The following is a 60,948-nucleotide window of genomic DNA, read 5'->3' on the forward strand; positions in this document are numbered from 1 at the left end:
CAGATAATGTGATCTGAATGTTTGTGTTGCTCCAAAATTAGTATATTGAAATCCTAACCCCTAAGGGGATGGTATCAGAAGATGAGAGCTTGGGGAGATGATCAGATTGTGAGGGAGAAGCTCCCATGAATGACATTAGTGCCCTTATAAAAGAGGCCCAAGGGAGCTTCTCACCCCTTCCACCATGGGAGGACACAGCAAAAAGGCGCCATCTGTGAACCAAGAGATAGGTCTTATCATAGGCCAAATCCACCAGAACTTTGATCTTGGGCTTTCCATCTTCCAGAATGGTGACAAATTTCCTCAAATACCCTCACAGATCTGGGGTCCATGTAGAAGTGGAAAAGTGATTGTCCTCTGTGACTCACCTCCTCATCCAGGTATGCAGAGTCTCATCGAGCATCTCCATCAACTCCTGGACCACTCCACCCTCAGCCCTGGGCCTAGCATCCTAGAGAGACCCAGGCTTCAGCAGGGATCCTTAAGTCTGGCAGAACCCTAAGTTCAGCCACGAGGCCTCACTCCCAGTCCCCTGAGCTAACTGGACAATGACCTGAGCAGACACTACTGTACCCACCTGTTCTCCACCTTTTCATCTTTACCTCCTCCTATCACAAATAATAATAATAATAATAATTCTATGCTCTTCCAATGGCAAAGCAAACACTCCCAGATGCTGGTATGTCTGAATGAGAGAAACAGAGAGAACTCAGTATCCGACGATGCACTGTCTGGTGTACTTGGCAGAAGAGAAGGTGGCTCTCCTCAGCAGGCAAAGGCAAAGCAGGTGGCTGGAAGAGTGAAAAGAAATCATGGCAGAGACAACTATTTCCTTCTGATGGATCTCCAGACCCCCAAAGGTGGCTCGGCAGCAACATCCTAGGACAGTAGGGACTCCCCAGAGGGTCTGGAGAGGGGCCAGCTCTCTCTGGAGCAGGTGGCTGTGCAGCTCCCTTCTCTTTCTGCTCCCCTCTTCCTCCCCATGTCCTATCTCCATCCCTTTCTCTTCATTTCACCTCCTCTCCTTCCCATTCCTAAGCCTCCAATTCCTTGCTCTTCTCCACCTCCCTCTTACTTCCTTGCTCTCCAGAACCACTGTGGGCAGTATCTCTCCTACATGCTGTTGGAGGTGAAAAAAGAAATAGCAGACTCTGGCCACACCTCAGAGAGTGAGCGATACAAGAAGTAATGGCAGAGCCAGGCAATGCAGTAGGACTGAGCCAAAGATGACTTTGACCCCTCTGTATCCACCTATTACCACCTACGGCATCCTTAGGGGAAGATTGCCTGAAGAGAGAACTCCTTCCAGATCAAAAGACAAAAGGATGGTTTTAGAACCTCAATGACACATTGAATTATCTAATGGAATATAAGAAAGCAAAGAATTTCTATGAGAGACTCATCTATTTTCTTTTAAAATTTTTAACCTGATCTAAACATTATGCAATGAATCCATGTGTCAAAATGGTATATGGTATCCCATTAATATGAACAATTCTTATGTTTTATGCATCAGTTACCATAATTTTTTAAAAATATTATAATATTCTGTTCAAATGTTTTTAAAGAAAGGTCCTTGTAAAAGCTTCCCACACCTTATTGTCAAAAGTCCTATCATACACAAGGTCATAAAGCTTTGGGAGGGCCACAAATACTGTAAATAAAAGTTCAAAACTTCATCTTAATAAGCAATGTAAACTCAATTTTTGTATTCAGAGAGAAAAGAACCAGGCAGGAAAAGATTACTCCTTTCTAACTTGAAACGGTACAATCCTAAAGATTTCTGGGGTCAGACATGCAAGAATGCTTAAGAAAGACAGAGTCAGATCTACTGAATACAAACACATCTTCTCCTTTGTACAAAGAGGCAGGGGTCTGGGCTCTTGGGGGAAGCTAAGTGTGGGCTGACAGTAAGAAACTCCCCAAACTGTCTAAATGTCATTGAGACCAAGGTTCTGGCACATCCCAGACAAGCAAGAAAGTGCCAACATCATCTACTATCATCTGGGAGTAGGAACCATGCATGGACAGGCAAGCTGGATGGTTCTCCCATTTTCTTCTTTATATTTCTTTAAATCTCATCCTAGAGATAATAGTCTAACACACATAAGTTGTATTGATAAGAGTTGACTCTGGGGGGCTGGGGTTGTGGCTCAGTGGTGGAGCGCTCACCTAGCACGTGCGAGGAGCTGGGTTCGATCCTCAGCACCACATAAAAATTAATTAATTAATTAATTAATTAAAGGTATTGTGTCCAACTACAACTAAAAAAAATATTTAAAAAAAAGTTAACTCTGTATTGGTTTCAATTTCAACATAGCTATGAAAAAGGGAAGCTAAATTCTCTTGCAGCTTCCCATAGGTATAGGAAGCCTTCTTTAAAAAATATGTATATAAATAAAATATATATAATAAATATATATATATATATATATATATATATATATATTAGTTGTAGTAGTTGGACACAAAACCTTTATTTTACTTATTTATTTTTCTGTGGTGCTGAGGATGGTACCCAGGGCCTCGTATGTGCTCGGCAAGCGCTCTACCACTGAGCCACAACCCCAGCCCCTGGGAAGCCTTCTTGTTGACCCCTGTCTCCCAAGGTGGGCAGCTGAACTGGGAGTACCCTCCCTTAAGAGGATGCCTAGCACTAAGAGGTAATAGCAGATAGCACAACGCCTGCCTAATGGATGGGTGAGGTGGGGACCAAGGAAACAACCAGCTAATCAGACCAATGACTTAGACAAAGCAAAAAAAAAGAGATGGATAACAGCCACATTTTCCTGTTGCTGTCCCATAGCTGCTGGATTAAGGATGATGGACAGGAGAGCTACCTTCTGCCAATTAATTCCAGAGTATAATTTGTAGCCTGGGCCCATCCTGGACGATCCTGGGCTGCTAACAAACCATGACACTGCTTTAATTTCTCCTTTGCCCCCATACTTTATTAAAACCTAGAGTGGGTTCCATCAAATATCCCTTCAAGGAAAAAAACAGAGAGAGGGAGAGAAACGGAGCAACATTTGTCTCAATGCAATTTGAAAGATTAGAGTTTGCTGGATAAAGAGGGAGAGGGGAGGGGGTAGGAATTCTTGTGAAACACACACACGCACAGGGACACACACACACAATTTCTCTTTCGCAATGACCTCCTTATGCCCCATCCATCAGCCTGGGGTTGGCTTATTCTAACTAGCAGATTCCTTTATTCTGTATAACAGGCCCATCAGACACAATCTGCATGCCAATTACTGGCACAGACCCCTTGATACCAAAAAATGGAAATTAGCTGTCAAGAAAAGGCTTCAGCCAGCCAGGTCTCTTTCTCGCTCTCTATTTCCAGCTCATATACACCCTCACTCTGCTCAGCGCCTGGCTCTCACCAGGGAGTCCCCAGTGGAAAAAGTCATCTAAAAATACAAACATATTTTATTGTTATTAGTATTAGTTGCTGACTTTCTCAGTACAATGTGAAATTCACCAGTGGGCAAAAGCTGCTTAGGGCAGAAATGGGTGAGAGAGGTTGATTTCTGATAATTGCATTTCTTTGGGAGCAGATCAAGACGTCCCATGAAAGGACATTCAAAGAAATGTGAGGATAAGGGCAAAAGAAAACAGACAAGGAATGGGATTCTGTAACCGAGATAACAATCGGAACTTCCACACTTAGGAATGGGCCTAGGCAGAGTTGAGGGGCAGAGGTGAGACAAGCTCTATGAACAAGCCTGCATTTCCGCTCCGCATCCTAATCAGCTCTCACAGAGCCAGGCTGTGGCCAACCTGAGGGCTTCCCATGGACAGCATGCTCCACTATGTGCCAACCCAAACAGGCTACCTGCAAGATTTCTACCCCGCTGCTCCCAGAATCTCCAGAAGGAGCAATTTTACCATAGATTTCCTCTTCTCTTTTTTTGCAAAATGAGCCAAAAAGAGGAGAGAGTTTATTTTCCATTGTCAAAGATCCAGGACCCCACTGAGTCTCATCTGGTAGGACAAAGGAATCCATAGGGAAGATTCAGGGTAGCACCTTCACTAAGGAACACATACAACCCAACACTAAAATGGCACTTATCCTTAAAATTTTGATTAAGGAGGGCTGAGGATTTAGCTCAGTGGTAGAGTATTTGCCTAGCATATACAATTAAAATTTAAAAAGTGGGGGCTGGTACTGGGGATGTAGCTCAGTGGCAGAACACTTACCTAGCATGTGCAAGGCCCTGGGTTCAATCCACAGCAGTACCACCCCTAAAAAAAATGGATTAAGGGACATCCCTATATTTTCTTTTTTAATTGCTCAAGGATGACAATTTTAGTTGTATGAATCCATCCAATAACAACAATTTTTATTAAGTATTTTTATGAGTTTTTATTAAGATTAATAATTTTATTAAGTATTATCACTATCGTAATTCAAGACTTGCTCAAAATCTGAATTCCTTCATGGGCAAATAGAAAATGGTTGTACTTCTAAATAAACTGTCTCTTCTTCCCAAGCTAAAATTGTCAGGCAAGCGAATCTGAAGCTTTTTAGATGAAGACAGCTTAAATTATCCAATATGTATACATTGAATGCCTACAATGAATTATGTGCTTAGTGCCTCAGCATGCAACAAAGATTATAGAAGGAATGAATAGAGGCAGGTGCCATAGTACACACCTATAATCCCAGCAGCTCAGGAGGCTGAGGCAGGAGGATCACAAGTTCAAAGCCAGCCCCAGCAACAGCAAGGTGCTAAGCAACTCACTGACACCCTGTCTCTAAATAAAATAGAAAATAGGGCTGAGGATGTGGCTCAGTGATTGAGTGCCCTTGAATTCAATCTCTGGTACCTTCCCCCACCCCCACAAAAAAAGAATGAATAGATGCCAGGTGCTGAGCTAAGTACCACAAGTAGGTCGTGGATAAGACGCATGATCTGCCCTGAGGAGCTCTATCTAGGCCAGACCTAGTTTAAATCCCACATCATCTTTAAAAAAAAAAAAAAAAAAAATCATGGTTAAGAATGTATTTTGCAGTGGATGTTAATAAAGAATCTCCATGCCTTCCACTGGAGGGTGACTTATGTGTCCTTTATCCAAATGCTCATTCGGTTCCCTGTTTTGAGTTACCAACTTAAAAAAAAAAAAAAAAGTTATTGTCTCGAATCACTCCAAACTATTATTAACATAGAAACGAAAGCCACTTGGCCTAGGACCTCCTAGGGTTCTCCTCCTTCTCCTGTATTCAGCCTCCAGAACAAAAGAGAAGGGAAGGAGAGTCGAAGCCAACTCTCCCTCCCCACCCCCAGGTTTCTGGCTTCATCAATGGACAAACAAAGATTCTAGTCAGGAATTTTGGATTGCAAGCAACAGAAATGCATGCAAACTAGACAGAGTTTTATGAAGTAATAAACCATCTCAGCCACTTACAGAAAACTCTGGGCCCAGGAGAAGACAAAACCCACACTACAAAAGTACAGACTGTCACCTCCTCACCCTTGAGTGGCTCGTCTGCTTCTCCAGTTCCCTCTGTTCCTGTCCATCCTCCCCGTCAGCCAGCTCGGAGTGTCCCCTTCTCTCTAACTTCAGTGAGCCTCAATTGCCACTCCAGACATGACTCTACCACAGCCTTCCTGTCCCAGTGCCAACCATGAACGGGAAATCTTGATCACTTAGAATAGAATCCTCAGAGCGGGGATCTGATCAGCCCAACGCATCTCATCTGAGCCAGCCCAGCTTCTCAGTGAGCTCCCTTAGGGATGGAGCAGACCCTGACACCTGCCAGATGTGACTGATGTGGGGTCAGGTGGCCGGCGGTTTACTCCTCTGGGACTGTGAACAGAGAAAGAATCTCTAAAGGAGGGGTTTAGGTGATGTGGGTGTCCCCAAAGGTCCAAAATTCAGTGATATTCTTAAACATCTAGATTTATTCTGTCAATATTCATTGTGAAAGTGCTAAACGCAAGACAAGAGAAGAGGGTTGAGATTTAAAATTCTCCCGTTTAAGAGGACAAAATGAAAAGGACAGCAGAAAAAGCAGAAATTTTTTATTGTTTGGCTATGACCATCTTGGGAGAAGTTTGAACACTCTGTTGTTTTCTCCTATTGCTGCTTTAACAGATTACCTTATACTTAGTGGCTTAAAGCAAAGCAAATGTGTTCTTTATAGTTCTAAAGGTCTGAAGTCTGTGTGGGCCTTATGGGGCTAAAATCAAGATGTCAACAGAGGCAGGCAGAGTGGCACACACCTGTAATCCCAGCAACTCAGGAGGCTGAGGCAGGAGGATCACAAGTTTGAAGCCAGCCTGGGCAACTTAGTAAGACCCTGGACTAAAGATGTAGTAGTAAGGTGTCCCTGGGTTCATTCTCTAGTACCCAAAAAAGACACAAAGCTATCATCAGGGCTGTGTTCCTCTTGGAGGTCCAGTGGAAAATCCATTCCTTACCTTCCTCAGCTTCTAGAGGCCACCAGCATTTCCTGGCACATAGCCCCACACTTACTATTCCACAATGAATATTCATAAACTAGGTCTAAATATCCAAGAGTACCACTGTCTTTGGCACTTTTGGGGATGCCTGCCTCACCCACACCGGCTTCAAGACCCTCACTCCTACCTCTTCTTCTATCATCTCATCTCTGATGTGACACTCTACTGTCTCCCTTTCTCTCACAAGGAGCTTCGTGGTTACCTTAGGTCCCCTCAGATAATCCAGGATAATCTCCCCATCTCAAGATTCTTAACTCAATCACACCTGCCAAGTCCCTGCCATGTAAGGCAACACATTCACAGGTTCCAAGGTTAGGACGTGGACATCTTTGGAGGGCCCAACACAAATACGATGATCACATGGGTTAAATCTTACCACTAGGCTGTGGAAAAACCACCAGGTCTAGACTCTACCATCTGATCTGTTTTCTTTAAAAGCATCACTTGAATAAAGTAGGAGTTAAAATTAAATCCAAGAGATTAGGAATATGCGGGATGGTACAGAAAAGGAGGCCGAAATTCTGACCTCTCCTTGGAGAAGTCTAGCGATGGAAGAAGAGGAGAGCACTGTAATCTGAGGAGTCATTAGGCCAGAGGAAGAAGTTGTGATTTGCTTGCCACAGCTTGGTGAGCCCCTGGCCACCAGGAAGGAAAGGACTTAAGGTCATCCCATCAGTTTCTTCCGAGTTTTCCATCATTATTTTGATCTATGTTTTTCAGGAGGAGCGAAGGGGACAATTTTATAAGACATCTTGAATGGCTAAAATTCAAGCAAAACCTAAAAACATGTCTCCACTTGCCATGCAAATATTTACCCAAGCTTGTCAGATGGACCCCAACAGAAAGCACATTTCGCCACCAGAGTAAAGAAAGATGTCACTGAAATTAACTTGGGTTCCAAAGGTGACATTAATACAACTAGACTGTGGAGCATCGGGTCCCAATTTACATGTTAGCTTCTGTGGTGCTAAATGGAAATCTTCCCCTTGTTGTGCCAATTATGTAGGTGAGAAGCTCCCCTGCTTCAGGGCCCAGTACTGGACTGTCTGTGAGCCCAAGGGCCACTTATCAACTCATGTAGGTGAATTTTTTGATGCTTGGCTCTAGAGGAAAATGCATCTTACATAAGGTGCTGCTCCATAGATAAGTCTGTTGTTAATATGCCTAGACTGCCTTTGCCACGGCTATTATCACAGATACATGCGATGTACATCTTTTTTATCGGTGTACATTGTACTCGTGGTTAAATAAATAAATAAATAAAGCAAAAGAGACCACGGGATGTCATTTTTTTAAAAAGAAGAAGTTTTGCTACAGATTCAACCCAGACCACATATTATTCCTGATACATAAAACTGGAACATCAAACAGGCATTAGTCAAATTTGTGAGATTTTCAGAATGGAGTTCTCCACAGTTGGTGTGCTTCAGCAGCATTTCCAGGATGCGTGACTAGCTGAATGAATTGCTCAGTACTTCACGTTATGATTCTGACTGTCATTACTGTTTTAAAATGTGTGGAGGTGTTTCCTGCCCCCCCACAGCGCCCCCCTCCAAAAAAAAAAAGAAGAGGAGGATTTGGTTATGAGCTCTTTTAACTCAGGGAATAGCTCAAGGAATAGAAAAGTCGGGGCAGATATTCCTATTTTCTCTGGGCTATTTATTCTTTAACATCCAGGAACTTCTCACCCGGGAAACTGAGGCAGTTCCACCTCATGGCTGTTCCAATGAAAACCTTCAGCAGTGTGAACCCCAATGACATTATGTTGGGGGAACTGTCATGTCCCTCTGGTGAAGACCTCCATCTGCCTGGGGGGTTCAGAGCCACAGTGGGTAACCCACAATCCAGCACCAGTTTTAAAGGTGTTCAGGCAGTGGTGGGACTAATAATTTGCTTCCCATTTTACTGGACCCAGGAAGGCAGAAACTTGAACGATGAACAATATTGAAATCAACCAAAGCAGCCAGAGCCAGGCCCAGAGGCTCACGGAGGCTAAAGAGGCAGGTTGAGAATATCATCTCTCTGTGTCCTCACCTGCGAGAGTCCTGGAGTGGAGTAGCTGACCAGTGACAACTTCCACATTCCGACTACATGCACGCAATCCTCCTGGACAGGCTTCATGGCCACTCTCCACACATTTCAAAGCAGCTGAAATGTTGGCCAGGGACCGCACTCAAGCCCTGGCTGACCCTTCTGGCCTGAGAAAAGCTCAAATGCCTGATGAGCACTGATACTGAGAAGAAAGAGCACAAGGTACATGTTAGGAAACCGGGACGGGTGGGTAAGGACACAGGGGTGGAGACTGGCAGGGCCGGCCTCCAAAGCAACAGGAAGCCTCAGTAGAGGCTGGGGGTGTTCTGGCTCATCACTTGCCCCAAGAGGGTGCAGCTGACAACTTAAATTTCAAACAACGTGCAGAAACCCAAGGGAGGAGACTCGGCACCCCACTCCCATCCCCTGGGCACTCTCTCTGTGGGTCCTTCTCCTGGCTGCACTAGGCTTTCCCTCTAATGGCCTCCTATGATCCACCTCCAGACTTTACACCCTATAAACAGAGATCGGTTTGTAGAGTCCTAGACAGGAGTGGACACTAGGAGAGAGTCTTAGTCACTTCCCAGAGCCCAATCCAGACCACCAGAATTCTTCTCAGCCCAGAACTCTTGTGTTCCCAGCTCCCCTAACCCCCGCCCTCTGCTTCTCCCATCCGCAGCTGACTCTCCACCCACTGGTGAACCCATGATTATGTTGCTATGTTGCCTTCTCCAGAACACGGAGCATAAAATGATTCAGTCAAAAACTCCTGCATCCCCCTGCACACACACACCCACAAATCCCCTTCCTAGCCCTCTGCTGTTGGCAGCATAGTAAATGGTATTACGCAGACTGTGCCAGGGTGCCCATGTTTTGCTCTGGACCCAAATGACAATTCTTCTTCTCAACAAAAGTTTAAAGACCTCTTCATTGTTGATTGTAGCAGCAAATAACACTAAGAAATAAGGACAAGGAACCCAACAAAAAGACCCCCCAAACAGACTGAATGCTCAGGTTTAGAGAGGGCAAAGGATGAAAGGGAGATCCGCCCACCTAGCCTGTCAAGCTGCCAGCCAGTTCTTTTACAGAGCACAGACAAAACATCCTGCATTTGTGAATTTAAAAACAGACATCAATTGCCTACTATGTGCCTTTCCATAAAAATCAACAAATAAAGAACCAATGTTTAGTGATTTTTCTTTGAGCATCTGCAAATACAAAGATAAACAGCTTACTGTAAGTAGGTCCAAAAGTGATTCCAATATCTAGTAAATTGTATTGGCTGACTATCAATGTGGTAAGGATAGCATGTCATCTTGGGACCCTTGGAGATCCTTATTAGTTATGCCAGTTAAGGCTACATATTTTATGTAAATATGTATATTTATATGTTTCAGTAGATGATGCAGAGGTCCTCGGGGACATAAGGTGAACAATCCCTTATCATTGATGCCCTGGAGACTTGTCACATGATTTTGTGGTGCTGTGAAGGTATGTTCCTGCCCGAGACCCCTAGAACTGCTGAGCTCAGAAAAGAGGTAGACAGTTTGCAGGGGCAGCTCAAGCCTTGCAGGAGTAACAAGTTTATTAAGATCCAGACTTGAGGGCTGGGGATATGGCTCAAGCGGTAGCGCGCTCACCTGGCATGCGTGTGGCCCGGGGTTCGATCCTCAGCACCACATACAAACAAAGATGTTGTGTCCGCCAAAAACTGAAAAATAAATATTGAAATTTAAAAAAATAAATAAATAAAAATTAAAAAAAAAATAAAAAGGGTTCATTTTAAAAAAAAAAAAAAAAAAAAGAAAAAAAAAAAAAAAAGATCCAGACTTGAGGCTAGGAAAGCTGTCAGGATAGACAGGCCTGGAGGCAGGGAAGCCTAAGGTGGGGTGGGGACTCAGAGTATCTGGGGTCTGAGGATTTGGGTGCTTGGCTGGGGCCTGTGCTGGGCTCTGAGAGTAACAGCTGCTTACATAACTTTGATACTAGCTGACAATTCACTCTGCAGAGTACAAGCATTTACCCATCCAGGACCAGACTTTGGCAGGGATCAGGATCAGCCCTTGTGGCAGTGACCACATTGGTGCTCAGGGGTGACCATCTGTGGTTTAAGAAGAGCACAGGCAGGGTATGAAGGCCTTAAGAGGCGATTCTCCTGACCCAGTATTAAAAACCCATGGGTACTTGCGCAGGTAAGGTAAACATTAAAGCAAAAGTTTGGAATTTTTATTCCAAACTTGTGATGCGATTCAAACGTTAGAATCCCGATTCTTAAAAATAAACCAAAAAAAAAAAAACATGGTTTTTTGTTTGTTTGTTTTTGTTTTGTTTTTGTTTTTGTTTTTCCAGTCTAAACAGAGTGGACAGTTGGAGGAGGTTTGGCAAAACTTGGGGGGGAAAGTGGAAAGGCTCCTTAGGAGCCTCCTTCCAGCCTGCACCTGGTCCCTGGAGGCCCCCACATCTCACTCCTCTCTCCGACCCCGCATCCGCGCCGTGCAGCGACTTCTCTGTTGTGCCAGGCGTCGCAACCCACACAGGACTCCATACCCTCAGCGTGCCCAGCGAGCGTCACCTGGCCCGCATTGCCTCTCCATAATAATCTCATACATCAAAGCTGGGAGAGACCCGGCTCCGCTCCACGCTGAATATCATTATCAGAAGTCCCCCGCTCCCTCGGCTTCGTATGCAAACTCCTGAGCTCCCTGGAGAACTTCCAGAAGAAAGTGCCCTGCACCACGGACATTTGTTATTTTGCGCGAGAGGACGCCGAGGCTCCGCGGGGACCGAGCCAAGTCAACCATAGCCCGGAGCCGGCACCAACCCAGACTTCCACTGACACCTAGTGGACGCGCCGAGAACGACATCTGATTTCTGAGCGCTCCCGGGGGATGCCGCTGGGAAGAGTCAAACCCCCACTGTTCCAGATGTTGACAAATATTCCAAAAGAGGAGAGAAGGGAAATAAATGTTGGGATTCACCAGCTCTTTAGGGCTAGACGAACCAACATTTCATGTTTAAGTATATGAACTTGGCAAGGGGAGAGAGAAATGAAGTCATAACTCTTCAATCCATCTCAGGATAAAGCCAGGGCATGAAGAAGAGGTAAGGAAGGAATAGAATCAAAAGCATAAACTGGATTCAGCTTCACAGCATGCATGCCCCTGACCCAGGATTGAGTCCTACACATACTCACAAAGCCTGTGAGAGAGTCAGTACAGCAGTATTTGAAATAGCAAGAAAATAAAAAAGCACTATATATTAATCTAGACAAAACACAGTTTTGTCAGGTGTGGTGGTGCTCACCTGTAATCCCAAAGACTCTGAAGGCTGAGGCAGGAGATCACAAGTTCAAGGCCAGCCTGTACACCTTAGGGAAACCCTGTCTCAATGTAAAAATAAAAAGAGCTGGGGTGCAGCTCAGTGGTAGCATGCCCCTGGATTCAATCCCTAGTACTGACCACCCCCCCAAAAAAAAAGAAAGAAATCCACGCTTTTCAAGAAATGTAACTCAGTTGTAAATAATATAACTTTTTAAAAAATATTATTTAGTTGTAGTTGGACACAATACCTTTATTTATTTATATGTGGTGCTGAGGACTGAACCCAGGGTCTCCCACATGCTAGGCGAGTGCTCTACCACTGAGCCACAACCCCAGCCCCCATAATAAAAAAATTTTATTGTTCCATAATTCAATTATTCATCAGCTTACCCCATAGGTTCACTTTTAAGTCTTAATACAAAGAGTATGGGGTGGGTGGAGGGGGAGAGAGACCTGTCATTCCTCAGGGTTTGGAGGATATTACAGAGAGGGCTGGGTGCATGCCCATTCCCCAAGTCCTGATCAGATGTCTTGCATCCATGTCTGAGACATTGCTGCGCGAGACAAGCAAGATGTGTGGCCTGGGCCCAGGTCTTCACAGTCTTCCCACAGAGTGGACAAGCCCATTTCCAAAGCACCAGCATTTCCCCTCCATCAAATGGCTCTGGGAGGAATTTGTCAAGAGTGGTTTGGGCAGAAAGGCTCCCCCCCCTGGCCTGACCTCCCTCCCCAGGAAAGCTGATACAGGACAAATTGGCTCAGTATCCTGAAAAGCCCCAGTGCCAGGGCCCTCTTCAGACCCTCGCTCTCACAGCAAGAAACCTGAGCCGGGACTTTCAGATAAAAACATCAGGTGCAAACGCTGATGTCCCCCAGGCCAAACCCTCCTTCAACAGGCTCAGAAGGCCCTGGGCCTCAAAGGTGCTGCTCACCAGCTCTTGTTCCCTCCTTTGGTTGCACCATCAGCCCAGGCCCTGAAGCCCCAACAACCAATCAGGGGAGCAGGGGGGCAGGAAGAGGAATCTGGATACTACCCACCAGGGCCATGGGGCACCTAGACCCAGAGAGGCAACATGGATGCCTCGAGAACTGTAGTGCTTGACACAGGAGCAGCCCATGTAGCCACACCCCACAGGCCTCAGCACCCATGGGTCACCCCATGTGAAAGCAGAGCAGCTAACCAATCAGAAGAAAGTTCCATCCACTGGAATCATCGAGTACAGACCATACACCAACCACTGCACTAAGCACTTTACATGTATTATCTCATTTAACCTCTAGCCATTCTGATGTGGGAGGTATTATTATTAGTCCTAAGGAATTAAAGCTCAGAGAGAGGTTAAATAACTTGCTGAAGATCACACAGCTTTTAATGGTAGAGTCAGAACTCAAAACACAGGAGTCTGAGCCCATAAGCAGCACTCTTGGTCCCTCTGCTCTGCTGCCTCTGGCTCTGTGACTCTCCAGGATCTTGAACTGGTCCACCCTGTATGGGCTCCCATGAGAGGTGTCTGCTGTTCTGGGTAGAAAAGAGTCTGAGCATCCCTGGGCCACACCTCCCAGGCAGTGAGGAGTGGAGGAGGACCTGCAGCACAGGAGAAAGAGACCCCCAACCCCAGAGTCCAAGCAGGAGGACTCTCCCATTCACCTGGCCCAAGCTCCTCTGTTCCCTGGGGCAAGAACCCAGCATAAGACAAGGGACATTGAGGTGCCCACGTTCACACTGCAAAAATCCAGCTGCACCAGAGGCATCTCTACACAGGAGCAGCCCTTTAGTTTCTCCATACCCAGACAACACCTACTGTGAAGCTCAGAGCTGCTTCTTATTCCCTTTTTTCTAACTTCAGACTACCACACTTCCCAGGAGAGCCTTCCCCAAGCACTTGAAGTGATTTTGGAGTGAAGTGTGGGCACCTGTCCTTCTTAACACTCCCAGGTGACTCTACCATGCCACCTCATCTGCCCTTGACTTTCTCTTTGGTTCTTTCCTCCTGTACATGTTTTGGAAGGAGTAGACTGTTACCCCCACACATACCCCACTCCTCACCACCCCACCCTTCAGAGCTTCTTGCAGTGGATGCTCAGCTGCCCTCCATTGGTACAACTCTCCTGGCAAACCCAGCACCCTGACAACCCCCAGTGTCCTGAGACCCCTACTGCTATCGCCTCTGGACACCCAGTACTGCAAACCCATCGCATCCCAAAACGAACTCATCATCTCTGTCCCCACAACCCTGGGCTGCTCCAGCTCCTTCCCTAGCATGTCAACCAAAAGCAGGACCAACTATATAATTTGTGGGCCCCTTTGTGCATGAGGTGGAAAAAGTGTCACCACAGGTATGGAGAATGTTTTTCCCTTCCTTTTGTGATCTCTTTCTAAGCTAGTCACCATGATTTTTATTTTATATTTAATAGTGTTCTAAGTGAAAAAGAGAAACTTTTTTAGTTACTAGTAACAATTTTACTGCTCATCTTTATATTGTGCAGTTTCAATTTTAAATGCAAACATCAGAGCATTTAGCAGGTGTGCAGAACCATGGGAATCACACAATTCTTATTTCATGGCTTGTCCCTGTGGGGTGCCAGGAGCTGGCCAGAGGCAAAAACAAGGCAGATTCAGGAAGTATGGAAGGAGGAAGGGAGGATTCCCCCAAGCATGACTAGCAAGGGAGAATTCCCAGCCACAGATGCCTGAGGGCTCTGTCCTATGACAGTCCAACCTGCCAGCCAGATAGCCAACCAATGCACCTCAACTCATCTGGGGGTGGGGTTAAAGAAAGTCAAGCTAGGCATTTCTCCTTCTGGTGGACCAGGCCCCAACCCATAGCAGATGGATAATCTGACCTCTAAACCTCCATGTGGGAGGCCCTTGGTACCTGGATTATGGGTAGTGGGAGGTTCAGACACTTTATGGTAATGCCATCCTGGAGTGGGGCCAGCTACCACCTCGCCATGCCCCAAGACAAAATGTGTGATCAACAAATCCTCCCTAAACCCGTGCCCAGGGGTCCCTGTGGAGATAACCATGGTGGTTCTGGGGTGAAGGAGGGAAGGGGAGGCCAGTTGGAAGAGGACAAGAGACAGGTTTGGGTGGAGCTGAGAACCTGTGCCAAGGAGGCAGCGCAGGGGGGACCCCACATGAGCTGAAGCTGCAGGCCCAGGCATGAGTATGAGGGACTTCTCTTAGAAAATACAATAAAAAGATAAAAGTGTTAAGAGTATCAAAACAGCAACCAAAAGAGCATTGAACTGCAGAGGGAAGGAGGCCTCCTGACTCAGGTCCACGCTGGCACAAACCTGTGAAGGTGGCCCTGACGTCACTCCTCCGGGACACCTCGCCTGGATGGTGGCAGCCACAGGACTCCTCTCCCTTCCTTGGGTCACCCCTCCAGTCCATGGCTCTGCTGCCAGCTGCATCCAGGGTAATCCTTCTCCTGGAATCCAAGGCCCTGCCTTATTGGGGCCACCCTGGGCTGCTGCTCAGCCTCCTGTCTGCTCCAGGGGACCAAGAGAGGACCTGCACAGCTGAGAAGGGTCAGGACAAGTGGCTGCATCCTGCCCACACTTCATACTGCCTCCACTAGACCACGGGCTTGGGACTCCCTGGGAGAGATACTTCCAGATTCCTCACCCCTCTCTCATGGTGGAGCTGGCCCTCATGCCTTGGTTGCACCCCATGGTCCTGCCTGAGCCAAATCCCCTTGACCCAGGATGGACACCCAACCCATGCACTGGCTCAGGCAGATTCTCTTTCAAAAGAATTTGAACCAAAGGACCCAGATCTGGAATTTGGTCATGGATGGTCCCTGGAACTGAGAAAGTCAGGAGCTAGGCTGGGAGGGGTCTGTAAAGGCCTTGGGAGATGCTGAGAAAGAACAAAGAATCAGTCCCATAGAGGGAAGAAGCAACAGAGAGGACAGGCCACAAGGTCAGAGAGAGAGGACAGAGCTGCTCTGGCTATCCAAGGCAGCGGGCAAGGCTGTCCCATGTCTGGTAAGAAGGGAAGTTGAAATGACTCAGCACCAGTTTTAAGAAAAAGAATGCAGCAGGGTGTGGTGGCACATGTCTATAATCCCTGGAACTTGGGAGGCCAAGGTAGGAGGATAGAAAGTTCAAGGCCAGCCTCAGCAATTTAGCAAGACCTGTCTCAAAATAAAAAATAAAAAAGGGGGCTGAGGATGTGGCTCAAGTGGTAGTGCGCTCACCTGGCATGCGCGGGGCACTGGGTTCGATCCTCAGCATCACATAAAAATAAAATAAAGATGTTGTGTCCACCGAAAACTAAAAAATAAATATTAAAAAACTCTCTCTCTCTCTCTCTCTCTCTCTCTCTCTCTCTCTCTTTAAAAAAAAATAAAATAAAAAAGGCTGGGGATGTAGCTCAGTGGTAGGGCACCCCTGCAGGGGGAGTAGAATCCAAATTTAGTTTCAAAAGTGAATATTTAGTTAGAAATACAAAAGTAAATCATAATGGTACAGATACACTATTTGACACACCTCTGTAGTATCAGTTTTCTGATACTAGACAGCGCTTTCTGATCTCCTCTTCATATATGGACTCTGTAGTCACTGTTTTTAGATGAAAAGGTAATTTAATCTTCCCTCTAAACCTAGTTGATGAAAATCTGCCATTTGTTACTGATAGCTTAGACAAGTTCCTCTTATTTCCACAGTAGACATTGGTAATATCATGTGCACTTTTAGAATTGTTATCAAATTTGGAGGGAAAAAAAAAACTTTAAAAAATTTCCTTTACAAGTCAACTGCAAGTATTCGAGGCACTTCCCATTCTGAGCATGCATGTGTGCTCTGACTGAAGCTAAAGTTTTAAACATTCTTTGAACTAATGACATTCATTACCCAGTTTGTCATTTTGTGGGACTTATTATGAGGTTTGTATTCACTTGTTTCTTGGGAGAAAACTTCTGTTTTGATCCATGGTGTGGATATGAGACAGACAAAAAATTGTTTTCAACAGAACTTTTGCTGATACTCATTGTCCTCCATATACAGAAAGAAGGACGGGGACTGACCTCCAGTCAGAAGCCAGGATCCATTGAACCTCAACTCCTAAGCATTAGTTTTATTTTTTTAATATTTATTTTTTAGTTATAGGTGGACACATGTCTTTATTTTTATGTGGTGCTGAGGTTCGAACCCAGTGCCTCACGCATGCTAGGCAAGTGCTCTACCTCTGAGCCACAATCCCAGCCCCTAAGCATAATTTTATTGGTTCTCTTAATGCATGAGTCTGATCAAATATATCCCAATTGAATTTGAATATTTTATGAGGCATTGCTCTATCTTTCCCCGACTCCATCCTCACTGCTGGGGATGGAACCCAGGGCCTCACACATGAATGGCAAGTGTGAGCTCTACCACGGATCTCTATCCCCAATCCCACTGTCTGTCTCCAAGTCACAGCTTACAAAGTCGGTCCACTTATATTCCCCTTGTATTTGTTTCCAGTTTCTGTTTTCTTCATTTATACAGTGGTTGGGTTTGTAATCCTGATATTGATAAGAGACTCACCAAATACACCCCCACCTTCTCTTAGAGTACTTGATGTCAACTTGCTCTCTTTCCATGCACCATTTTGGACTCATGACTGTTCACATTACCGTACGCTAGTTGACTTGTCGGTGCTTGATTTCTGACACTCAAGTTATCTCGACTCTGGCCAGCAGGACCCCCTTTTAGATTGGCTCCTGTGCCCTGTGCATTTCACTAATTTATTGATTTCTAGCCTTGTTGTTCACTGTTCACCTTGCACTTCCAGCTCATTATGTGGAGACTTCCATTTCTCCCAAGGTTCTTCCAGTGGGAAAGAATGTGAAAGAAAAGAATATGGGAGCCACATAGATTGTGAGTGACACAGCTCCCTGGTCATTTCAATAGACAAAGAGGAAAAAAAAAACAACAATGTGCTTTTAATGTACTATTTTTGTTCTCTTAAAAGCATGAGTTCATATTGATTTTTCCAGTCCAGTTCTAAAAAAAAAAAAAAAAAAACTCAAACTCTTCATTCTACAATTGTAGTTTCTTTTCTCTTATGCTAAAAAAAATCTAGATTTCTAACCAAGTAAACATAATTATTTATTTATCTTTATCATCTGAAAAGAAAATAGTTCTAAGATAGCATGACAACATCACCCAACAATCCAATAAATGTTCCAGTTATCAAATAAAGTTCAACTCTTCTAATTCTTATTTTTGTTGGTTTTCAGACTGCACTCCACTAAAGATTTGGAAAAACTCTCTTTGCCCTAGAGTCACTCGTCATCTCTCATTCTCTGGCTCTCTGAGTCTTTGTTACCGAGATTTGGTTCAACTGTTTTCTGGTGATTTAAGTTTGAGGGCCCTGGCATCAGAATGGTTAGCCAACCAACCAAAGCTCTTAGAAGGTGGGCACTCTACCTACTGCAAGATGGTGGAGAAATCTCCGACAGTACAGTGGCCAAAATTCTGCCATGGTGATCGCACTTCATTTGTCCATCATCAGGGGCTAATACACAGGGATAAGATCAGGATTGGCTCACACAATATCTAGCTGAATGGACAATTCTGCCCACCTCCCAATCTAATCTATCTTTTCCTTTGTTACTTTCACAGGTTGAGAGGGATGTCTTTTTTTTTTTTTTTTTTTTAAGGACTGTTCTTATTTGCCAATTTTTTAAATTTATCTTGCTTCTTTTGTGAGCTATAAACTCTCCCACCGGTTGTAATATTCAACTTAATAAACCAGTGCATTGTATTGTGCATGGTTACATCAAGGTCCAGAGCGAAAAATTGAAAGGTTCTCCCAATTAGTAGTTTTTGGGGGGAGGGGGATTGCCAAGAATTAAACCCAGGGGCACTCAACTACTGAGCCACATCCCCAGCCCTATTTTGTATTTTATTTGAAGACAGGGTCTCACTGAGTTGCTTAGTGCCTGGCTTTTGCTGAGGCTGGCTTGGAACTCGTGATCCTCCCGTTTAGGCTTCCAAGCCACTGGGATTACAGGCATGCACCACTGCACCCAGCAGTAGTATCTTGAACCCAAAACTAGTCGGAGTTTTTAATTTTCTCACAGGGAGATCATAGTCTTTATAATTAGCCCAAAAATGTACTTTAAGTGCAGTATACTAAGATGTTTTTGTGTACTCTCTTTTGATTTATAAATCAAAATTCAGACTTAGCTTTATATATGTTTCATTTTGTCCTTATTTTGATCATAGAGATCAACAGTGTACAGAATGTATATTCTCAGAAGTCTTTGGAAAGCACAATTACCAATCACCTTAATTTTATAGAAAATTCAAAGTTTCCAAAGCCAAATGTCATAAAATATAACCAGTTACATTTAAAGTTTAAATGAAAAAATATATAACCAGATATATCAAATTATATCATGATGAATTTTTTCATCGACTGAAAAATGTATCAGATTATTTCACCTTTACATCATTTCAGAAAGTTAAAATGGAAGCTTTTCTATAGAATCCAACACATCCAGATTATGTGAGTTCTAACAGAACAAGCTCATAAGAGACCCCAGTGTTTAAAATCATAGCACACACCATCAGACCACAGCTGTAGCTATTTAGTATTAGTGGAAAAATCCAAATACTTCCCTGGAATAAATTATGGCAGACCCCAAATTCCTGACTTAGCATTCTGTAGGAGCTGCATCTGTGACTTTAGTGAAAAACCATAAAATCATCTTCTTTGAACTAGAAGCAAATTAATGTCATCTGGTTTTAATTATTCAACTATCATGCCTTTTTAAAGTTTAAATTAGCATTTAGTTCCAAAAAAATCCCAATTTTGCAATAAATTCTTTAGGTGGGAAATGACTATTTAAATGAGTCATTAGCCAAGAAAAGAGTGGGCCCCTCTTCCTCATGTCCCATACCACCGCCCCCCCCCCCCCGCAAAATTCAGCTTTTGATTTTCAGCAACATGTTTAGAACCACACCTCAGGCCATCAATTCTTCATTGTGAGGCTTCTTGTCAACTCAAAGTCAAACTCCTTCAGACTTTAAAACTCTTAGAAAAGGAAAAAAAATGAGAGTAAAAGAAGAGAGGGATGGAGGGAGGTAGACAGGCAGGAGAGGAGGAGAGAAAAAAGAAAAGGCAGAGAATTACTTGTTTCAAAACAGTGCAATTTGTAGCCAGGAGTGGTGGTGCTCACCTGTAATCCCAACAGCTGGGGAGGCTGAAGCAGGAGGATCACAAGTTCAAAGCCAGCCTCAGCTATTTAGTGAGGTCCTAAACAACTTAGTGAGACTTGACTCAAAATAAAAAACTAAAAAATGTGGCTCAGTGGTTAAGCAACTCTGGACAATCCCAGGTGCAGTTTGTATATGCTGTTAAATCCCACACAGACATGCAGAATCAGTCAGTCTATAGGGCTAAAGAGCAATAAACCATAATCAATAAGGTAAACAAAAGCAAATTCAACACATTTCAGACTTTTTACACTTACAGCCTCACTGTTTGCTGGGAGAGCATATTTTCAAGCAGATGATTCCCTGATGTCTCTTAATATTACTTTTAATTTAGTAAATTTCAAGTGCTAAGAACCTGCCAATTTTTTGTAAGTAGAAAAATCCTTTTATCTGAAAAAGAGATTACCTCGTAAACTAAAGCTGAACTTGAAGTTATATTTATATTTAAATTTCAGCATTACTTGCTACCATATGCTAAATTAAAACTCTTCACTCATTAAAATACCGTAATTGCACCAGGCTCAGTGGCCCAAACCTATAATCCTAGTGATCTGGGAGACTGAAGCAGGAAGGTGGCAAATTTGAGACCAGTCTCAGCAATTTAGTGTTGACCCTATCTCAAAATAAAAAATATAAAAGACGGGGGATGTAGCTGGGTGGTAGAGCATCCCTGAGTTCATTCTCTAGTACAGCAAAATCTATTTATTTATTTATTTATTTATTTATTTATTTATTTAATACCTTCATTATCCCCCCATAATCCAAAAGCCCTCAGGATGATGTAGTTGGTAGGTTGGAAGTAGATGTCACCCCACCAGGGACCCCTTTCCGGGATGTGATCTCCTAAGGCTGGAGAGCATGCTTCCTAGGCTTAATCTTTTTTATTGTTGTTTTGGGTTGTTGTTGATGGTGGTTTGGTTTGGTTTGGTTTTGAGGTGCCAGGCATCTAACCAAGGCCTGCACATTGTTTGTGGGCGTCATCTTACACTGAGGCGTTTTGATGAAAGACTCAGCGGGTGTCTCCAGTGGTATTTGGAGGCGCGTGGCCTCTTGGTAGATGAGCAGTTTTCAGTACAAGAGCAAAATGCAGTACCTATTGAGGTTTGCTGGGGCACTCGTTTTTCCAAGGTTCCAGGTTTTCTAAAAGTCGTTTTAAAATTGTCCTCAAAGGGGTGCAATGGAGGGACCAGGAACCTCCTCCACAGCCTGGGGGCCTGGACTTTGCTCCTAGGTGCAGGAGAAGGCAGCCTCCTCAGTTTTTCCAGCCTCTCACTGAAGGAGGCAAAGAGGAAGCGCTGTCCTCCGGTTGCGAGCCTCATTCTCCACCTCAGGCAGGCGTGGGTTTTCCAGGCTCACTTGGTTTGTCCCGAACTTGAGGACCTGAGGGTCCCAGGAGCCAGAAAAAGAAGGCCATAGTTTGGGATCAGCTCTGATGTTTCTGGTCCCAATTTCACAGACTAGGTGTCACAGTGGCGCCCCCTAGTGATCCGTAGCCAGAGGAACACCCCCCAGAAAGTCAGTCTAGCCCAGGATGGTTGGAAATGGGACACACAGCAAGAAAGACATCAAAAGAAGTCTTTTTTTTCCTTCTTCTTCTTTTTTTAAGAAGTTGGGAATGGCATCACAGTACAGAGGGCGAGCCAGGCACTCTGTGAAGCCCCCCAATGTGCCAGGGACAGATAGAACACAGACACAGAGCGAAGAGACAGGCCACTAAGGTCTCAATTCACTACTGACAATGGAAGTTTGTTAGAGGCAAAGCCCGTGGGAATTTTCCAACTGAATCCTCATTCTGGAAAAATGGTCAGAGTCTTCCTTTATCCTGGAGGCCCAGGGAGTTTCATTGCGCTTGGGAACAGCAGAGGGAATTTTCCAGGACTTACCACAAGGTGGCGCCAGACACCCATGGACGTCATGAGGTCCTCCCGTCCAGGTGGCCCCAGAAGCTGGCGCTGGAAACTCAAAGAGATCAGCACTTACATAGTCAAAGGCCAAAGGATGAAATAAGGCGGGGAAGAAATAAGAAAAGACACCCTTTTTAAACAGATGGAGTGGCAGAGAGTGTCTACAAAAGGAACTCAAAAGAACTATGCCATAGAACCTCTTGGCAGGACACGATGTAGGCGTGGGCAGACTGGAGATGGCCTCTGGAGAGGCTGTACAGACCTTCAGGTGGAAGAGGCCAGTGACTGGGGCCAGAGATTGGTGGTGAAGGAGAAAACACGTTCTGAATTGTGCATTTACATGTACTAGTAGTTTTTACTGACACAATAAATGAGTTAATAAGCCCAACCCAACTGAAATACATTCTATTCAATTATTCTTTGAAAATTCATCTTGTCACCTCTTGTTGGATATCATTAGGGACTGATGAATTCAAATGTATTGTACCCATCGATGCCAGCCAACCCTCTCCTGATGTTCCCACTGCCAAACGTTTAGCCAGTAGGAGCATTTTGTATAGATGGGTTGTGGATAAGTTTGAATGACTCAATTATTTAAAGCTTGATCCAACAAAGTATAGGTGTTCTAGAATTACCTTGTACCTTTCAGCCCCCAGACTGGTAGAAAAATAGCATCGGAAACCAAAATCTGGGAACCGGGGTGCATTTTGGCAGTGACATTTCTAACGGGCTGTTTCAGTGGGGAATAGAGAGCCAAAATACGTTTGATTTACTGTTTTTTGCAAGCATGACTACATATTAACTTGTTTGATTCAGTCATTAACCACATACAGTTCTTATTCAAACTGTGAGATCAACAACTGGCCCTCCTTTCCACTAATCCTGAAAGCTAGGTTCCCAACAAAATAAACAATTATTTCTTGCTCTAACTGATAATTTAGGAGAATAACATTTTTAAATGAGCTATCAATAATATTAACAGTGCAAATACTGAACAACATTTTTGCATTAGTCTACATACCTCCAAACATTGGTTGCCAAATTGCTTTGTTATTGAATCACTGGTAATTTGTCACACTGTATGGCTATGAAAAAAAACTTACCCAACAGATATCTTAGGTTCCATTGTTTGAGTTCGCTTTCATTTTGAGAAAGCTTCAACCGGCCACCAGGCCCTATTCTCTACTCTACCTTTCATTTTTCCATAAGCCTCATAAACTCCCAATATACTAATTCACTAAATAATATACTTCTTTATTATCGCATTATTAGTATTTTTCCCTTGTCCAGTTGGAACATAAGCCTCGTGGAACAGGGTTTCTTCATTAGACACTGGGAAATGTTCCCTGAAGGCAAAATCAGGACAGCTGGGCTTGACTCCTGGGTGGGCAGCAGCAAAAGCTGCAGGAGACATCACTGAAACCAAGGAAGCCACCCTGGGCTGCTCACAGACACCCAGTGCCCTCCAGCTCTTCCCCAGAAGCCTGTAGGTCTCAATGACGGCTGTGAGAGGAAAGCCAAGGATGACCAGCTCCTGGGCCTGGTAACTGAGCATCTGGAAGGCTAAAGCTTCCAGAAGAAGCATGAAGTCAGAGCTATGCCTTATAACTAGGGTGACCTCACTCCTGGCTCACCAGAGTAATCCCAGTTGATAGCTCTTGTACTGTTATCATCAAATGCACCCCACGTCCACTTGTTAGAGCGTTCCAACTTAAAGGACCAAGTGACAGGGATAAATTAGTTGGAAGGGAAGGCTCCAGGAGGGAGGAAATCATCAGCTACAGAGGAGGCAGCCCCTCTATGATCAAGAACTAGTTCAGTGCCTGGTGCGTGGTTGGGGCTCAATAAACACATGTGTTGGGGACATGGGGAGACAACAAAGAATTGAGAGAAATTTTCCATGTACCTATACAGGCTAGCAAAAATGGATGGAATCCTGTGAGAGAGTCAAGCAGAGGAGGTCAGGGGTCATTTCTTGGTTCTGGGCTTGGTCAGGTGACAGAGGGACAATACAGATTAAAGAGGCAGGGAAGAGGAAGAATCAAGTATGACCCATGTAGTCGTGTGGTCTTTATTTTTTATAAAATGAACATGTTTCCAGTTCAGGCACAATATAAAATTCACACATACTCTCCAAAAAGGAGTCAAACCAACAAGAAGAACATTAAAGGCAAAGCGCTTAGGATATCTCACCCCTGGACACAGCCCAATCTACTTGAGACCCTGCCAGGTGGAGAGAGGATGCTGGGGTGGTGGTGTTACAAAGGGGAAAACATCTGGTTGAGGCAGTTAGACTGTCCCCACCACAGGCTGGCTGGAAGGGCCAGGAAGTGGGGGTAGAGAGGAACCCACTCAGAGGCTCCAGACCTGGGAGGGAGTGGGGAATAAAAAGGTACAGGTCTTGCTCAACAATCAATCCTTCACTCCTCAAGAAACTTCCTCCCTTCACTCCTTCTCTAGCCTTAGGCTTTCTTCTTCACCTGGTTGGGGAGAGGAGTGAATAGGGGCTTCCAGAGTTGAAAACAGGAAAAGCAGAGTAGAAGAGGCAGAGTCTGATCTCTGAGTGGAATGCCTAAAGGAAAAGGAAGTACCCACAGAAATCCTATGGAAAGGGGCCTCTGGGAAAAACCAAGAGCACCCTGGTCAGGTGATCTTGTTGCCACCTGACTCAACTGGAGCTCTTGTACAATAGAAGCTGTCCCAGAAGCAGGCAGCCTGTGGCTAGGGGCTGAAGCATGAAGCCAGAGCTGTGTGTATTTTATGTTTCTCTGGACCTAAGGCTGGTGATGTAACTAAAACCCCGAAACCCACTTTTTTTGCAGGAACCAAAAAGACTACCCCTTTTGATTTTTACTTCTGCACTTTGACAACTCCACAGGAAAAACAGACTCTACAAACATTACACTTGGAACCGACCACCTCCTGCTCTCTCATCACACCACACACACATTTTACCTGCCGTCCTCAGGATGTGCACACAGTCCACACTTGATGGTGTTTTGTGGATCTCCAGCACTGGTGCACTTCCTACGTTGGGGGGCTGTGGCCTTCCAGGTCACCCACCATGACTTGCTGAGCCCTCCACCTCTGCATAGGCATTTGGCTTGAAGTGAGATCAACACTTGCTCCCATCCTTCCTTTCCTCTTCCATTTCCTCTGGGAAAGCAGGGAGCCCAAGCCAACTCATGTGTGGCCTTTGGTCCTTCTTACTACACATTTATATCCTGCTCTCCAGGAGCACTGGCCTTTCCCAGCATGAATGCCACCCGTAGTCCTGCAAGTGTTGAATGTATTTACATACATAGAAAGAGAGACAGAGAGCAGAGACAGGTGTGGAGTTAATCCCCATTGCAGATGAGAAACCTGAGAACCAGAGGGATGAAGTCACTTTCCCGGGGTCACTCAGCTAGCAAATGTCAGCTCCGGGTCTGGAAGTCACATCTCCTGAACTCTCACCAGTGCCATGGGCACGACACTCAGCCTCTGACAGTTGCTTCCGCACATGGACGTGGCAGCTCTTCATACTTCTCTTGTCCTTCATCCATGGAGGAAAACAGGAACACAGCCTCACCCCTCACGAGTCCTGTGTCCTGCAGGCCAGTCTGTGGGAACTTCCTCAGGTCTAGATCCAGGCCTTGAAGAGTTCCTCAGAAGACAGCACAGCGGTGGCACAGACATCCACCTCTTCCCTTCTGCAGCTGATTAACTTCTGGGGTGAATTGGTTATTTTCTGAAAATTAATTTTCATCGATAATTATTAGATGTCACTAGCAGAAAGCAGTGAGAGTAAAAAGAGTGTCACAAAAATCCCAGTTATTTGATGAAATTTCAAGCTGTTAAAAAATCCCAAAGACAATTCCAACCCCTAGATCAGTGACTTCCAGCATTTGCTGAGGTCATCTCCCAGTTCACTGCCAAGCTATTCCCTTCAGGCCCTGATGGATCAGTGCTCCAAAATTCCAGAATTCTGGGGGGGGGGGGGGGGGGGGGCGGGGAACCTAACCATTTTCCACCAGAGAGCTTAAGAACAATGAACTAGTCTAAGATGCTTCATGAACAGCACCTGTCACAGTGCCAAGTCCAGAGAAGGTGCTCATAAATGCAGTCTCTTTCTTACTCATATTTTTTCCTGAGACCCTGGTAATCATTGCTAGTTGCAAACATGCAGATACCCATTTTTTCAAAGGGACTCCATTGCTAGTCTGCTCACCTCCACAAATTCTCTGTGTTCTTCTATAGTTACCTCCCACTGACCTCCTGGTCATCACTCCTAAAGTACATGCACACAAATGAACAGGCATGATATGGTCCTTGGTTCCCTAGACATCAGCATCATCCAGCCAATCACCCTTGATCCTGTTTCTAAAGAGGCAGCTTCAGGGGTTTATTCTTGTTGTCCACAGGCCAATAAGAAAAAGATATCACACAAGAAGGGCTCTCTGAGTAGGAGTGTTAGCCTGGAGCAGCCATCAATTCACTGCTACTGGTCCTAGTCAGATTCTCAGGACACTGACTGCCAAACCTGTAGTGGTTTGCTTGATTATTTTTAAATCCTACAGCAGTGCTGTCCAATAAAAGCAATGAGAGCCGCATATGCAGTTTTTAAAATCTAGCAGCACATTTTAAAAAGTAAAAAGAAATAGGTGGAGTTATTGTTAGTGATATACTTTATTTAACAGATACACCAAAATATTGTCATTTAACATGCAGTAAAAAATTACTGATAATTTTCAAATCTTTTGTACTGTCCTCCAAATCTATCACATATGTCTATAATGGACAGCACAATTCTAAAACATTTAAATTAAATAATCCCAGCAGCTCAGGAGGCTGAAGCAGGAGGATTGCAAGTTCAAAGCTAGGCTCAGCAAAAGCAGTGTGCTACGCAACTCAGTGAGAACCTGTCTTTAAATAAAATACAAAATAGGGCTGGGGATATGGCTTGATGGTCAAGTGCCCCTAAGTTCATTCTCTGGTACCCCACACACACAAAAAAAATTAAACATTGTTGCACAATTAGACCTAACTTTCAAGCAAGGTTCCAATGATATTTTTAAAATATGTGTTATCTGTTTTTTAATTTTTAGTTGTAGTTTATTTATTTTATTTGTTTTTATTTTTATGTGGTGCCGGATCAAACCCAGTGCCTCATGCATGCTAGGCAAGTGCTCTACCACTGAGCCACAACCCAGGCCCCCCCAAAATATGTTTTCAATATTTAAAAATCATGAGATTTCTCATAATGATCTGGACTTCTAGGTTTCCTATTTACAACTTGGAGATCTCAGGCTGGGGTATAGCTCGGTGGGAAAGTGCATGTCTAGTTGGTTTTGATCCCCAGCACTGCAAAAAATAAATAAATGAATCTTGGAGGTCTGGCAGCACTGGCTCAGACCTTGGTGGCAACCTTCTGGAGCTAAAAAGCAGCTGCTTTCTTTAGATGGAATGATTTTCCCTGGGTCCATCACCTCTCCTTATTGAGTGATGGTCATTGTACTGCATAGAAATTTTTTTTTCCAGTACCTATTTGACCCCCAAAGGCATCTGAACTCACAAATGCCACTTTCTGTGAAGCACACAGGCCACATTTGGGTGGTCCATTGTTACTAACTTGGGGCCATCTCTATGCTTGCCACCCACCTTATAGTAGAATATGACAGCAAGAAAAGAAAGAATGAAGTCAGTCACAGAAAGGAAAGGAAGACCCTTTAGCACCAAAGCCCCATCCCTGTGAAGCAACTATGGATGAAAGACATGGGGAAAAATTATATTTTTAAATAGAGAATATACACTGGACCGAATTAACATGATTTTCCTTGCATGGGTACTTTTGCTTTGACTGTTACATGGTGATATAAACTTTAATGGAAAGGAATTCTTCATGGCACATTTCAGAGTGCAGCCATCCCAATTGTAAAATTGTAGATATAGACATGTAACGTTTCACCCACACAGATAAATTAAGCACAAACCTGGAAGGACATTTTGGAGAATTGCCAAGGATTTCCGATTGGTAATTTTCTACGGTTTAATTGGCAAGATGAGTGGATTTTGCAAGGCTGGCTGGAAATCGCTTTTTTTTTTTTTTTTAACAGTTTGGAGGATTATGTATAAATAATGCAAATGTCGGAGAGAAGCTAGGCTCTGCTGAGAGAAGGGGGATGGTGGTAGTGATGCCCGGCTCCAGAATGTGTTTGGGATTTAATAGACACTAATGATCTATCTCTCACACAGCACTGTGGGGAAATGCATTGACTCAGAGAATTTGTCCACTTTAGAAATCCAGGGGAGAAAACAGAATAGAAGTTGGAATATCCAGGGAGGCATCTGGAGAGGTGGCCAGATGCACTGTGTGGGAACTGCTGGCTTCTGCTTCTCCCCACCATGGCACGGGCACATCCCCACCATGGCCCCGGGCACACTCACTCCTGTGCTCTGTGTTCCCTGGAGTAGAATAAGAATCCTAGGCTAGTGCAGAGCTAGGAACACCGGCAGGGACCCCTCATCTTTGGGAGTCACTATGAAGTCCGAATTGCCCCCCATGTCCCCATGCCATCCCCACCAAAGACAAAGCATAGTCCAGACTTCCCATATTCCCACACATGCTCTTTACCCTGATGCCCTTGGCAGATAAATTGAATATGTTGTGTTGGAGTATGTTATTGGATGTAGCCGCTGTTGGAACTGTAGAAAGGGACCAAGAAGGTTCAGCAGGACAGTTCAGAAGAGAAAAACTGTGTATGACTCCTGAAATGGCAAGCATCCTGGGCTGGGCAAACACCAGCTGTTGTGTTCATGCCAGGTCCTGGGAGAAAGCAGAGGTGGCCTCAGGGAGGTGCCTATACCCTGGAGAAGGGAGATCTCTCCTAGACCCTGTGATTAGAAATTGCTGTGGTTTGAATATGTTCTCCCAAAAGCATGTATTGGAAACTGAATTCCCAAGGCAACAGCCTTAAGGTGGGACCTTTGAGAGATGATTAGCTGAGGGCTATGCTTTCACCAATGGATTGATGCAGATCGTAAAAGGACTTGAGAATTGGAAGAGAGAACCTACAGAATAGGAGAAAATCTGTGCTGCTTCTTCTGACAGAGGATTAATAGCCAGAATATATAAAGAACTCAAAAAATTCAGCATCGAAAAAACTCAGCCAGGCTCTGTGGAGCACGCCTGTAATCCCAGCAGCTGGGAAGGCTGAGGCAGGAGGATCCCAAGTTTAAAGCCAGCTCAGCAAAAGCGTGGTGCTAAGGAACTCAGTAAGACCCTGTCTCTAAATAAAATGCAAAATAGGGCTGGGGATGTGGCTCAGTGGTTGAGTGTCCCTGTATTCAATCCCTGGTATTCCCCTGGCTAAAAAAAACCCTCAATTTATAAATGGGCAAATGAATTAAACAGATGTCTCAAAAGAAGAAATGCAAATATCCAACAAATACATTAAAAAAATGTTCAACATAATTAGCAATTGGAGAAATGCAAACCAAAACTACACTGAGATTTCATCTCACTCTAGTTAGAATGGCAACATCAAGCACACAAACAATAATAAATGCTGAAGAGGATGTGGAGAGAAAGGAACACTTCTATACTGTTAGTAGGATTGTATATTACTACAGCCACCGCGGAAATCAGCACGGAGATTCCTCAAAAGGCTAAGAATGAAACCACCATATGACCCAGCTATACCACTCCTCAGTATTTATCCTGAAGAATTAGTTGTTATACTATAGTGATCCATGCACACCCATGTTTATAGCAGCACAATTCACAATAGCCAAACTGTAGAACCAGCCTAGGTGTCCATCGATGGATGAATGGATAAAGAAAATGTGGTATGTATATATATATAATGGAGTTTCAGCCAGTCATAAAGAAAAATAATGTCATTTGTAGGAAAATGAATGGAACTTAATATTATGTTAAAGGCTGGAGCTGTAACTCAGTGCCAGAGTGCTTTCCTAGCATGTGTGAGGCACTGGGTTCAATCCTTAGCACCACATAAAAGTAAATAAAATAAAAGCATTCTGTCCATCTACAACTACAAAAAAAAAAAAAAAAAAAAAAACTTTAAAAGCAAAAGAATATCATGTTAAGCAAAATAAGTCAAACCCAAAGGTCAAAGGTCATGTTTCCCTCAGAACCAAATGAACTTCTATTGTTTATGAATTACCCAATCTGTGGCATTCTGTTCTAGCAATACAGACGGAGACAGAAGTGGAGTCCTATAGGTGCTCTTCCCTAAAAACCGAAAAACCCACAAAAAAAAAAAAAAAAAAAAAACATGCCATGCCCACCTAAGGCCCAAGCTACAGCCCTCTGATCAATGTCATGCTTTAAGGAAAAAGGAAGCTTATTTACCAAGGTGTCTGGGAGGACCACCACGGGGCAGCAGGAGTACCGGAGCAGCTGACCCATTTTCCAGATGGAGAACGGCACAACCACGAGGATCAGCATGAAGCCAAGGAAGGCAAACAGGGCCAGGGCCAGCGGGAGAGCCTCTTCTGGAGACAGAAAGACAAGAAGACGCTTAGAAACCACAATGAAGGGGAAACCTCCAAGCCCAGGCCTCCCCTGACCCCTGGAGTTGGCTCCGAATGTCAATCAAGACGGCAGAAGCCAGAAACCTGAGATTTGATATGTGCCCTGGTGACCAAAATTGCCGCCATTTTTCTAAAAATCTAAATTTCAGATTTGATCTAGAAAATCTAGATTAAGGTATGGTTTCCAGAAAGCTCCAGGGAAGATTAAAATCCTCTTTGGCGGGAAGGGGAAGGGAGGAGCATTGTGTGTGAAGGCAAGAGCAGTGTTAGCACATACCTGGCACAGCTGCCAGAGGAAGGCAGGGGGCCAGGCCCCAGAACAGGCTGGGTGGTAACCGAAAACAAAGTGTTTCGCAATTTGCTCTTGGCACTGATCCATCTTATGGAGGAGAATATTAAGTCCGGAAAACAGTCACATAATAACTATGCTATATCAAGCCCCTGTTATGTGGCTCCTCCTTCCAGCTCTATGCTGGGGGCAGGGTGGTAAATCCCTGTTCTTTGCAATGGGCATGAGTTTCTCTGCTTTTATTAGATGATTCTTATGCTCAGAATGGTTAGGCAATTTACCCCAGGTCACACAGATAGGGTTAGCTCCGAAGCCCACAATTATTGTAATTGTAAATGTAGCAGAAAGGACTAGACCTGGGCATCCGGAGATGCAGAAGGAGAATGCAGTATTTTCCCATCTCTGTTCTGTGTAACCTGGAGTAAGTCATTTAGCCCTCCCTGGTCAGGCAGTTCGCTCACAATGTGAAGGGTAACTTAGCCAGGGAGGTTGTGGAGAAGCTGGTAGTCACACATATGCCTGGGGCCATGCATATTGTTTCAAAGATTTTGAAAAATATTTTAGCAGTGTACATTGAAAGATACACAAATGTCCATACACTTTCAATCCACTCCTATGATTTCAATTCCAAAAAAATAATTCCAAGGAAGAAAACAATTAAATGCATCAGTCTGTTCATGGAAACATCTGGAATACAGCAACAGACTCAGTAAATCCCCTTCTCTACCCAGAGTGGTCCCTGCCTCTCCCACCCCTCCAGGCATGTTCTGGTACATTTTCCTCTTGGCACATGCCACCCACTGATACCATCCCATCTTTTGCTTGTTGGGAGTCTGTCTCCACTAGATAGGAGGTTCCATGAGGGCAGGGATTTCCCTGCTGTATCCAAGTGCACAGGCCAAGATTTGGCACACAGTGAGTACTCAGTAAATACTCATTTAATAAAAGAGTGGATGTCATCTTCAAAAGCAAATGGAAGCTGGGTATGGTGGCACCTGCCTGTAATCCTAGCGGATCGTGAGGCTGAGGCAGGAGAATCACAAGTTCAAAGCTGGCCTCAGCAAAAGCAAAGTGCTAAGCAACTCAGTAAGACTCTGTCTCTAAGTAAAATGCAAAATAGGGCTGGCAATGTGGCTCAGTGGTTAAGTACCCCTAAATTCAATCCCTGGTACCCATCCCCGCCAAAAAAAAGCAAACAGAAGTGATTCAAATACCCAATAATAGGGGATTCACCAGAATGGTAGGCTATTCATTCAGCTATTAAAATGAGAACCAGGACAGATACATACTTGGGTACTACAGCATGGTTCATAGTGGCAAAGGACTAGAAAACACAAAATATTCTCATTAATAAGGAGAGATTAAATATACTGGTTTACTATGCAGCATTTTAAAAAATTGAGGTGGACCCAAAGATACTGACATAAAATGATGCTCATGATATACGGCTAAGTGAAGACGAGCCAGGCACAGAATACTAGGTATGGGATAGGCCCCTTTGTGTGTGTGTGAGCTGAGAGGATTAAATGCCAGACTCGCCAAAGGAAACCTCCTGAGTGGTGTATGGGAAAGAATGAACAATATTTAACTCTGACTTTTTAAAATATTTTCTGTGTTGTTTGGATTTTTTAAACAAGACATGATTTTTTGAAAGTGTATAAAATAATAATCAGAAAATCTACATGGGAACTATTATAGATATGTTAGTTATTTGAGAAAAAACAGGAAAACAGGCACAGTGTTTATATGCTACAGACTCCCATGTGTGCCTACATGTAGATAATGATGGAGGGTTATGCTCCTTTGGAGGGCAATTTGAAAACAGCAATCAAAATTAAAGGTCTATATCTTCAACCAAGTCAATCTACCTTGAATAATTTATCCTTCAAATAACTACACACCAGAAAAATTATCTTTTTTTTTTTCTCACAATGTTGGGAGGGTCAAAGTTAAGATCTTGTGCATGCTAGACAAGCCCTCTACCACTGAGCTACACACCCATCCCTGGCAAAATAATCAATGTATTAGAGGAAATTAATTAGTACATTGGCTGTAATAGCAAAATATTTTGGGAAAAACTAAGTGCCCATTAATAGGGGACTAATTAAATCAGTTATTTCATATACATATAATGAAATACTATATAGCAATAAAGAAGGATAAAGGAACTACTTTATTAATACGGCAAAATCTATAAGATATATAAAATGAAAAAGACAAGATCCAGAAAAATGTATAGAACATGCCACCATTTTTGCTAACCTCAGCAATAGCGAGGTGCTAAGCAACTCAGACAGACCCCTGTCTCTAAATAAAATACAAAATAGGGCTGGGGATGTGGCTCAGGGGTCGAGTGCCCCTGAGTTCAATCCCTAGTACCCACCCCACAAAGAAAAGGTAAGGCAATATATGTAAACATATTCTCATTTACTTGTATATGCATTAAAAAATCTTCAGAAGTATATGCAAGAAGTCCGTATCTATGGTAGAGGGTATAGGAATTTTATGGGTGGAAAAAATGGATATGGAAAATAAAATTTCCATGTGTCTCTTATATTTTTTGCACCATATGAATGTACTATATATTCAAGGTTAAAAGATTACACACACACACACACACACACACACACAAGTAGTGATATTTGGGTGGCAGGATCATAGGATGTAGAATTTTGTTGGGTTTATTTTTTCCAAAAGGGTTTTCAAGTGATTTAAGTTTTTAGACCATAAACATTTCAAGGGGGGTCTGGAGGTGTAACTCAGTGGTAGAAAATTTGCCTCGCACCTGTGAGGCAATGAGTTCAATCCTTAGCACCACATAAAAATAAATTTTAAAAATAAAGGTATTATATCCATCTGCAACTAAAAAAAAAATTTTTTTTAATGTCAAGGGGGGAAAAAAAAAAACAAGAGGCTTCTGGAGACTCTCCAAAAAGCCCCTTCCAGATAAAAGAAACTGTGGCATTGTGCAGTGTATGACCTCCTTCCCAGGCTCGCCAAGGAACCTGGTGGCCTCTCCTGCAGCCCCCTCTAATCACAGGCAGTATTCATCAGCCTTGGCACTAGGAGGAGGCCCAAGGAGGAGGAAGCTCTCACGGGGAGAATGACAGCTGCTCAAGAACCCCCACCCAGCGCTAGGATGGCCTCCTGCACACATTCACCACCGGAACCCACCCAGGTCTGTGAAATCAAGAAAAGGCTCAGAATCAAAGGCACCTGAGCATGCACCAAGAGGGGCTGTCACCTCTGCGGGGGCCCAAGGGACAGGCAGACCTTCTTTACCTTGCACCTCCACACACTCTGCCTGGCTGAAGGCACTGTGCCTCCCGATGACCTTCACCAGAGACTGGGCCTTCACACAGTATGTGGCCCCTGGGTCCATGGTTTCCAGGTGCACAGGAACGCCCCTACTCCTCACCACTTTGGTCTGTTCCTTTGGGAGAACAGAAAACACAGTTATTCTCTGAGGGCAGCAGGACTGGAAAGGTTGAGGGAACACTGCAGAGATTTCCTTTCCGGGGTGCGTACAGAATGTTCCCTGTTACTCATGCATGTGTGCACTCAGTTGCTCGTTTATCCACTCACGTTTATTAGGCACCTAATAAGTATCAGGCACTGTTCCAGGAAGAGGGACAGAGCATAGAACAAAGGAGGCAAAGTCTCTGCTGTTGTAGAGCTTTCGTGGGGAAGACCAATAATATATAAATACATGTCAGGTGGCCATAAAGGCTGTGCAGAGAAAAGGCAAGGGGCTAGAGAATGACAGGGAGGCACTAGTTTAGACAATGTGGTTAGGGGAAACCTTTCTGAAAGGATGATACTTGAGCCGAGACTGGAAATTTGGAAATCTGACTGGGCAAGGATTTGGCATGGTCACTGCTGCCACAGAGATCAGTGCATAAAATCAGAGAGCTGGTGGGCCATGCCTCCCCACTTGCCCATCCATCCCTCTGTCTATACACTCAGCTGTACCCCGGGCCTGTGCTCTGCATCTGAGCCTGCAGAGGCTTGTGTAGGCTGAGCCTAGGTGACTCAGGGCACATACTTCTCTTTTTCAGCACTGGCCCTGCCAGTTACAAGGGTGGGGAACCACTCTGTCCCAAAGAATCTGAGGGAGCTGTGTGCTGCCTCCTGCCAGGCGCTGACCTGTCCCCAGCACCACTCCACCTGTCTGGTTGGCAATGGCATGTCCTATCAGTTGGCTCTGACCTCATGGGGATAAAGGCTGGAACCTGGTATTATTGCCTGCCCTACCTGCCCCCACCACCTTCCAGGGGACACTTCCCAACCTAAAGCCCCTATTGAGTGTGTGGCAGGGCATATGTACTGCCCTCAGACACCACTAAGTGATCTGGGATACCTCCGGTCTGAGAAGGGTCCTATCAGAGACCAACTAGCTCCCTGCAACCACTGAGCTTGGCCCGATGAGCATGAACAATGGGATTCCTCTCCAAAGACTTTGGTCTTGGGAAACTGAATACCTGGATCTGGAAGTAGGGATAAAGGGGAGAGGATACTGTGAGGGGCCTCAGGCTCAGAGGCCTTGAGTGGCTGGGAAGGCACAATCATGGGCATATGTTGAAAGGAATGATGAAGGGCAGGGCCTGGGAGTAAGCTGGGCAGGGGGCCACAGGAAGAGGACTCACCGGAAGGAGGCAAGGCCGCCACAGGGAGGGGGCCCTGGGAAAGGAGACTCTGCCAGCTCTGCTCAGGGATTCTGTGAGAGCCCATATTAATACTCTGAGAAAGCCCATTACTTCCTGGTGCTGATGGGAGCGGGCCTCTAGGCCCTGTCTCCCTCTCAGCTTAGACAGGGGCTCCACGGATTTGAGTGTCCCCCCACTTTCCACTGGTGCTGCTGTTTGTGAGGGCTGGACTCCACTCACATAGACTACAGCAGCCTTCCCACGGGGAGGGGCAGCTCCCTCCTGGGCTTTCTGCATGGCCTACCTGCTCCTAATTAAATGGGCTTATTCATAAGCCAGCTCCTGGCTGGCTGCCCCCTTCTGTTCCCTGCCCAGATACACACCCTCAAGAGGCTTGTACCAGCCTCGTAGGCTCTTGAAATCATCCAGTTGATCTGGAACACCCTGGCCTGCTTCCCCTAACTGGCTGAGGAGATCAGCTGATGAGAGAGGGGAAATGTCCATTCAAAAGATGTTCCAGGTCAATCTTGCTTAGTTTGTGGCATGAGGCTGTCCCCAAACTTCAGCAGATCTGCCTGAAAAGGTTCCCAGCCAGGACCAAAGTGGACTAAGGCATTTTTATTTTTTAAAGAGGCCCATGGAATGGTCAGCATCTGGTCATCTCTCCCTTCACAGGCTTCACCCAGAGCTGCTCATTCTCAGGCTGCCCAGACAATGAGCACTGCAGGACCTGGCTCTCCTCACCCACCCTCAGAGAGCTGTGCCATCTCCCCGCAAAGCCCGACTCACCTTGGCACCAGGCTCCCTCCTCCAATAGGCCACGAGGAACTCAAACTGCGGCCCCAGGTCTTCCAGCTCAATAACCAGGTGGAAGCCATCCTTGGACACCTCCATCCTGGGTGGGGTGAGGATGGCTATTGGCAAGACAAGGGCAGAATCAAAGCCAGTCCCAGGCAGGACCACCTTTTGAATGATGCATGATTGAAACACAGATGGCAAAGATTTACTATGATTCTTTTTTTTTTGCCGGGGGGGGGTGGGGTGGCTCTTAACTTCAATAAAGTCTTCTATTCTTTTCAGAAATATATATACTCAAGAAAAGAGGAAAAGGGATTACATACTCAAGTATACATTATAATTTTCCCTTCTAAAATTGTGTGCTCCAGGTTCCACTAACCTAATTTTTTAGTAGACATTGCTCTTCACCTTGGCTCATCTAATGAGCAGATGCCATTTCTTAATGCTTGCCAAACACCTGCCTGAACTTGGGTCTATGTGGAGCATAGCTAGGCCCCATCTTTTTCCCTTAGGAATGAACATACCTGGCAGGGCATGTGCATCCCTATAGTTCTCATAGACAGTGGCATGTACAGGCACCTGAATACTTTCAGACATGTGCAAACCAGAGGCCTTTGGATGGGTTAGCTATTCTGTTCTAGGCCTTATCTCACATCCTGACAGAGGGATATTATTGGCAAGTCAAAGACTTTTTACAAATTTTAACATTGACTTCTAGAAATTACAACTTAAATATAAATATCATCTTTCACATTACTTGGATCCCAAAGAGAGAGGGATCCCCACCAGCAGGCCAAGAACAGAAGGGGTCACAGAGGCAGCTCCCACCCCCTCGCTACTGATGATGAATCCACATGTGCCTTGCAGATCCAGGTCCTCTGACCTCCATCTTTATTGAGGATAGATATTATTAGAGAAAATGACCCGAAGTTTCAATTCAGAGAAGAATTTTTTGACAGTGTTGGGCCAGGAACCTCTGTCCTAAGCATTCTGCATTCTTGTCTCATTTAATCCACCCAGGAAACCTAAGAGGGTAAATATTATTCTGTTTGTATGGAAATGTTAAGGGACTTTCCCAGAATCATAGTAAATGACCAGAATTTGAGCCCATGTCTATGTTTCTAGCTCCCCCATGAGGGGCGTTTATTCTTTGTACCAGGCAATCCCAAGTCCAGCTATAAATGAAAATAACTAGGGAGAATTTTGAACTCCCAATGACCAGGATGCACACAAATCAGTCAAATCAGACCCTCCAGGAATGGGCCCCAGCAGTGTGGTTCTCAAGCTCCTCCTCGACTCCAGCATGCAGTCGAGGCTAAGAACCTCTGCTCCCAACAAGGTTAAGGGCAGAAGATCCTCTACAGGGGAGCCTTAAAGAAGGATATTTCACATTCCTGGGGAAAAGTCAGAGTGGCCTTTTACAAACGGAAAAGGACAGATGGAATGCCTTTAAGAGATCACCATGCCACCCAGCTCAGTTGCTGACTCCACTGTGCAGGGAGAGCTCAAGAACACATCTTCAACCTTCTGATGCAAGTATGGGCTCCTTTCTTCAGCTCACCCTGCAGCAAGACCTTTTCCTGTTTATTCTGGCCTTCTCAGCCCATATTTGACAGCACAGCCCTGCCCACATAGTTTGGAAGGCACTCCCTTATCTATTTGACCCCAGTCTTCCTTCCAACAGCTGCCAGTCCCCAGCAATCGTCTTGACATCTCCCAGGTGCCAGAGGAAGGGGCTGCTGGGTGCTACCTGGGTACTGCAGGCAGAGGCAGAGCTGCAGTGCCCTCCCCCAGTGCCTAGGATCCTGCCATTTCCACTAAGTCCTCCCATTGCCTGGGAAGGAGGCCAGAGGGAGGAATCCATTTTTGGCACCACAGTTCCTACTGGTATTTCATTCCAACAATCCTGTTCCTGCCCCACCCCTCCACTCCTCTGTTCTCTGGCTCTCAACTCCAGGCATCCCTAGGGCAAAAAGTGATAACACCTACCCTCAGTTGAGTGCTATGGTAGGACAGCACTCTGCTGAGTAATTTACACATTTCTTCTCATGTGGTCCCTACAACTACCCAGTGGAGCAACCTGTTGCCCCTTTTACAGACGAAAAGGCAGGGACCCAAGCATCAAGTGGCTGAACTGGGATTTGAACCACATCCCTCAGGTTCCATGGGGCCAACTTCCCTTTCAAAGCTGTCTTCATCTTCCTCAGCCTCTTGCTTGGGCGCCCTCACCTTCTGAGCTCTCCTGAGGTCCACACAATGTCACAAGCTCCTTAACCACTCTGACTTGCCCCATTACTTCCTCTGCCCTCACTCACAGCAGAGAATCTTCTGCCACCTCTGAATACAAGGCGACGAAAGGCCCTTGCCCTTGTTCTTCCTGCAGCTCCCAACCATCTGCATTCTCATCCACACCTGCTTAGGGGAAGAGCTGCCCGGCTGCTTCCCACCTCCATCAGTCTTCCACCCCGGCAACCACACTGTTATCCCCTCCATTCCATGAGGTCACTTTCTTGAGGACCCACGCAGGGGCCTCCTTCAACCTTTTCTCCCTCCATGACCTCCCAGCCCATTCACCTTCTCTCCATAGACATGCTAAACCCCGAGGTTCCCCAAGACCCCAGGGTCTCTTTGTCTCCCATATCTTCTCCCTGGATAATCTTACACTCTCCCAAATCTTTAGCTACCAACTCTGTGTTGTGTGTCTCTGGCTTTGACCTCTCTGAGGCCCAGATCCTGATGTCCAGCCGCCAGTCAGGCATCCACGGCATGCTATCCTGCTGGAATCTCCATCACAAAGGGCACAGAGACAGAGATGTCCCTCATTGCTCAAGACCAGTTGCTCCTCCCAGTGTCTCTGCTGTGAATGGCATCCTCTCTGACTCTAATCAGAAGCTGGACACCATCACCATCTCTCCCGGCCCTATCCCCTAATAACTGGTCTCCAAGCCCTGTCCTTTCAAACTCATCATGTCTCTTGAATTCATCTTTTCCTCCTCGTCCTTCTCCTCCTCGCTTGGGACTGGGCTCCATCTTGAATCAGCTGGAGTGTTACAATCCTCTCCTTGTTCTTCCACTGCCCTGGACAGGCTTGCCCATTCCAGGTCACTTTCCAAACAGCAGCCAGAAGGATTGTGCTGTGAGACAGACCTTGCCTAGACACTCTCTCTTCCATGGCTACCTTCTGCTGACTTGACAAGCTTCATATCAAAGCCACATGGATAGATGCTTCTCTACCCTCTGCCATCCATCCAGTCCTGGCTTCTACTGTTTTGCACCTCTGCATATCCTTTCATGCTCTGGCCATTGCTTGAACTCAGCTATATGTGAACACCTACCCGGATTCTTCTTTCTCAATCATTTTCCAGGTACTATAGCAATTAGAAGAGTCATTTCCCAGCAACCACAGAAGGGCACTATTTCTCATGGCCATTAAAGAAATAGATCTTTTTAAACAACAAAGTTGCTGACAGTCAGTAAATATGGAATTCATGAGGCACCAGAAGGGAGGCAGTACAAGATTTATGGAGGTATGAGCGGTATAGTCAGAGGCAGTCTTAGTGCTATCTCCCTATTTCCAGAACAGCCAGGTTCCCAATGCCAGTGTCTCCACCATCCACAAACCCTGACTGAGACAGTCAGCAACAACATCCAAAGCCAAAGAACCAAAGAGAGGGAAGTGATCAGCAATTTTAAAAATATATCATCAGTAGGCTGGGGGTTTAGCTCAGTGGTAGCGCATTTGCCTAGCCCATGTGAGGCACTGGGTTTGATCCTCAGCACCTCATTAAATAAATCAACAAACAAATAAAAATAAAGGTATCCTGTCCATCTATAACTAAAAATATTTTTAAAAAATGTATCAGTAAGAGTGGTTTGCATCCACCATACTCTGGCTTTGCAAGATTATTTTGATGGTAAAAAGGACCCTGAAAGTCTTGGTGAAGATGAGAAGGGGAGCATGGGAGAGCAGAGAGTAAGGAAAAAAGTGCCTTACTTGAGTTTCGATTAAAGGGGTGCTTCAGGGTGCTCCAGGCAGAAGTCTGGGAGCCTGATGTGGCCCTGACGCGGAGTTTGTAAGGGACTGTGGCAGTGATGTCATCCGTGACATCACACTTGGGTTCTTCAATGACCGTGCACCAGCTGGTGGGGATCCAGATCCAGCTTATGTACAGACTCTCGTACTCTCTGGCCAAAGAAAAGAAGATGCAGCGTCACACCAACCCCTTGACCCAGGCACAAAGGTGATGGGAACTGCCTCCATTCTCCCACTCGTTATAGTCAGCATTTGCTCCCCACCCCCAGCTCCTCCACTCTCTTCCCTCACCAACCATCCATTCTTCACTCCTTTTGTCACCAGCCAAGGGAAACCTAGGCATGAACCCCAATCTGTGCATTTCTCTCCATGTCCACAGTCAGCACCCTTATCTCAGCCACCCTCATGTCCTGCCTTGCTGAGGTCTCCCAGCCTCCACTCTTGCTGTCCCTCAAGCCATTCACCACCCTCAGCATACCATGACATTTCTGTCTTCCATGGTTTTTTACAGCTCTTAGAATGGAATCCAAACTCATCCCCATTGCTATAAGATTCTGGCCTTCTCTCTCACCCAGCTCAGAAGAGAGAGATTTTTGCCACACTGACCTCCTGGTCATTTCTCCCAGAATGCTGATCTCTTAATTCCAAAGGACCTTTGATCAGCTGTTCACTCTCTCAAATGATCTGTCCCTGCCGTGCACAGGGATGGTTCCTTGCAGATCTGATGTAAGGATCACCACCTCAGAGAGGCCTTTCCAACCACCTATTAAAAAGCAGCTGCAGAGTCAGCCCTTTTGCCTCAGCCTTACAGTTGTTCTAGCACAAATCACTCTCTGAAATTGCCTCAAGCATTGCTACCCAGTAGAACTTTCTGAACTGATGGAAATGTTCAGTACTGGTAGTGCTCAATATGGCAGCCACTAAGCCACGTATGGCTCTGGAGCATCCAAAATGTGACCGGTGTGAATGGGAAGCAGATATTTGAGTTGAATTTAAATTAATTTAAACTTAAATAACTCCCTGTGGCTAAAGGATACCACACTGAAAAAGAATGGACCTATTATATTTTCTGCCCATCTCCTCCTTCAGATATTAAGTTCCCTATATCCAGAAATGTTGTCAGCTGTGTCCTGAGCCTACAATACCTACATATTCTAATAATGTGATCAGTTTGTATTTACTGCTAATGAAATACATTGAGCACTTTCTCTGCTGCTGTCACTACTCAACAGTTGCAAATTCCTGGAGAAGACTAGAGCCTGGTAGGCCCCAGGGCCAGCTGATCTTTAGGGCGAATATTTGTTTCGGCTTCTAAGTACAAGACTATATATAGTCAAGAAAACTGAGATCTCTCTCTCCTCCCAAAGGATCTGGGTCTCCAGTGATTTGTCCATCTCAAGTCAGGGTCAAACTCTTTGGACAGCTGACTCACTGTTGAAAAGAAGCCACAACAAAATGTATGTCTATGGGCTGGGGATGTGGCTCAAGTGGTAGCGCGCTCGCCTGGCATGCGTGCGGCCCGGGTTCGATTCTCAGCACCACGTACAAACAAAGATGTTGTGTCCGCCGATAACTAAAAAATAAATATTAAAAAAAAAAATGTATGTCTACACATTCATGTTTCCAGAGAGTTCACTGTCAAAACCAAAGGGCAGTTCCTTGCTTCCTTGACTCTTTCAATGCCCACTCACACAGAGGGGGCAGATCATTGGAGATAATCCACCCCTGGGCTCACAAGGGCCTCCTTGAGTCAAGAAGGAAGGGGCTGTGTCTCCAGAAACCAATTGCTGTCTGAGGGAGGAAAAATTATTCAAACAACAAAAACCAATCACTCACCCCTGATACTCAACAGAATAGTGTACTGTTTCTCCAGGCAGGATCACTGGGCTCCATGTCAAGAGATGCTTCATGTTGGTTGAGTTCACAGAGAGGTTCTGAGGGGCAGGCAGACTGGCCACTCCATCTGGGTGAAGGCAGAGAGGAAGGCTGAGGGGTGGCTGACAATGGGGGAATGCCACAGCTTCAGACTGGTAGCGTCCAGTGAAAGGCCACACAGGTTTATGAATGATGACAACTCTAATTTTATCATACTTGTGCTAATGCTAAGTTTTGGCTACCATAATTATAATTCTGCCTTTGTGATAAAAGGGCATATTAACCATAATAATGGGCAATCTTAAGCAAGATCTTATATTCTATTAAGCTATGTGCTAGATTGTTCCTTTAATCCTCATTACCCTACTGGGACTAAGGACCATTGGTTCACTATACAAATGAGAAAACCAAAGCCTATTATGTAGGCATGTTATGTATGTTCTTATTTTAACAAACATATAAAAATTGTACATATTTATGGTACACCTACCACGTGGTGCTTTGATACACACACATATTGTGTAATGGTCAAATCAAATCAATGTTCAAATCAGTATCTATCTCCTCAAACATGTATTATTGCTTTGTGGGGAAAAAAACATCCAAAGTCCTTTCTTCCAGCCTTTTAGAAATATCTAATACATTTTCATTATCTATACTCACTCTACTGTGCAATAGAATATCAGAATTTTTTTTCACACCAATTCATGTCTTTATATAGTACAATTCTTATTACACATATATATCACAATTTTTCATATCTCTGTTTGTATATAAAGTATATTGACACCCAATTTGTGTCTTCATACATGTACTTTGGTTAATGATGTCCATCATATTCCACCATCCTTGCTAATCCCCTGCCTCCTCCCTTTCCTTTTCACCCCTCTCTCCTATCTAGAATTCATCTATTCCTCCCATGCTCCTTCTCCCTACCCCACTATGAGTCAGCCTCCTTATATCAGAGAAAACATTCGGCATTTTTGGGGGGGGATTGGCTAATTTCACTTAGTATCATCTTCTCCAACACCATCCATTTACCTGCAAATGCCATGATTTTATTCTCTCATATTGCTGAGTAAAATTCCATTGTGTATATATGCCATATTTTTTTATATCCATTCATCCACTGAAGGACATCTAGGTTGGCCCCACAGTTTAGCTATTATGAATTGTGCTGCTATAAACATTGATGTGGCTGTGTCTCTGTAGTATGCTGTTTTTAAGTCCTTTGGGTATAGTCCGAGGAGAGAGATAGCTGGGTCAAATGGTGGTTCCATTCCCAGATTTCCAAGGAATCTCCATACTGCTTTCCATATTGGCTGCACCAATTTGCAGTCCCACCAGCAATGTATGAGTGTGCCTTTTCCCCCACACCCTCCCCAACACTTATGGTTGTTGTCTTCATAATAGCTGCCATTCAGAATATCAGAATTTCTCAAATCTAAATATAATTTAGTACCTGTTGGCCAAACTGTTTCCTCTTCCCTCCCTCTCTCCTACTCCCCCCATGCTCTGGTAATCACCACTCTGTTCTAAATCTCTATGAGATCCACGTTTTGGGATCCCACATCTGAATGAGATCATGTAATATCTCTGAGTCTGCCTGGTTTCATTTAATGTAATATCCTCCAGTTACATCCACGATGTTGCAAATGAAATAATTTCATCCTTTTTATGGACAAACAGTATTCCACTGTATATGTACCACAGTTTTGTCTTTTTATAAATTTATCATTTAGGTTATTTCCATCTCTTGTCTATTGTGAATAGTGCTGCAATGAACACGGGAATGTAGATATCTCTTCAACATACTGATTTCATTTCCTTTGGATATATACCCAGTAGTAGGATTGCTGGATCATGTGGTATTCTTATTTTTTAATTTTTTGAGAAAGCTCCACACAGTTTTCAATAGTCACTATATTCATTTATATTCCTAACAATACTGTGCAAATATTCCCATACTTGTCAGTACTTGTTATCTTTAATCTCTTTGATAATAGACATTTGTTTTTGGTCTGTCCTGGGAATCAAACCCAGAGTCTTAAACATGCCAGGCAAGCATTCTGCCATTGAGCTCCAACCCAACCCTGATAATAGTCACTCTTACTGGGGTGAGGTGTTAAATCATTATGGTTTTGATTTGCATTTACCTTATGATTAATGATATTGAACATTTTTCATATACTTGTTAGCCATTTGTGTGTCTTTTTAAAAATAAATGTCTATTTAGATCTATTATCCATTTTTTCAATCAGATTACTTGGGTGTTTTGTTTGTTTTGCTATTTGAATTCCTTATATATTCTGGACATTAACCCTGAAGGACATTGCTTATGACAGGCCCTTATTCCAGGCTTTGATGCAGTCATGTGCTATGTCACCTTAAGCAACTTGAGCCTCCCACTCCTTTGTGGCAAACCCATGCAGGCTCTTGCCAGCTTCTTGTCATATTCCTCTCCTGCTCATGCCAACATTTGGTATGAAAGCACATCCCTTCATGACCTCTAACAGTGCAAAATGGGGCATCAGCTTCCAGGTGGGGAGTGTACGCTCAGGTCAGCTATGAAGTGAGTCCAGTCATAAGAGGTGCTAAGCCAGCCTAGAGACTCCACCCCAGAGCAATTGCAAGGCCATGAGCCAATCTGGGACATAAGTATCTGCTCACATAGATGTGTGCGGTGCATCCAGAATGGTTTGCTCAGAATGAAAGAAGCCTGTGAAGCTGAATCTACTCTCATCAGGACTTTGGGTACCCCAAAGCACAGCCTTGCAGGTAACACCAGAGTGATCTTGACCCTCTACTGAAATCCTCTCTTCTCCATTTGACATGCTCCTATTTTAATGCCCAACACCTGCCTCCCTTTGCTGTTATAATCACAGTGATAACATCGACAGCACAGTGGAGTGAGGGGACAGCTGGGGCCCTCTGTGCCTATCTCCATATTGGCACCTGCTGTTTGTTATCAAGCCCTCTTACCGCAAAGAAATGGGGCCAGGGGGCTTCTGGGGATACCTCATCTGATTCCCTTGCCTCTTCTCTAATGTAGGACACTGGTGATACACCTTCATCTCACACGTACTAGCCACAATCAGCCCTATGAGGAAACACCTGGGGCACCCACAAGGAGGCTTCCTGACCTCCCAATTCCTCACTTTGAAATCATCAAAGAGATGGAAAGGAAAAAGGCCATGTGGGGGTGGGGGTGGGACAGGAGGGTGAAGCATGGTCTCCTCTGACATCCTTCCTCTGGGAAAATTAAAAAAAAAACTATTTTGGAAATATGAAGCTGTATAAATGTAAGGCTACATTTCATATAATAAAAATTATGTATTAATATAATTTATTCATGAATATACTTCAATTATATACTTTAAAAGCCCTCAAAAATTAAGTCTTCAGACCCAGATGGTTTCACTAGAGAATGCTACCAAACATTTACAGAAGAATTAACACAAACTTTACACACACTGCTTCAATACATAGAAGAGGAAAGAAAAATTTCCAACTTATTTTATGAGGCTAGTATTACCCTGATGGCAAAACCAGACAAAGACAATTTATACTTTGTTTGTTTGTTTACAGTGCTGGAGATTGAACATAGAATCTTGTATGTGCTAGGCAAATTCTCTACCACTGAGATACAGCCCCAACCCAAACAAAAATAACTTGCATAAGTGTTTTTACGAACTTAGGTGCAAAAAAATCAATAAAATATTAGTAATCCAGATCTAATAATGTATAAAAATTATGACCAAGTAGGATTTTTTCCAGGTATGCAAGGGTGGTTCAACATTTAAAAATCAATTAGTGCAATCCACCATGTCAATAAACTAAAGAAGAAAAACCACATAATCTTTTCAGTTGACACAGAAAAAGTATTTATAAAACCTAACACTCATACATGATTAAAACAAAACAAAGTCTCTCTTCAGTTAAAAAGAGCAAGGAGTTTATTTGAACTTGAGAAAGACCATCCACAAAAAGTCTACAGCTATGATTTTAGCAACATAGTAAGAGACTGAATTCTTCCCCACTAAGAGCAAGAATAGGCAAGGATTTCCACTCTCACCACTCTTATTCAACAGAATACTAGAAATTCTAGTCACTGTATTAAGGAATGCAAAAGAATAAAAAAAAATACTGATTAGAAAGGAAGGAGTAAAACTCCCTCAATTTACAGATGATATAATAGCGTATGTAGAAAATCCCATGGAATAAAACAAGAACAAAAACAATTCTTGATATTCCAAGTAAGTTCGAAAGACATAAGATAAACAAAATTAATCATATTTCCATAGATTAGCAATGAAGATTTACACATAGAAATTAAAACTACAATCACTCAAAAAACAATGAAATGCATGAATGCAAATCCAACAAAATATATCAGGATTGATATGGAGAAAAGTTTTCAATGTTGACGTGAAAAACTAAAAAAGACTTAAATAAATGGAGAGACATATCATGTTCACGGATTGGAATATTCAAAATAGTTCAGATGGCAATTCTCCTCCAAACTGACACACAGGTTTCACACAATTCTATCAAAGGCCTGTCAAGGTTGTTTTTGTAAATTTTATTTTAAAAGGCAAAGGAATTAGAATAACCAAAACTACTTTTTCTTCTCTGTGTGTGTGTGTGTGTGTGTAGATCTATATATATACACTCAGCATGTGTTGAGCAGCTAACCCAAACTAAAATAATTTTGCAAATAAAGCAGAGGAACTAATCTACTCAACTCCAAGAATTATAATAAGAATTGGAAGCACTCCCTCTAAAAACTGGAACAATACAAGGATGCTCTCTTTCATCACTCCAATTCAACATTGTCCTTAAATTCTAGCCAGAGCAATTAGACAGATGAAAGAAATTAAAGGAATATGAAAATAGGAAATAGGAAAAGAAGAACTCAAACTACCATTATTTGCTGACGACATGATTCTATAGAGGATCCAAAAAACTCCACCAGAAAACTTCTAGAATTAATAAATGAATTCAGCAAAGTAGCAGGATATAAAATCAATACCCATAAATCAAATGCATTTCTATACATCAGTGATGAATCTTCTGAAAAATAAATTAGGAAAACTACTCCATTCACAATAGCCTCAAAAAAAAAAAAAAAGCAAAAAACTTGGGAATCAACAAAAGAGGGGAAAGACCTGTACAATGAAAACTATAGAACACTAAAGAAAGAAATTGAAGAACACCTCAGAAGATGGAACAATCTCCCATGCTCTTTGACAGGCAAAATTAATATTGTCAAAATGGCCATACTACCCAAAGTGCTATACAGATTCAATGTGATTCCAATTAAAATCCCATCATTCCTTATAGAAATAGAAAAAGCAATCATGACGTTCATTTGAAAAAATAAGAGACCCAGAATAGCCAAAGCAATCCTTAGCAAGAAGAGTGAAGCAGGAGACAACACAATACCGGGTCTTAAACTATACTACAAAGCTATAATAACAAAAATGGCATGGTATTAGCACCAAAATAGACATGTAGGGCAATGGTACAGAATAGAAGACACAGAGACAAATCCACATAAAAACAGTTATCTCATACTAGACAAAGATCCCAAAAACATACACTGGAGAAAAGATAGCCTTTTTAACAAATGGTGCTGGGAGAACTGGAAATCCATATGCAGCAAAATGAAACTAAACCCCTATCTCTCACCATGCAAAAAAGAATCAACTCAAAGTGGATCAAGGACCTAGGAATTAGACCAGAGAGCCTTCAATTAATAGAGGAAAAAGTAAGCCCGAATCTTCATCACGTCAAATTAGGCCCCAACTTCTATAACAAGACTCCTACAGCATGAGAAATAAAATCAAGAATTAAATGGGATGGATTCAAATTAAAAAGCTTCTTCTCAGAAAAGGAAACAATCAATGAAGTAAAGAGAGAGCCTACAGAAAGGGAGCAAACTTTTGCCACAAGCACATCAGATAGAGTACTAATCCCCAGGATATATAAAGAACTCAAAAAACTGAACACCAAACAAACAAATAGCCCAGTCAATAAATGGGCTAAGGAGCTGAACAGACCCTTCTCAAAAGAAGCTGTATAATCAATCAACAAATATATGAAAAAATGTTCAGCATCTCTAGTAATTAGAGAAATGCTGATCAAAACTACTCTTTCATCTCACACCAGTCAGAATGGCAGTTATCAAGAATACATGCAATAATAAGTGGAGAGGATGTGGGGAAAAAGGTATACCCATACATTGCTGGTGGCACTGCAAATTGGTGCAACCAGTCTGGAAAAGGATTCCTTAGAAAACTTGGACTGGAACCACCATTTGACCCAGCTATCCCACTCCTCTGTCTTTATCCAAAGGATTTAAAATCAGCATACTATACTGATAGTAATGTGGCCACATCAATGTTTATAGCAGTTCTTTTCACAATAGCTAAACTGTGGAAGTAAACTAGATGCACTTCAATAGATGGATGGATAAAGAAACTGTGGTATATATACACAATAGAATATTACTCAGCATTAAAAGAGAAAAAAATTATGGCATTTGCAGGTAAATGGATGGAACTAGAGAACATCATGCTAAGCGACATAAGCCAATCCCAAACACCCAAAGGCCAAATGTTCTGATAAGTGGATGCTGATCCATAATGGTGGGGGGGCGCATGGGAAAATGGAGGAACTTTGATTGGACAAAGGGGAGGAAGAGGAGGGGAAGGGGTATGGGGGCAGGAAAGATGGTGGAAATGAGATGGACATTATTACCCTGAGTACGTGTATGACTGCACATATAGTGCGACATTACATCGTGTACAATCAGAGAAATGAAAAGTTGTGCTGCAACTGTGTACAATGAATCAAAATGCATTCTGCTGTCATATATAGCTAATTTAAATAAATAAATAATATAAAGTTGCTTAGGTGAGGAAGAAAACCTGCAAAAAAAAAAATTCTAACAATCCAATTAAAAAATGGGCAAAAGGTACAAAGAAGCATTTCACCAAAGGTGATTTATCACATGCAAATAGGCAGTGAAAAAAATATTGCATATTTAGCTATTACAGAAAAACAAAATAACACTACAATGAGATAGCAGTGTATACAACTATCAGAATGGCATTTTTTTTTTTTTTTTTTTTTTTTTTTGGTCACTAGGGAATGAATCCAGGGGTACTCAACCACTGAGCCACATCCCCAGTCCTTTTTTGTATTTATTTTAGAGATGGAGTCTCATTGAGTTACTTAGGGTCTCACTAAGTTGCTGAGGCTGGCTTTGAACTAGTGATCCTTCTGCCTCAGCCTCTCAAGCTGCTGGGATTATAGGCATATGCCACCATGCCTGGCTGGCAAAAATTTTTAAAATAACAAAAGCAAAAGCTGGCAAGGAGACAGAAAAAGTAGATCCCTCAGACATTACTGGTAAGAATGTAAAATAGTACCTTCACTCTAGAAAATGGGCTGTTTCTTGTAAAACTAAACATGCAATTACTGTCCGACCTAGCAATTGCACTCTTAGGTGTTTATCCTAGGGAAATGAAAATTTTCATAATATAAATCCTGCACATGAATGTGCATAGTCAAACTGGAATCAGCCCAGAGGTCCTTCAATAGGTGAATGGTTAAACAAATGGTGGTACATACAAACCATGGAAGGGGGCCGTGTGCAAGGAACACAGGTGGCCACTAGAAGCTAGGAATGGCAAGGAAATAGATCCTCCCCTAGAGCCTCCAGAAGGAGCACAGTCCTGCCAAAATCTGATCTTAGCCCAGTAAAATGGTGAAAATTAGTTGTATTTTGAAATACTTCAGACTTTCAGAGGAATTACAAAATAGCGGTTAGCTCCCACACACCTTTCACTCAGGGGCCCAGGGGTCCATGACTGTAGTACAATTTGGAAAACTGAGATATTAATATTGATGAATATGATTAACTAAGCTTCAGTCTTTATTCACACTTCACTAGTTCCCCTAAGGCTCTTTGCACTGCCCCTAGGAACCAGTCCAGGACTCCCCATTCAGTTGTCACAAATAGTTAGTCTCTTCCAATCTGTTCTCAGTGTGTCTTTGTCTTTTACGACCTTGACATTTTTGAAGAGTACTGGTCAGCTGTTTTGCAGACTGTCTCTCAGTTGGGGTTTGTCTGATGCTTTCACATGATTTGACTGAGGTTATACATTTTGCCATGTCCTCACAGGGAGCACACTATGTCGGTATGTCTTTTAACCAGAATGTTAATCTTGATCACTTTGTTAAGGCAATGTCTCCACAGTAAAGCCATCAATTTCCCCTTTAGTGTTAATTAGCACCTTAGGAGAAATGCTTTGAGACTATGTAAATATTCTGTTTCTCTTCAAACTTCCACGCATTAATTTTGCATCTATTGGTGGAGAGTTCTTACAACAAGTACTGTTATTATGTACTAATAGTGATTTTTTTCATTTAATTGGAATTTGGTAGGAAAGAGTATTCTCCACTGTTTATCTATTCAATTATTTATTTCTACCACTATGGATTCCTATTTATTTTATTCTATGATTAAAACCAATACATTGTTATTATTTTATTATTCAAATTGTTCCAACTTTGGACACCGGGGACTCTTTCAGCTTGACTCCTGTGTCCATTTGACTTGTCTCTATTCTTCACCCCTTTTCATGTAATTATTATTAATAGACTTTTTAAAAAATAATTTTAGATCTACAGAAAAAGAGATGCAAGGACAGTACACAGAGTTCTCATATACCCATCACTCTGCTTCCACCATGCCAACATTTTATCCAACCATGACTCGTTTACCAAAACTAAGGAACCAGTGTTGGTGTGTTACTGTAACTAAACTCCGGACTTTATTTAGGTTTTTCCAATTTTTCCACTAATGTCTTTTTCCATTCCAGGATTCAATCCAACATGTGGTGTTGAATTTACCTCCCCTGTCCTCTTCAGAGCCCTTCATTACTTACCACAGGACACTCCTGTCTCATCTTGTATTCTCCCTGCCCAGCCCTGTAATCAACCACTTCTCTTAAAGAGCCCCATCCAGGAAGTTTTGAAAAACCCCAATGCCCCCAGCAACATCCTAAATTAGTTCAGAATCTCTGGTTGTAAAAAGCTCTCCAGGTGATTTCAATGTTCATTCAAGATTGGGACCCACTGATCTAGACCTTATTTCTGGTGGCCAAAAGAATAATTAATACTACATTTCAACTCCAGATGTCAAAGACTTCAGTTATCTGAAAACAAAGGACTGTTTTTGGATTTTTTGTTTTGTTTTGTTTTCATCTCTCTGCTAATCAGCACCCAGCTCGGAATCTGGTGCTCTGAATAAAAACAGAACTGAAGCAAGTCTTAACTTCCTTGGGAAACAGCTTATGTCTTACTTTTTTTTTTCCCCCTAATCTCTCATCCAACTTAAATTAGTCCTTTCTGCTGCTCTAAGGTTTATGCTGAACACTTCTATCCTAAAATCTTAAGTCACAAAAAAGAAGGGAGCATGAAGGCTGCCCACCATGAACTGTGGGCAAACTTTCTAGGCAGAAATCAGCATCTCTTCCCTGTAAGAGACCCAGCTGGGTCTGATGTCAACTCCCTTCATTTGAGTCCTCTTCCACCATTCTTTTCCTTCAATAACCTTCAAGTCAAATGCATCAGAAAAGGCACTACTGTTTCCTTTACTTTGTTCCTCCTCCCTTTGCCTGTGTCAATGTCTGTTTGGTTTTTTTTTGTTGTTGTTGTTGTTGTTTTTGTTTTTAAGAGAGAGTGTGTGTGAGAGAGAATTTTAATATTTATTTTTTAGTTGTCGGCGGACAACATCTTTGTTTGTATGTGGTGCTGAGGATCGAACCCAGGCCGCACGCATGCCAGGAGAGCGCGCTACCGCTTGAACCACATCCCCAGCCCAATGTCTCAGTTTTTTTCTGGAGCTAGAGAAACCAGAACCAAATTCCAATTCCCCCTCTTCCTAGAATGTATGTACTTAGACAAATAATTGAAGGTTTCCAAGTCCGTTTCCTAGTGTGTAAAATGGGGGAAATAACAACTGCCTTGCAGGATTGATGTGAGAAGTCAAGAGTATATTTTTTACCAAACTGGAGCACAGAAACAGCAATTGTGATTGTCATTGTCATTAATGTGATTATTATTTGTAGGAAGAATCAGTTTCCTAAATACAATACTCTTACTGGAAGGAACAAAGCAAGGCAAATGATTTCTATGAAAGAAAGCAACAAAACTACCCATCTGTTCAGTGATCTAGTTACCAACAGAAGTTCATTTAGAATTTGCAGAATTCCTCACAGGCACCTACACAATCCAGAGGAAGTGGTCAAAATTGCAAAAAAGCAACCTGCACTTATCTGCTGACACCACCATCTGTTTGCACCACCATCGAAGTCTTCAAAGTGATTTTGTTTGCATCATTTTAGTTAACTCCTCCACACTTCAAGGTGACCGTGATAACCACTTCACATGTGAGAAAACTAAAGTTATATGATCTTGTCACTGAACAAGGGAGTGATAAAGCAAAAATTCACACTTTTAAGTCTTTTTGACTCTGACATCTTTTGGTTTCTACTACCGATTTCTTTTTGTTTATCTGTAAGTCTGTTAAGTGTCAGAAGAAAGCACTTACCCCCAGGTCTGTTTGAAACAGGAGTTTTTTAAGAAAAGCCTCAAAAGACTGAATTCAATGAAGAAAATGTCAGGTTAAAAAATGTTAACCTTTCTGATTGTCATTTGGCCTCCCATCTTCTGCCTTTGGCAACTTTTTTGTCCCCAAAATTAAACAATCAACTAACTAACTTACCAAACAACCAGCATACTTGACCTGTGCTAGGGGTTTGGGGGACACCAGAAAAGACATACAGGTTCTTCTGTGTTGAAAAGCAAAGCAACCTAACGAAGCTAGAGCACATGGAGTCAAGTGCCAAAGGACAGAGTTCTGGGAAATGTCTGCAGGGAGAAGGATCTGCCTGGAATGATTATGGGAACATGGACTTGGGATGGGGAAAGGAAATGGAGGTAGTGCTTCTGGTGGGAAATTATATATAAAGACCAGGAAGAGGAAATCAGATAGAATGTACTGACTGTGAAGACAGCACCTGCCTGCAATCCGAATGTTTTCAAGGAGAATGAGAATCAAATAAATACAGGATGGGGTCTGAATGTACTGTGTTATGAGAAATGGACATGCAAAATTTGGACGTCCTGTGCAACTGAGAGCTGTGAAGGATTTGGGAATAGGAAGGAACACTAAGTTGGATGTTTAAACCAATTCTAAACATTGCCTGATTTATTACCTGATTTAAACAAACTAGAATATTAGTTCTGTGTTGAAAGAAACAAACCAAATCAACTAACTTGAGACTCCCACTGACATCACAAAGTGACTGGTATTAAAATTAAAAATTTCTCTTAAATGCAGTTTGACATGGAGAAATACCAACAGTTAAGGACCAATAAAGCAATTTTTGGACCAATAAAGCAGGTACATACATGCAACCAGGAGTGGAGTAGAGAAAATGTTGTAATAGTACTGTAAGAGAAAATTCCCCAACCAAATATTTTCTAAAATGCTATAGAATACCTTTTCTGCAAAGACCAAGAAAGAAATCCAATTTTTATAAGGCTTGTACCCCAAATTTAAGTTCTCAAATTGTCTATTCATGTGTTTTGTTAGAATCCTTAATTATGTTACTTTAAACAGCATAGATAAATAGACTGAGAATTCCATTGCACCTTGTAATACCAGGTAATGAGATAAAAAGCAAAATGCACAGAGCTATGCCAACTTTTAGACTATTTTAATGAAGTCTTTCTAGATAGTTCAGCAGACACTTAGGAGAGAGGTTTCCAAACATAGTGCAGGGCTTTTCTTTTCTTTGAGATGTGGGAATGCTGATGTAAGAGGTGAGAAACCTTTTTAAAAACAGACATAAAATGTTCTATACAGGTATTGCAACCCCAAACCCTGGGAAAGTATTTTTCACCTTCTTAATCGAAGGCCCAAACAACCAGATGTATTTTAATTCATACTTACCTATGAACAAACATGGAATCAAGGCGTAGAAAAACCACATCATAAAACTTGTCCAGATTCCTTCTAGAACCCTAGTGAAGGGGTTTGGCAGACTTAATTTGACCTGGAATGCCTTTTCCTTCCAGAGTGAAGCATTCTGTCCATCTCAGCCATCTTGCTTCTGAGCAGAGATTTGAGCTGAGGTCTGAGTCACAGTGAAGCCTGAATTGTTCTGAAAAGAGGAGCTGTCCAAACAGCTCAGAAGGGGCGGGCTCTGCAGCACCCTCCTTTCTGCCCAAACCCAGATATTGCATCAAGGGGAGTGGCCTAAGAGAGTTCCAAAGACAAGGTAACTCTTAAGGAGCTTGAGAATCTGCCTGGGGGAGTTATCTGGACCACAGGCTCTGTCTTGGAGGCCCCTGCGTGTCCCAAGAGGTCAGTAAGTAAGCAGATTTTCTTCTCCCCTCATCCAATAGCTGTCTTCTCCCAAGTCTCCCTTCCTGTGAGTTCATTCAAGCTGGGTACTGATTAGCACTTTTTGCTAATACTCACCTCAGAAAAAAATAGGGAAGTTAAAAAAAATCAATACCTTTTTAAAGGCAAAAAAGAATATAAAATTTCATATTTACATACATTTGCAAAAAGAAATTCTAGAAAGAGATATAAGAAACTGACAAGATTTGTTATCTCAAGGCAGAGGGACCACAGAAGTGGCACCTAACTCATAGGGCTATTTGGGGAAGTAGGAAGTTGGAGGCAAAAAATGGGAACAAGACTTTTTACTGAGTACTATACCTTTTGATGAGTGAATCATGTGAATAGATTATTAAAAAAGTAAAATCAATTTTTAAAGCTAGAAGGAAAACCTTTTAACAGAGTCTTAACTCTTCAATGAGTTTAAACACCCTAATGTGCAAATACCATAGTGGAATAAACATGAGTTTTACAGTAGAAGATATTTTGGTTACAGTTTCACAAGTTCTTTGCAATTTAACCTCGGGAAAGTCATTCAGATTCATTCAACAAAAGCATCCACTGAGGGCCTTTTACATGCTAGATCCTGAGAATTCAATAGGTCCTGATATCAACAAGAACCTCCCAAATAGTGACAATGCCCAAGCAAATAATTATAAATAAATAATGAAAATTCAGTGACAGAAATATTCATAAGGAATATAGGAGCACTACAGAGAAAGATCTAATCCAGTCTGTGGATCACAGAAGGCCCCCTGAAGGAGGTGACTTTGAGGTTATTAAACTTTGGGAGGGAAAACCAAAACCAAACAAACAAAACCCAGAAAAACAGTCAGGCACTTTGACTAGGAAACTGGAAGAAAATTGGTGCAAATGGAGAACAAAGTTGGAGTCCCAAGAAAAATAGTTCTCAAAGACTGAAACAGATTTCCAGAGAGCTTTCCCTGTCTTGTTGAGGGGCTTTGAGTTTATCCTGAGAATAGTAAAGGTCAAAAAACGGGTTGAACGCTCAAACCTGGCCATAATATTCTCTATATTTGAACTCCTAAAGTTTCTGACTAGGGTGGAGAAAGCAGCGAAGGAGGCCAGATTGGAGGACCAAAGCTATCAGACACCTAGATGAGAGATGGCCAACATTAGGTCTCTCTTGTCTGTGGAGAGAAGTGAGCAAATTCAAAGGAGGTAGAATTTCAGGAAATAGAATTTCAGCTCCTAGATATCTGAGAGGATTGTGAGGGCCACAGAAGCAAAGTCAAACTTGACTTACAGGTTCTGTGTTTGGGTAATTGGGTGGATGTCAGCACCTCAACTAAAACAACAGAGGAGCAGAGTGGGGTGGGGTCAGGGTTGAGTTGGTGCAAGAAAAGCTTGCATGTGTTCAACTTGATACACTTGAATTTGAGATGCTTATATGGGCAGAAGTCTCTAATCTTTGTCTCAAGGTGATAGGTAAGCTAGGCATGGTGGTGCATATCTATAGTCAGAGCTACTCAGGGAGGCTGAGATGGAAGGATGGCTTGAGTCCATGAATTCAAGACCAGCCTGGGTGATACAGAAGACCTTGTCTAAAACAAAAAACTTCCAAATGAAGCTGATGGGTGTCAAGGGTATGGTAGCGTCTCCCCTGCCTCTGGCATTTCATTGGTAGTGGATAAGATCATCCAAGGAAAATGTAGATTCAGAAGGGCTGTGAATGTGCTCCTGAAGACCAACATTTACAGACCAGGGCAAGAAAAAGAAATAGGGAAATGGGTTGGGGCAGGGGAGCGGGTCAGAGAAATGGTCCTAGAAAAAACTGTGGTCTGGAAGCAATGAAAGATGAAGTGACTATCACAGCACAGTACAGAAGAGAGGACCAGTGAGCTGAACATCAGAAAGTGTCCCCTGGATTTAGCACTGCAAATTCATTTGTAATCTCAGCAAGAGGCGTTTCAGTGGAGGCCTTGGATCAGAAGCTAGATGGGTTGAGGAACAGATATAGTAGTTCTCTTTTGATACAAAATAGAAAAAAAAAAAACAATTCCATAAGCCCCATTTTTTTCTTTTCATTTATAAGTACAATAATGGCTTGTATAATAGTGATGGGGCATATAAAAGAATGCAGACAAAATCCATTGGCACAGTGCAGGGAACAGAATAGGCCTTCACAAGTAGTATGTTCCATCATTTGATGTTAATAAGCATACATTAAGGACTCTGATTGGCTGGCCCTTTGCTGGCTGCTTCTCTTTGGGTTTACCTCTGGAACAGCAATATCTCTGGTTGGAGATATTTACCAGGAAGTTGTGAAAAGCATGGGCTCCAGAGCCAGAATACCTAAGTTGCCATCCAGGCTCCTCTACTTACTTATGCTGCTTTAGGCAAGTCATTTCAACTATCTGCCTTAGTATTCTCATCTCTAGATTGGGTACAATTATAGTGGCACCTAACTCATAGGACCATTTTGAGAATTAAATGAGATAGTAATTTAAAACAGGACTTGGCAGAAGGGTGTATAATACTAGCCGAATTCTTTTTTAACTGCACCATGATCAAGAATATTTGGTGCATGATTCCAGCACTGTCAGTGGTCACCATATCTTGGCCCTGACCTCTGGTTACTGGCATCTTACACAATCCTTCACGGCTCTTCCAGCATCTGATCCTATTCTGTCTTACCTTTGGGTATGAGCACATCCCAACTTGGAGTGCTTTGTATATGCTTCATACATGGCATCAACATCTGTCTCCAATCTTTATTCTCCCAGTTCTGGTTCCCTGATTTCTTTTTTTAAATCCAGGGGAAAAAAACTTAGCAATATAAGTGAATGTGTACTAGATATCTACTATCTACCAGGAATTGTCCTAAGTACTTCCCATACATTATTCACATTTCCCATTATACAACAGATTTAAGGTAAGGTTTGAGTCTCAAGACACTGGGTTCAGAGAAATTGGCTTATTATAGATCACAAAGCTAGTCGGGGATGCAGACAGGAAATCCAATTGAAGTCCGCCAAACTCCCAAGTACTTTTCATTCACCTTAACAACAAAGGAGTGCTTGCAATGTGTCTGAGGGGCACAGTTTAGTGAGTGATGCAAGAGTCTACTTAGCAAAGTTTCATAGACAGGCTTCAATACAGTGCTCCAAGAATATACCCATCTAAGTGTACTGATAGGGAAAAAATGTGGGAGAATGACATGAGCAAAGTGCAAGGATGGAACAGTTGAGAGGAAAACACACTGAATTTGAGAAGAATGAGAAAAGGAAAGGTACTCCAGTGACACAAAAAATAAAATTTTAAAAAAGAGGTTAAGTCATCAATGTTATGTTCACCAAACTTGTAGATTTTAAGATGGATAGTTGGTTCTACTTGGGCACGGGTCCCTTCCAAGACAACCCTGCCCAACCCTGCCCAGCACTGCCATGCTCTTGACGACAAGCACTGTCTTCCACAGAGCTGGAGAATCATCCATGTTTAAGATATCTGCTGGAAGAATAGACTGATTTCTTATCATAAATAGGTACAGTCGAGAAATGGACTTGTTTCCTAATACACTATTTGCCACTTAAATTTTTGAAAGTTAATTATGGAAGGAAAAGCAAGCAGGTAAAAGGTTTTTCTGGAAAGGAAGAGAGGCTGAGAGGGAGGAAGGAAAACTTGACAAAGAGACTTGTAAACTCCCAGTGCCCTGCATAGGGGAAGGATTCGAATGAAAATACCTACGATGCAAAACTGGAGTTATATATTCTTAGAGCTGTCCAGTCCAGGACAGGCCTTGGTGCCAAGGCACAGGCCACATGGTTAATTACGTCATTCCTATAAACTTCCCTTACCCTGCCTACCATAGAATAGTTCCTTCCCCCACACCAAGATTCCTAAATATTTAGGTCCTATTTTAGCACACATAACATGTAGTTGTAATGACTCCTCAATGGTTTTTCTTTCTTCTGGAAGTAAAATAGGGAATTTAAATAGTGAAATTCTTTGTCCAGACTCTTAAAATTCCCTAGAAGTCTGTTCCAGGTATAATTTCTTTTTTTTTTTTTAATATTATTTTTAGTTGTACTTGGACATAACATCTTTATTTTTAGGTGGTGCTGAGGATCAAACCCAAGGCCTCACACATGCTAGGCGAGCTACCAGTGAGCCACAATTCCAGCCCTTCCAGGTGTAATTTCTACACCATTTTCCAGCTCCAATTCAGAACTCTTGCATCCTTCTTTTTTTAACCTCATCTGAACATACTTCTAGTTTTTCAATTTCCCTAATATTTACTGTCCGGCCATCAAGAATTTAATTTCCCTTGACTTCAATTCTTCCCTCAGGATGTGACCAAGTAAAACCCTACATCTAAAAGTGCCCTCCTTTAAATTTATTTTGTCTATAGTATCCCCCCAACTCCTCTTAAGATGGTGAATGAGGGTTTATTCAGAGAATCCTTTTTTGATTAAAATTTCCAAATTTAAATTTTAAAATGCCACTGTAATCAATTTAAATTTTTAAAAACCAGAAACAGTGACCTATAAATCATGATGATAATGGTTGCTATTGCTCTATTTCACTCATCACTGGTTAATCCTTCTGTTAAGCAGAGCACACAACATGCTCAAGGGTCAGTTTTATGAGACCTCCTTTGATCAGCTTGTACACATTAACAACCTCAATCTTAACTCTACAACTTCATCAACCTGTTCTATTCTTAATTCAGAGCTCTACTCCATTAAGCACTGCATCATTGAAACGTAAGTTTTATGAAAGCGCTATCCATTTTTTTCACTACTATTTTGCTAGGTGAGACTAGCCTGGCAGCTGAGCAATCAAATACTTACGGTGAGTTAGTTGGACGGATAGCATCTCTGAAGTTATTTAAATATACACACATGCAATAATATATGCCTCCAATGACTTAACTTCTTTCCACTAGGTCCACCATCTCCCAAGAGCCCGTGGGCTAGGGACTGCGCCCTCAAGTGTGAGACATTGAGTCCAACAGTTCAGAAATACTTTTTTCTCATCTTTATACCAAGTGATTATCATAAGCCTTGGTGAAATTACCATTTATTGTCTATAATAGCCCCTTACTCTAGACTAGAAAACATCAAAACCAATTTGTTTGACATCATTTACTCTAGAGAAGTCATGCTCATTCAGGGGTTATTAATTTCCTCCAGAAGTGCTAAAAACATCAATTTTATAACTATTCCTGTGTTTTAGTCTATATTTAAGTGGACAATCCTTAATAGTCATTTTCTGGAATCACCCTTTTATCTCCATAATTTTCCAAGGCTATCTGCCAAAATTTCTCCATAGTCTATGATGTAAATTATTTGAGCCCAAAAGATTATGTAAAGCAACTAAACATCTTAAGACATCTACTTTAAAAGGTCTACTTAAAATGTTTGTTTTCCTGTCTGAAAGTCATCATTCCAAGAGGTACAAGAAAACATGGAAAGAGGAAATTGAGTATTGTGACATTTTAGTTAAAATATATAAAATTTGTTAACATTATTTCAAAAGAATAAGTTTTACCTGCTCTTTAAGTAATTTTGAGAGCAAACATAAAAATCAGCCAGTCTAGCAGATAAATATTTATGTAAACCACTGTAGGCATCAGACTAATTCCGAAATATCTGATGTGATGAAAATGCTCTACCCAGCAAACATTCTCAAAAATACACTGGTATAAAACAGGGCAACTGAAATGCCTCCTCCTATTCTTCAAAATGTGCCAAGCACAGCGTAGGTTCTACTCATTAAACAAGTCTTAGCAAATTGTGTATACTTTCAGATCAAAAGAGAAACAGAAAAGTAAACTAGAAATACACAATTCCTCATTTAGCTGGTATAGATCATGTAACAGCAAGAAATTAGGGTGTGGAGCGTACATATTTTGCTTGTCTGTCAATTTTTTAGAATATAGCAAAGGTGAGTCACATGAACTTTTAAACACCAACAAAATCAGCTTATCAGGAGAGGAGCAAGCCAATACTTCCTACCTTGTAACAAAAACTAATGATGTTTTCCCACAGAATCAATAATTTGATGCTTTAAAAGTACACCAGATGCTGTCCAGAACATAAAATGATATCATCTACCCTATACTGAATATCCCTTTAAGAAAAAATGACAGCATACACAAGGCCCAAGTTTCACTCCCCAGCATTGCCATATAATAAATATTTTTTTCTAAATTTACATATTATGTATATAATATGTAAGTTTAGAAAAATGCAAAGAACTCTTATCTTCTAGCAAAGTATTTAAAATGGAAAAAGTCAAAGCATGAGTAATGCTACACAAATTCATTGGACAATGCAGAAGTGTTTCTAAAAAATGAAAATTTCAAAATCCCAAGTCTCAAATT

At 42.8% G+C, this 60,948-nt stretch overlaps 1 protein-coding gene across 1 annotated transcript; it reads right to left on the reverse strand.

The window, feature by feature from the left end:
• Positions 1-25,561: 25,561 nt before the first annotated feature.
• Positions 25,562-58,056, reverse strand: Il20rb (interleukin 20 receptor subunit beta). Its single transcript, XM_076867075.2, has 8 exons — positions 57,991-58,056; positions 54,147-54,264; positions 42,077-42,203; positions 40,202-40,392; positions 36,199-36,323; positions 34,046-34,196; positions 30,293-30,435; positions 25,562-25,669 (listed from the first exon to the last, which is right to left on the reverse strand). Exons 1-8 carry the CDS (start codon positions 58,054-58,056, stop codon positions 25,562-25,564), a joined length of 1,029 nt encoding a protein of 342 aa, XP_076723190.1.
• Between the last annotated feature and the right edge of the window lie 2,892 nt (positions 58,057-60,948).

The sequence above is a fragment of the Callospermophilus lateralis genome, chromosome 10 (genome assembly GCF_048772815.1).
Source record: "Callospermophilus lateralis isolate mCalLat2 chromosome 10, mCalLat2.hap1, whole genome shotgun sequence".
NCBI lineage: Eukaryota > Metazoa > Chordata > Mammalia > Rodentia > Sciuridae > Callospermophilus > Callospermophilus lateralis.

Bases quoted from the DNA above. Each gene is read 5' to 3' on its own strand.
- Il20rb (XM_076867075.2), bottom strand. From the start codon at position 58,056: ATGGATGATTCTCCAGCTCTGTGGAAGACAGTGCTTGTCGTCAAGAGC. The intron at 42,204-54,146 runs GTAAGTATGAAT...GCCTTCACCCAG, and splicing joins GATTCCATGTTTGTTCATAG to ATGGAGTGGCCAGTCTGCCT. The intron at 30,436-34,045 runs GTAAAGAAGGTC...TTCTGTCTCCAG, and splicing joins AGAGTGTGTGGAGGTGCAAG to AAGAGGCTCTCCCGCTGGCC.